The sequence below is a fragment of the Nansenia antarctica genome (assembly GCF_963989245.1).
Source record: "Nansenia antarctica genome assembly, chromosome: 2".
NCBI lineage: Eukaryota > Metazoa > Chordata > Actinopteri > Argentiniformes > Microstomatidae > Nansenia > Nansenia antarctica.
Genome location: NC_137675.1, coordinates 52,894,743 through 52,962,350, shown reverse-complemented (window position 1 = coordinate 52,962,350; position 67,608 = coordinate 52,894,743). Strand labels below are relative to the sequence as shown.

The following is a 67,608-nucleotide window of genomic DNA, read 5'->3' as shown; positions in this document are numbered from 1 at the left end:
GGGTAGGACTGGTGGTATTTCAAGGCCTGGTACTTTTCTGGAGCTCCAGGCGAGGGGTGGCTGGTAGGTAGAGAAGCCAGGTTAGAGGCACTGCTACTGGGCATAGTGATGAGGAGATGAGGGGTAGGACTGGTGGTATTTAGGGGTGGCTGGTAGGTAGAGAAGCCAGGTTAGAGGCACTGCTACTGGGCATAGTGATGAGGAGATGAGGGGTAGGACTGGTGGTATTTAGGGGTGGCTGGTAGGTAGAGAAGCCAGGTTAGAGGCACTGCTACTGGGCATAGTGATGAGGAGATGAGGGGTAGGACTGGTGGTATTTCAAGGCCTGGTACTTTTTTGGACTTAGGCTGTGGAGATTAGGCTCTGAGCTCCAGGCTAGGGGTGGCTGGTAGGTAGTGAGGCCGAGTTAGAGGCACTGCTACTGGGCCTAGTGATGAGGAGATGAGGGGTAGGACTGGTAGTATTATAAGGCCTGGTACTTTTCTGGAGCTCCAGGCTAGGGGTGGCTGGTAGGTAGTGAGGCCGAGTTAGAGGCACTGCTACTGGGCCTAGTGATGAGGAGATGAGGGGTAGGACTGGTAGTATTATAAGGCCTGGTACTTTTCTGGAGCTCCAGGCTAGGGGTGGCTGGTAGGTAGTGAGGCCGAGTTAGAGGCACTGCTACTGGGCCTAGTGATGAGGAGATGAGGGGTAGGACTGGTAGTATTATAAGGCCTGGTACTTTTCTGGAGCTCCAGGCTAGGGGTGGCTGGTAGGTAGTGAGGCCGAGTTAGAGGCACTGCTACTGGGCCTAGTGATGAGGAGATGAGGGGTAGGACTGGTAGTATTATAAGGCCTGGTACTTTTCTGGAGCTCCAGGCTAGGGGTGGCTGGTAGGTAGTGAGGCCGAGTTAGAGGCACTGCTACTGGGCCTAGTGATGAGGAGATGAGGGGTAGGACTGGTAGTATTATAAGGCCTGGTACTTTTCTGGAGCTCCAGGCGAGGGGTGGCTGGTAGGTAGAGAAGCCAGGTTAGAGGCACTGCTACTGGGCATAGTGATGAGGAGATGAGGGGCAGGACTGGTGGTATTTCAAGGCCTGGTACTTTTTTGGACTTAGGCTGTGGAGATTAGGCTCTGAGCTCCAGGCTAGGGGTGGCTGGTAGGTAGAGTGGCTGAGTAAGAGGCACTGAGACTGGGCCTAGTGTTGGCCCAGTCTCCAGTGACTAAAAGTGATTTTGATACCAAGGATATATTTTTCTGGAAGTCGCGGATATTGGTCTTATCAGTGGGGGGTGCTTAAGTGTGGGGGCCCGGGACCGTCTGGTGCACGGGGTTAAGCCCTGGAGGTCAGACCTCCATAAGAGGGGTGAATGTTAGACAGCAATGCCCAGTGGGGGCTCTCCTAATCGACTGGTAGTGCAGGACATAAGCCCTGGAGGTCAGGGGTGCATGTTAGACAGCTCTGCCCAGTGGGGGCTCTCCTAATCGGACTGGTAGTGCAGGACATAGTGCCTGGAGGTCAGACCTCCAGAAGAGGGGTGCATGGTAGGTAGAGTGGCCCAGTGGGGGCTCTCCTAATGGGACTGGTAGTGCAGGACATAGTGCCTCCTAATGGGACTGGCAGTGCAGGACATAGTGCCTGGAGGTCAGACCTCCAGAAGGGGGGTGCATGGTAGGTAGAGTGGCCCAGTGGGGACTCTCCTAATCGGACTGGTAGTGCAGGACATAGTGCCTGGAGGTCAGACCTCCAGAAGGGGGGTGCATGGTAGGTAGAGTGGCCCAGTGGGGGCTCTCCTAATCGGACTGGTAGTGCAGGACATAGTGCCTCCTAATCGGACATGTAGTGCAGGACATAGTGCCTGGAGGTCAGACCTCCAGAAGAGGGGTGCATGGTAGGTAGAGTGGCCCAGTGGGGGCTCTCCTAATCGGACTGGTAGTGCAGGACATAGTGCCTGGAGGTCAGACCTCCAGAAGAGGGGTGCATGGTAGGTAGAGTGGCCCAGTGGGGGCTCTCCTAATCGGACTGGTAGTGCAGGACATAGTGCCTGGAGGTCAGACCTCCAGAAGAGGGGTGCATGGTAGGTAGAGTGGCTGAGTAAGAGACACTGAGACTGGGCCTAGTGATGAGGACATGAGGGGCAGGACTGGTAGTATTATAATACCTGGTAATTATTTGGACTTAGGCTGTGGAGATTAGGCTCTGAGCTCCAGGCTAGGGGTGGCTGGTAGGTAGAGTGGCCCGGTTAGAGGCACTGAAACTGGGCCTTTTTTAGTGACTAAAAGTGATTTTGATACCAGGGATATATTTTTCTGGAAGTCGCGGATATTGGCTTTATCAGTGGGGGTGCTTAAGTGTGGGGGCCCGGGGCCTCCTGGTGCGCGAGGTTCAATCCCTGGAGGTCAGAGGGGTGAATGGTAGTCAGCCATGCCCAGTGAGAGCACTCCTAAGCGGTGTGACATAGTGGTATGTAGACCCTGGAGGTCAGAGGGGTGAATGGTAGTTAGGTCTGCCCAGTGAGAGCACTCCTAAGTGGGGTGACAGAGTAGCACATAGACCCTGGAGGTCAGAGGGGTGAATGGTAGTTAGGTCTGCCCAGTGAGAGCACTCCTAAGTGGGGTGAATGGTATACATCTATGCCCCAGTGAGAGCACTCCTAAGTGGGGTGACATAGTAGCACATAGACCCTGGAGGTCAGAGGGGTCAATGTTAGACAGCTATGCCCAGTGAGAGCACTCCTAAGAGGGGTGAATGGTATACATCTATGCCCCAGTGAGAGCACTCCTAAGCGGGGTGACATAGTAGCACATAGACCCTGGAGGTCAGAGGGGTCAATGTTACACAGCTCTGCCCAGTGAGAGTGTCTCTCTGCTGGGGTAAGTGAGTAGGTCAAGCAGCCTGGTTCTATTCTTCCAGGCCTAGAGAGGCCTAATTACCAAGTGTCCATGCCCAGTAGAGTGTCTCTCTGCTGGGGTAAGTGAGTAGGTCAAGCAGCCTGGTTCTATTCTTCCAGGCCTAGTGAGGCCTAATTACCAAGTGTCCATGCCCAGTAGAGTGTCTCTCTGCTGGGGTAAGTGAGTAGGTCAAGCAGCCTGGTTCTATTCTTCCAGGCCTAGTGAGGCCTAATTACCAAGTGTCCATGCCCAGTAGAGTGTCTCTCTGCTGGGGTAAGTGAGTAGGTCAAGCAGCCTGGTTCTATTCTTCCAGGCCTAGTGAGGCCTAATTACCAAGTGTCCATGCCCAGTAGAGTGTCTCTCTGCTGGGGTAAGTGAGTAGGTCAAGCAGCCTGGTTCTATTCTTCCAGGCCTAGTGAGGCCTAGTTACCAAGTGTCCATGCCCAGTAGAGTGTCTCTCTGCTGGGGTAAGTGAGTAGGTCAAGCAGCCTGGTTCTATTCTTCCAGGCCTAGTGAGGCCTAATTACCAAGTGTCCATGCCCAGTAGAGTGTCTCTCTGCTGGGGTAAGTGAGTAGGTCAAGCAGCCTGGTTCTATTCTTCCAGGCCTAGTGAGGCCTAATTACTAAGTGTCAATGCCCATCATAGTGTCTCTCTGCTGGGCTAAGTGTGCAGCTAAAGCAGCCTGGTTCTATTCTTCCAGGCCTAGTGAGGCCTAATTACCAAGTGTCCATGCCCAGTAGAGTGTCTCTCTGCTGGGGTAAGTGAGTAGATAAAGCAGCCTGGTTCTATTCTTCCAGGCCTAGTGAGGCCTAATTACCAAGTGTCCATGCCCAGTAGAGCAGGGGTCCCCAAACTACGGCCCGCGGGCCGAACACGGCCCACCCCCACACTTGGACCGGCCCTTTGAACAACAACATTTCTAACTGCAATTGCGGCATTGCGCCGACGTGGTGGCGGGGGCGCTGTTTCGCAAATAAGTTAGCGTTCGTGTTTGCTAGCGAAATAGCTGATAGTTGATGTTGACTGCTCAAGGAGAATACATATTTGAAAGTACAGAATGCCTGAGAGCATTATATTGCATTATATTACATTACATTTTGAATGGTCATCTGGTGCCTGAATATTGTGTTTTCCTTTACATAAATAATGACATTTCCACCATAAATTGATGCAGAAAGGGCACAAATTGCATCTAAATTCACCAGAATGCAAGAAATTAAGTGTTTGATGCTCGTTTAAGGACCCCCAGACAGCCCTGCTTCATGGGTCCCCCCGTGTATGATGAGGGTCCTCCCTCAAGTATCAGACTGTAAAACTGATTATATTTCATTGACGTATCACTATAGGTATAAATTCCATCCAAATTCAACTGTTTAGACTTTGTTTGCATCCACCAGTGCTCTCCTGCGCGCAATTGCTTTGCGCAACCGCCTCCATTCCACTCCGTTCCATATTATTTTATGTTAGAGACCGACCCAGGCCCCCCATCACAGAAAGGAAAAATAATGTGGCCCTCACAGAAAAAAGTTTGGGGACCTCTGCAGTAGAGTGTCTCTCTGCTGGGGTAAGTGGGAAGCTCAAGCAGCCTGGTTGTATTTATGGAGGCCTCCATGCAGTTCCAATACACTTTTTACCCCCATATAGAGTGTCATATTCCCCCAATAAAGTTAGAATTCATTGAAACACACTTCTCCCTTCATCCAGGACACCTTGTGCATATTCTACCCACAAATAGAGTGCTTTATCCCGCATATTTAATAAAGTTACATCACTAACAATGTTCCAGGCTGGGTCTTTATGGATGCTTTGGGTCATGGTACTGTTGCTCACGGCCATACCACCCTGAATACGACCTGTCGCAAAAAGTTTGGTAAGCAGCGTGAGCTCTTGATTTTTGTTTGTGTGCATGAGAGTTTAAGTGTTTGAAGATTTGCGTGGATTGAGTGAGTGAAAGGAGAGTTAGTGTGTGAGAGTTTATTCCCCCAGCAGCTTGCTGTTAGGGGGGATATTTTAGTTTTTTCGTTTTTTGTTTTGCACTCGGACGGCTCAAAATGGTGAAGACACGCGGAACGACAGACGACACGGAGAATAACACGGACACAGGCAAGACGAAAGAAGGAGAGAAAGAAAGAGAGAGAGAAAGAGAGGAGATGGAGAGACAGAAAGTGAGAGAGGAAATTGAAGGGTATATAAGAAAGGAGAAAGAGAGAATCGCGAGGGAGAAACAGGAGGCGGAAGCGAGGGCACAAGCGGAGAAGGAGGAACGAGAGAAAGAGAGGAGAGAGGAGCGAGAGGTACCGGCATATAGCAAAGAACTGACGGTGGCGGTGAAGCTGGTCGGCGAGGAGAGGATTACAATGATGGCGCTGCTACGGGCGACGAAGGAGGTGTGCGGGCTCGTCGTGGGATGTCGATATATTGGATTGAACAGGTACGAGATCACGATGAGCCATCCGAAGGGGAAGGAGAGGCTGCTCGACGGTTTTAAGATTAACGAGACGAGGGTCATGGCGAGGGAACTATGCGGGGATGAAATGGTGGTGTCATTCATTGGACTGCCAGTATACACGAAGGACGGAGACATTTTAAGGAAACTAACAGACTGGGGGGTACACGCGGTCTCCCCGATAAAGAGGAGGATGTGGCCGGGGACCAGCATATGTGAAGGTACACGTTTTGTGAAAGTAAAATTTAATGATGTTGTGAAATCGCTGCCGTACTCGACCAAGTTCGAGACGGACAATGGGTCTGACTTTTTTCGGGTGATTCATGACAGACAGGTGAAGGTGTGTAGGATGTGTCTGCAGCCAGGGCACATCCTACGAGAATGTCCCGAGTTCAAGTGCAGAAGGTGTGGGCGCAGCGGGCATTATGCGAGGGAATGCGCGACGTTTGAAAACAAGTGCAGGGGGTGTGGGGACCTGGAATCCCAATGCAAGTGTAGGGAGAGGGAGGAAGAAAGGAAAAGGGGAAAGGGGGGAGAGGAAGAGAAGGGAGAGGAAGAGAAGGGAGAGGAAGAGAAGGGAGAGGGAGAGGGAGAAGAGGGAGAGAAGAGCGAGGGAGAGGAGGAAGAGAAGAGCGAGGGAGAAGAGGAAGAGAAGAGCGAGGGAGAGGAGGAAGAGGGGATGGAGGAGGGAGTATCGTTGACAGCTCAGACTGTGTCAGAGACTCAGAGCACGGAGTGGTCGGGACTGACAGGAGAGAGCGGGAAGGGGGGGGGCATGGGGTCGAGCCTCGACAGTTTTATGGGGGTAACCCAGGCATCGGAGTTGCAAGGGAGCGCACAGACGACCGGGGGGAGAGGTTCCCAACAAGAGCCTTTGCCCCCGAGAGTCGTGCGCCCGAAAGAAGCAAAAGAGGCAGGCAACAAATCAAAGGAGGGAACCCCCATGAACAACGTGTCGGAATGGTGAGGGGCCGTATCCGTAAGCCCCCCCCCCCCGAAAGCATCTGAAAAGATGTTAACAAACAGTGACGATGGGTGCGGGGAGCAAGACGAGTCTGAGCTGTTGACGATAGTGGGAGGGAGGAAGAGGGCGCTTTTAGCGGGGAAACTAAAGCGCAAATCAAAGCTGCAGTACATGGAGGGAAAGAATAAATGAAATAAAAAATGGCAGTAAACATATTAAAACCCCCTATAGAGCGGAGTAAGTGACATGGACAGCAAGTATACCAATGCAAGTGTGAACCAGTGTACTCACTCACTGTTGACGTACTCCACGGTGATGAGACATGGCTGCTGTGCTGAGCAAACAATACCCATACTCAATACTGTTAAGTAGTTGTATAACAAAAAGCTCGGCAGTCATAGGAATAATTACAATTATTTATTAACATTTTAATACTGTCAAGTAGTTGTATGACAAAAAGCTCTGCAGTCATAGGAATAATTACAATTATTTATTAACATTTTAAATACAAACAATATCAAATATCACTCAATATAACACCACTGTAAAAAATTTGCAGACAATGCAATAGGGAAGAGAGAGAAAGACACACACACACACACACACACACACACACACAAGAGAAATGTGAGACATGGTACAGCAACACATGTAAAAGATGGCTATAGCTGAAAAGATTGGATACTCACCCAGTTCCGAAAGGCTCAGCCCTTTCAATCTCCACCTGGACAATTAATGGCCATATCCGAAAGATAGTGAGAGGAACAGAGTAGAGGGAGGGGCAGAGATAAAGAGACAAGGAGTGAGAAGACATGATAAGTGATTACTGATTCAGATCAGAATCTTCTGGGAATCAAAAAACAGATTTGCAGCATGTCTATATAGTGTATACTCACCAAGTCAAAACGCTGCCTGTGAACTCCAGATCAACCAACACAAACGGAAAGGCTGCAGTCTTTAAAACATGACAAGGGAAGGCATCCTATGAGACATAGAGACAAAGAGAGAGAGAGAGAGAGAGAGAGAGAGAGAGAGAGAGAGAGAGAGAGAGAGAGAGAGAGAGAGAGAGAGAGCAAGAGAGAGAGAAGGAGAGAGGAATGATTACATGACAGATTCAGATCAGAATCTTCTGGGAATCAAAAAACAGATTTGCAGCATGTCTATATAGTGTATACTCACCAAGTCAAAACGCTGCCTTTGAACTCCAGATCAATCAACACAAACGGAAAGGCTGCAGTCTTTAAAACATGACAAGGGAAGGCATCCTATGAGACATAGAGAGAAAGAGAGAGAGAAAAGGAGAGAGATTAGCATTTGTTTGGCATGTCTGTGGCACACTCCCGCACAGTAGGTGGCGGTGTGTGGCACACACATCCCTGAGACTGGACTAGCCTAGTGATGAGAATTTAGATATTTTTAAATATATGTCTCACCTTTTTAAGCTAGAGGAGCATCTTTCTCATGAGGTCACTCTTCTCAGCTACCCTGTCAATGATGGTGTCAGAGTCCAACCCCATGAGGACATCTTTTTCGGTCGCCATCAACAAGAACGTCTCCAGCTTGTCTGCAGACAGGGTGCTCCTCAGTCTGTTCTTGATGAACTTGAGTGTTGAAAATGTTCTCTCGCAGGCCACCTGGGTTACGGAGAGCGTCAGTAGGTACTTGTAGGCAAGCCCAAGGACATGGTAGGCATCTGAGAGCATGTTGAACTGTCGAAGTACCTGAAAGCAGCAGAGTGGGCAGTTTCTGCAGGAGGCGCAGCTTTTGCTGACAATATCTGGCTCCTTATCCTCTCCTGCAGACCCATCTTCTTCCACTGTTCTGGCAGTGTATTCCTCCATGTGGGATGCCTTAAGCCTGTCCCACTGCAGAGCGAAGTTCTTCATTTCCATCTGAAGGTTTTCCACTGTAGCCCTGCTGTCAAATCTGATTAGACATTTGCTGAGGTCCTGGAAAGCATTGTGAGGAAGGTCTGTCGTCTTGAAATTGTTGAAGTTCCTGGGGTCCAGGCATGCCAAATCATTAATGAGAGTGCCGTTTGTTAAAAACCTTCTCTGGATTACCTCGCTGGCTGTGTCCAGAATTAGGTTGTGGACATTCACCTCGTATGCTCTGAGAGCATTGTCAGGTACCTCATCTAGAGCCTTCTCTCCCGGCATGTTCTTCCTCTTCCTTATTCTTTTCTTGGGGAGTGAAGTCTCCACTTCGATGTCTGCTCCTCCCTCTCTCTCTTCCAAGTTCTCGTTGGCCCACTTTACAAAGGTGTCTGCAGCCGCCTTCACAGTAGTGAAATCCCGTGTGATGTTTTTGAGGCTGTCTTGTGTGGCTATCACCATCCGATGGGCGGAGAGGATTTCCATCCCACTGGTCTGGAGGTACTTGGAGAGTGGCGTGGTCAGCTCAAATATTCTGAGGAAGATCTGTGCTGTTAAGACGGTTTCGTATTTGAGGAGGCCCTCTTTGAATCCTCTTGCTTTGGCACGGATGGTTGGCTTCTCCTTTGCCTGCTGTTCTATGGCTGTCAGTGTGAGCACTGTTTCGAGGTAGAGGCTGCTTGTCGGTTTATTAAAGTGTCCAAACACTTTTCCAACTGCTTCATGCTTGGACAACCACCGTGTTTCTCCTATTGGAGATAGTCGTCTGTGCCTTTTGTCTTGGGTTTCGTTGTCCCACAGTATGACCCTCTGATATGAGTCCTTGATGAAGACTGCCACGTCGTTTAGTAGACTGAACAGAGATCCACTTTCCAAAACACTTCCAGTCGTGTCTGCCAGGACAATATTCAGTACATGGGCATAGCACCATACATGGACATGAGTAGGAGACTGGGATGCCATAAGTGCTGAAAAGCCTCTGTACTGACCCTGCATATTTGAAGCTCCATCTGTTGAGTTGCCGATGCACATGGCCTTGTCCAGTTTCAGACCATCCAGGACCCCAGAGAGCAATTCCACAAAGTATTGCCCTGTGGATGCATGGCACTTCACCACAGCAACCAGCCTCTCATGGACTTCCTCTGTCACATACCGAATAACGACGGCACACTGATCCTGGCTGGTTATGTCCTGTGTGGTGTCGAGCTGAACAGTGAACATTCCAGCTTTTTGTATGTCACTTGCGATGGTCTCCTTTTGTTCCACTGGATGCATGCAATTCTTTGCTCTTTTTAATGCACTCCTCAAGATGCTCTTTGAGGCTAACATTGCACTTTCCTATTATAAGGATGAGCTCCAAAAAGTTGCCATGATCCAGGGTACTGTCGTCCCACTTGTATGCTGCCTCGTTCTCCACATGCCTGTAGCTCAAGCCCCTCTTGCCTATCACCTTCACCACATCCACAACACACTCCAAAACCTGGCGTTTCTTTCTTACTTGCTGCCTATGAGCAGACATCTGACTGCCAGCAAACTTGCTCTGGATATCTCCTTTTCTACTTCTTAGAAAATAGGCTTCAGCACACTTTCGGTGTGTAGCACTCTTTTCATGCTCCTCCACATTCTGTTGCGCACGTCTCCATCCTGTCATTCCAGTAATAAATGTTCTGGGGTCAGTGCTATTGCCAAATGCCATACAGACAAAACAAAACAATGTATGCTGTTCTTCGCAATATGTGAGCCACTTCCTACTGGTGCCATCTGCACATGTGAAATACTTTTGTGCCGCTGTATTTTTGGTTCTCTGCTGAGGGTGGTAATCTAAAAAGTGATCTAGCATGGAAGGCTCAAGACAGGCAAAGTAATTGAAGTCCTGAACGTGGCACTCTGTTTCCTCTGTTTCATCTTTTTCTCTCTCCTTTTCCTCTCTTTCCCTGACACTCTGCTTTTCTGGGGAGGGCAGCAGCAGCTCAACCTGGTTCAACAAGACATGGACAGAGAAGTAAACTAACTGGTTGTCAAAATCAGCAAAGTTCTCATTTACATGTACACACAGGCTGCATGATTGCATTATGTTACACCAGAAACCCAGTCATTTCAAATGGAAGGTTGCAAGACAACATTATAGGGTTGCAGACTGCATGAGTTTTATTTCTCCATGCAATAAAAAGCATTCATTAGTTCTGAACTAGGCTAGTGTAGATTTTTTTTAAATATTTATACTTTCAAATAAAAAGTATTATTAACACCCATTGTTGGTATTGCATTTATGTCAGTGACAGTGATACCTCAACTTGCTAGCTAGCAACAAAATAGAAAGTCACAAAATGCAGAACACCCCCATCTAACGTTAGCTATAGAGTCCACAGCCAAGCAGCACTAACGTTACACCACGAGAGAGATCACTGTGTGTGCATGAATTCCAGCCAAGTCCTGGTGAAGCGCAATGCAATCATGCTGCCTGTACGGGTTAGCATAAGTCATAAGACATTCTCTGCTGCTGCTCCCTTAATCTGGCCAATGCAAGCGACTAACATAACTTTGCTTTTGTAAAACCAAGTAACAACATTGCTTACCTCTCTAGCTGTGTCCTCTGTCTCCTCCTCAATTGCTAACGGCACATCAGTGCTAATGTTAGTTAGCGGTAAAGATTTTGCTGTGGCAGCCGCAGCTGTAGTAGGCCTAGCCCCCACAGTCGATGCAGAGAACATATCTGTCAGTTTCTGACATTTTGAGGCATCCTCTGCTAGCTTCTTACTTTTTTTCTCCCTAATTTTCTGGGCACCCCCTTTCACTATCTTATCTACGGACATGACACTGTACTTGGGTTGTCGGCCGAGGGATCAGAGTGGGGGAGGGGGCCGATGGACAGCAGGTGTGTGATTGGGCCAGCCCATGTGTTAGTATAAACGGGGGCCGCCGCTTGATTCAGCGCTATTTTGGGCCGCGCTAGTTTGGGCCACGCTAGTTTTTTTTTTTTTTTTTTTTTTTTGGGGGGGGGGGGGGGGTCAGGTGGCCCGACCGGCCCAAAACTAGCGCGGCCCATCTGCCAGCGGGCAGAAAGATTGTATGGCCAGTCCAGCGGTGGTCACTGGGCTCTTTAAAGCAGATGAATAAACATGTTTTATGCCACTTTTAACTAAATAATAAAGTGAACCCTTATTTTGAACATGGTATGAAAAAAATGCCTACATTATCAGAAGTTGTCGAGCTACCTTTTTCGTGCCTCCCGTCATAGTTGACAGAGAAGCCAAAGTGCTCCCATACATGGGATTTAAATGACGAGGGAGGCATTTCGAGTTCTTCTCCGCCGAACAACGTAACTAGCACTCGCCATGATACACTTGGGCCGCGTTCGTAAATTCGCTTTGAGAGCGCCGGAGCGCACACTGGGTCCGACGTCATAAAGGGACCAAGTAATTTGATTGGACAAGAGGCGTTCCTTGAACGCTGATCAGATTCCAGAGCGGATTTACGAACGCAGCCTTGTTGTTGTGGATTCCCAGCTTCACGTGTAGTGAGCAAACAACGGATTCTTTTTCTTTCGCATTATCAACCTATCATTGCGCTTTAGAGTAAAACTCTACATTGTGATTTACAAGAGATATTAACTAATATTAAGTAATATTATTACTTGTTAACCAAGTATGTTTTGCAATTTTGCAATTGATCCGTGGTACACATGTGTGCCGAACCGTGGAGGGCGATCCGTACGGATCACGGATTATCCCGTTACAGCCCTACTACTGATTGTAGTATTGTTAGTGGTTGTGTATGTTACCTGTCACAAGCCTTTGTCACTCACTTGTCTTCACACCATTTCATAGGATTGCATCAAGCAGTGCAGCGTTAAGCGCAGGTGCGATCTGTAAGATGGAGATGTTGATGTGGCTGAAGGCTGTGTGTGAGGTAAACCTTCTGGTGTGGTGATAAGAGCCAGCCTGGCAAGCTTAGCTGTCTGTTACAGGGTGTTCTTGGAAGTATTTCAGCCACCACTGCGTATGTTCCTCTCCAATATCCGTTTTATCATCTTGTTTGCGATTCTTTTGAATTGCTTCGGAGAGCAATTTTCAGAAGGCGAGTGTTGAAAGTGACTGTGGTTTACGACTTCATTATGTATTTAATGGCATCCTGTAGTACAGCAACACCCAGGACAGCACTCCCCCTAAACCAGACACCCCAAACCCCACAGAGGGGGCCTGGCCCACCCCGCTTGAGAGCTGTGGGGGGGGGGGGGGGGCCTACGGAGCCTGAGCAGGAGCGGACAGGTACATGGGGAAGAGTCACGCAACCACCAGCATGTCCTCCCAGCCTTTCAACCCCGCCCCCCCCCTCTTCCCTAGTCATACCCTGCTGCACGTTTGCATGTCATCTGTCTCGTGCTCTGGCTGACTGCCCCCAAAGCATCCATCCACAGCAGTGTTTCCTCCAGGATTTTTCACTAGTGGCGGAGCGCTTATCTTGCGCGCAATTTTTTTTCCCGCGTGCACGCGCATAAAGCGGGCACTGGCGCTCAAAACAAAGACGTGGTTTCACCAAAAACTAGTATAGAGGGTGGCAACAATTATAATTTCTTAAATAGCGGTTAAGTCATTAAAGCCGAGCAGGTGATTTTATATAGAAGCTGATCAAATACCAACATATCCTACAGCTGCAGCGGAACATGCGGAACGCGCATTACACACACACACACACACACACACACACAGAAAGATCAATACGAAGTAGGCCTACGTGAGAGTACACGCACAGAACCGGCTAACGTTACTCATTAACTGTTTACACAAGTAAAATCACAGTGTGACAGTCAGATGGAGCATTCGGTAAACAACAACAGCAAGGTAATGCTATCAGCTGAGTTAAAGAAAACCAACTCTTACCTCTGAGGACACCAACATGAGCCCTGCTTACCCGTACCTCCGCCGTTCTGTTCGTGGTGATTTTAGAAGCAATAGATTATTTTTGCCCCGCGCATATGGCTATGAATAGTTCGATCTCCACACATGAGTCGGCGATGTTGTCATTTAGCCAGCTCTCAGAGAAGCACATCAGGCTGCACTCCCGATACACTGAATGATGCATCACGAGTGCCTCCAACTCGTCACATTTGTTGGGTAAGGAGTTAACATTTCCCATTACGATTGATGGTAGAAACGGCTTGTATCTCCACCGCCTCCTCGATTTAGCTTTTAGCTTCGCTCCAGCTTTGCACCCCCGGTATTTCTTCCGTAGTTCCTTCGGTAATGAGTGTTTGAAACCCTCATGTTTTGCAGTCTCTCTTAGTGCAAAGAGGGCACTTCTGGTATAAACAACTCTGGCTGAGATTGTAACATTAGACATTATACAACAAAAAAACGACAAACATTAAAAACACAGCAGCGAGACCTAATGCCGCTCAGAACGGCGCAACGTCCCGACGTCAGCTACCACCGCATTTAGTTGACCATGAACATCAGAGACATACATTACGAATGTTAATTTAAAATACTCTATAGTGAGCACTGGTATAAGAACATGAACCAGAGAACAGCAGTAAATGCAATAACCCACAGTCGTCGCTGATGATGTTCCGTTTTCGATTAGGATACGGGATTAAAGGCACCGGCGATGGGCTAAGAGAGAGAGAGGAGAGGGATTTCCTGAAATCCAAATGTCCCGCTAAATTCGGACCAATCACAAAGCTGTTTTGAAAGCGCGTCGCCTCGCGCCGCGCGCCTGTTGAGAGTCTCGATTGCAGTGCGAACACAAACGACGAGGTTAATTGCAACATTGTAACATATTGTAAATAACTACCGCTAAATCGTAACGAAATGTTGGTCTGGAAGCGGCCTAAATCTAGCTTCAATCTGCTTTTTTTCTGTTCTCCGGTCATAATAACTCGCTGCCTTTCTGCGCAGCCTGAATCAAAGTGGACTGTCTGAATCATTTGGTGGCGGAGGAAATTCTTTGGTGGCGGCCCGCCACGAATAAATGCATATAGAGGAAACACTGCACAGAGATCATAATCCAGTCTGGTAGTTCTCCGTCATTCCCACCCTGTGGCCCGGGCTTAGGATGTGATGGCGCAGAGTGCATTGCTGTGGAGGCACGGCTCTATATGCTTTCGGCTGCTACCATCGTGCCAGTTGACAGAACATGAGCAAGCTTATTCTCTAAATTGGCTGGTTACTCTGCAGTTAGGCAGATTATCCTCTTGTTTTGGTCTGTGTCTGCTGCCTCGGACGCCCCCGCAGGCCCCGTGGAGCCCGACCTCCTCGACAAGTCCTCTCAGTCCTCCTTCACCAGCCAGGACGACAGAGGTAGGCTACCGCCATCCTGTCACACCCACGTTGACCTTCTCGCTAATGCGTTTTTCAATTCAAAAAAGGGCCTTGAAAGCCAAGAGACGTTGGAGATGCTGCTCGATTCGGTACATCTTCGCCTCCACTGTACTGTGTCTTCGTCGGTGTTTGCGTTTGTCGTCATTGACTCCCTATCTTTCTGTTTCTCTGTCTCTTATCAACCGATGATCCCTGATACTTATCTGTTTCATGACCTGCAGATGAAGGCAAGGAGAGGGTGAACGGCGAAGGGGCGGGGTCTGGACAGGGTCCCAACCGCGTAGTGACCCACCCGCCTAACCCGGATAGCAGGCCGAGCCCGCTGAAGGAGGGCAGCTCCCGGGACGGCAGCCCTACGCCCAGGGACGGCAAGGAGGTGAGACCCCAACCAGGTGTCCCTCACTCAGCCTGCTGCCCTGAGGGTTCATTCAGAGGCTAGTCTCTCACCTGGGGCCTCCTCTGCATTATTAGCATTGAATGGATACCAGTAGTCTAGTGTATGACTCACTGTGGTCTGTCCAGAGGTTGATGTTTAATCAGCAAATGTACCAGGACCTCTCAAATCGATTGACGCAGCCAGTCATCAAATTGAAGAATCCCATTGAAGTTGGTCATCTCCTCTTATCTCTGTGTCTGTTATCCCCTCTCTCTCTCTCTCTCTCTCTCTCTCTCTCTCTCTCTCTCTCTCTCTCTCTCTCTCTCTCTCTCTCTCTCTCTCTCTCTCTCTCTCTCTCTCTCTCTCAGACGTCTCCCTCTTGTACCGAGGGTGAAGCCTCCCGCCCGGTCGCCGCCGCCAAGAAAGATTTGGCCGTGAAGAGTAACCTGAACAACTTCTTCAAACTGGGCCAGGAGGGGAAGTACCGGGTCTACCACAACCAGTACAGCACCAACACGCTGGCCCTCAACAAGCACCAGCACCGCGAGGACCACGACAAGCGGCGCCACCTCTCCCACAACTTCAGCCTGACCCCCGCCGGGGACTTCAAGTGGAACGGCTCCATCCACGGCTCCAAGGTGCTGACCGTCTCCACGCTGAGGCTCACCATCGTCCAGCTGGAGAACAACGTGCCCGCCCCCTTCATGCACCCCAACTGGGCCTCTCACAGGTAGGCTACTGTCTAACAGCCCCCTTACTCTGTGGAGCAAATGTAGTGATGATCCCTGATGCGTTGGGAATTGGCAATGCAAGGAGGCCATGTCATTCCATCACACAATGACTTATTTCTCTCCCTGTGTATTTCCAGGACCAATTGGATCAAAGCTTTCCAGATGTGCAGTAAGCCCCGGGAGTTTGCCTTGGCTCTGGCCAATCTGGAGTGTGCCATCAAACCTGTAGTCATGTTGCCAGTCTGGAAAGATGCCCTTGGACACACCATGTAAGGACACCACCATGATGGGGGGGGGGGGGTGACTGTCAGAAATCCGTCATTCTTTAACACATGGACCTTGCACATAACACCTAACACATGTTGCTTTTAATAGGATAAGAGGTCGTTTTTGGAGGAAAAGCAAAAGCAGACTAATTATGATTTGCATCACCACTCTACTGCATTGAAGCCTTTTGTTCCTCTTTTAAATGCAGAGTGGTGTGAGCAATGTATGCTGAGTAGCACACGCTTTTCCACGGTGTGAAAAAAAGCTCATTGTACAACATAATGGATCGCTGCTGACTAAACAAGCTAGAGTCACCTTGCTGTTTTTATCTAACAGTTTTTTGTTTTATCCTCTCTGTTTTTGCTCTCTCTCTCTCTCTCTCTCTCTCTCTCTCTCTCTCTCTCTCTCTCTCTCTCGCCTCAGGCTGCATCGCATGACTTCCATGGAGCGGGAGGAGAAAGAGAAGGTGAAAAAGAGAGAGAAAAAGTTGAAGGATGAGGAGACTCTGCTGCAGGCCACCAGGGTGAAGTACACCATCCCCATCAAACACCAGGTACATCTGAGATGTGTTTTATATGATTCATATAATTAATTAAATTAAAATTAATATAATTAGCCAAAAATATTGTGTTCCTCAATACATGTTGTGTTATTGTTTGTGACAAGCTGTAGATTTGTCCTACTTCTAGTTGTTGTCCTCTGTGCTTGTCTCTGTGTGTAGGATTGGAAGCAGAAGGGGGAGGAGTACAGAGTGACGGGGTACGGGGGCTGGAGCTGGGTCAGTAGGACCCATGTCCATCGCTTTGTTACCAGGCTACCAGGGAACACCAACGCCAACTACCGCAAAGCACTGGAGGGTAAAGGGCTATTTTAAGTTTTTAGCTTGTCTGTTTGTTTATTCCCCATTGTCTCATGTTGCTGTTAATGATCTGTGGTTTTGAGGCAGAAACTATGCCTCCAGCATGGCTCAGTGGATGTATATTGCTTCATGTTATGTAAATGCCATCTTTTTACAGCAGCTAAGACGGGCAAAGAAAATGCAGCATCTGGCCCAAACAAGCGGACATATTTTTATTTTTTATTTTTATTTTTCTTGAGATTAGGACAATACAACATCCAACAAGAAAGACAGACACACATTAATACCCACATCGCAATCTGGGAAAAACAAAACAAAACAGACAAAAGAACACAGAAAAAACTAATAAAACAAAAACAGCAACAAAACAAAACAGCAACAAACAAAAAAAAAACAGAACAAAAAACTATAACAAACAAACAAATAATCAAACAAACAAGCAAAAAACACACACAGGTGCTACCAGAGGGCAAGACAAACAAAATACATGTTTACAATATTTTGATCAAGTAAAGATAGGGCATAGGTTGGTTGTGATATATTACAAGTAGAGCGCCTTGTCAGAAGTGTAAATGTCCATAGAGCTCTCTGTATCACCCAGAATTCCCCTAGTTAGCTAATAAGTTCCCCACATCATTTTGCTGGACATATTCCAAAAATGGTCCCCATATCTTTTTAAAGGAGTCTTGTTTACCTTTAATCATGTATGTCATCCTTTCCATTGTTAAAGAGGATGACATTTCCCTAAGCCATCGGGCAATACTGGGCCTGTTCACATTTTTCCAAGCCAAAGCTATTAACCGTTTTGCTTGCAACAGGCTCATATTTATGAGTGTTTGTTGATATTGCTGTAGACGAAGATGAGTTGGGTACAACCCCAGGATAAACACTTTAGGAGTGAGAGGTAAGGAGACCGATGTTATCTGGAATATCATTTGAGATACCTCCTTCCAAAAATCTTTGATCTTTTCGCAGTCCCAGAGACAGTGAGATAAAGTACCTTTACATGTATTACACTTAAAACATACATCTGGATTTTTGTTATTAAACTTATTTACTTAAATTTATTTAGGGGTCACATAAGTTTGCATCAGCCAGTTGTATTGTAATAGCTTTAGTCGTGTTTTCACAGTCTGTGTCTGAGCCTTTGTGCATATACTACTCCATTCGTCCAAAGTGATATCCTCCTGAAATTCTTCCCTCCAAGCATTTAGTTTGTCTATGGACGAGTCTGATGAGCCAGTCTCTAACATGATATATATAGCGGATATTCTTCCCCTACCGTTACAATTGGACAATATGGTTCTTTCTAAAGTGGACAATGGGGGTTCTTTTAAATAATCATTCTGGGCAGTTGAGAGGAAGCTCCTTAGCTGCAAATATTTAAAAAAGTGTTTTCTAGGAATATCAAATTTAGCAATAAGTTGTTCAAATGACATGAAAGTACTTTCTTTGTATAAATCTTGTACTTTCCTTAAGCCCTTACTGGCCCATATTTGGAAACCCGAATCTTCTCTCCCTGGAATGAAACTTTGATTTCCCCAAATAGGAGTGAAACCTGACGGAGATTGTGTTTCACCAAGAAATTTCCGCACATCATACCAGACTTTAATTGTGTTAAGAACAAAGGGATTGTTTGTTTGTTTTCTCAGTTTCTTGATATCCGCTGAGTAGATAAATAGATCAAGGGGTAGTTTCGGAGTAACAAAGGACATCTCAATATCTAGCCACGAAGGGATGTAGTCAGAACTAAAGTAATACATACTAGAGCGAAGCTGAGCAGCCCAGTAGTACCACTGGATATTAGGCAGGTGGAGACCTCCTCTGTCATATGGAAGGTACAGTAAGGATAAGCGAACTCTGGGGCGTCTATCAGTCCATATGAAGGAAGTGAACATTATTTTAAGCTTTGTAAAGAGCGATGTTGGAGGGGGCAAAGGAATATTCTGAAATAGATACAACAGCTTTGGCAGAACATTCATTTTTAGAATATTGATCCGACCAATCAGGGATATAGGTAAGGATGACCACCTATCTATCGATTTTATTATGGAGTCCACGATAGGGTCATAATTAATTGAGACTATGTGGTCAATCTCTGGTGTAATGTGAATACCAAGGTAGGTAAAACCTTCTGTTGTATTAAGAAAAGGAGTGACATGTATAGGACAGAGTCTTTCCTCCTCCTTCAGCATCATGATTGAGGATTTTGTGTTGTTTATTTTATATCCCGAAAAGACCCCAAAGTCTTTAATCAGGTCTAATCAAGTACATAGTTCTATTCTCACTTTAATGACAGCCCAAGCATAGTGAGCAAATGAAACAAAACAAGCATATATCATACAATTCATCGTCTATGCATTAAACGGAAACGTAGCATATCATTTTAAACAAGGACCAATTTCATACAAATAATTCAAGCCAAGATCTTACATTGTTCGCCGTGTTCATATAGTCCCGTACAGCTAAGAGTTAAACGTTGTGGAAAAAAGGACAGGTGTCTAGAACACACACACACACAAATAAGAAATAAAAATAAGTTTAAAAAAAAAAGGGGATGGAGATAGTGTTCTAGACGTCGCTTTCCTCTTCAAACAAAGCCAGCATAGATCGTTATTATTCGCCGTGTTGAAGTAGGCTAAGAGTTAGGCATTTGAAAAAAGTCAAATGTTTACAACAAAAAAGAATGGAAATATACTTCCAGCCATAACTTTCCTCTTCAAACAAAGTCAAAGGAGATCAGTCTTGATCAGGCATACACACACAGGAAAAGAAAAAAAGAGTCTTACTGTGCGTTGTTCATCGTTGTTCTGCTACTCCATCATTGCTTAGTGTCTCCAAAAAATGCTCTACCTCTGTTTCAAAAACATATGAACGGTCGTTGTGGGTTATCCTCAGGCGCGCCGGGAAGATTATTCCATATCGGATGGCCTTGGCTTGTAGCCGCTGTTTAACGCCGTCAAATCGCTTCTGCTGTTTATGAACTTCCATGGGTAGATCTGGGAAAAACATAACGTGCTGATTCTTGTAGAGAACTCTCCCTTTCGCCCTGGCTGCATTCGCGACGCGCACCTTATCCTTGTAGTTTAGGAATTTAATTATCAGAGCCCTCGGTGGTGCGTCGGGATTGGACCTTGGGCCAGAGATTCGGTGAGCTCCCTCGATGATCAAAGGAAAGCGTAGTGTCCCCATATCCAGGGCGTCGGGAATCCACTGCTCCAAAAATGAGCAAGCATCTTTTCCCTCCGCACCCTCCGGGAGGTGGACCAGCCTCAGGTTCGATCTCCGACTGCGGCCTTCTAGATCAACTAGTTTGGAGGTGAGCCTTGTAACTTTTTCTTCCAGAGCGCTGGTGGTTGCGTTCAGGGTTCCGATGCTGTCCTCGGCCTCCGAAATGCGTAGCTCCGCCTGTGAGACTCGGCCAGCACACTCTTTGACTTCTCTGCTGATATTGTCCATTACAGACAAAACTTTTTCGAGTTTACCAGAGAATTCTGTTTTCATGTCGAGGATGGCCTTGAGAATATCCTCCGAGCCCACGGCACTGTTCGTACTGCTTTCCTCAGTGTTCTCTGGAGCTCGCGCGGCGCTTTCATCCTCAGAACCAGTCATTAGGCCTATACTATAGTAATGTCTTTGGTGGCCTTTTTCTTAGGTGGCATAGTATATTTCTTGCGGCTAACCTTTTAATACTAAATTATTAATGTAAGATCTTTGAATGTGAGCTTTCTTTTAAGAATTTATTTCAAACTTGTAGCGGAGCAAACAAATGTGTCTGATCAGCTCCGCGTCATTACCGGAAGAATAGCGGAAAGCGGAAAGATTTGCTAAAAACAGAGACAGGCTCAGAAACCCAGGAAAAAGAAGAGCCCGTCCCAGCCGCTTCAGAAAAAGTCGGTCGTAGAGTCGGTCGTAGAGTCATCTCAGAGCACCTCACCAGGAGAGGGGCAGGTGCTGAAAGAGAAGCAAGAGGAGAACGTCACAGAGAAGATGGAGGATAATAAAGATCAGGTGGAGGAGAAGACTGAAGACAAGATGGATGTTGTCTCAAGTCCACCCGCCACCTGTCTAGATAAAGAAAAAGGTGCTTTATTCAGTAATATCCATCTGTTTCTCGACAATCCAGATGTCTCAAGGTGAATCATTTGAATAACAAAGGCTTAACATTTCCTGATGCTTGCTATAAGATTTAGACTGTTAGGAGACATGCTAATCAGGCCAACCATTTGGAACTTGTTTTCACAAAATCTTTGATGGTTAGTGATCAAGTTAAGTGAGACTACTAATATATAGTAGTGTATGAATGTATGACATGTATCACATAGTGTGTAAGAAATGTAAATCTTTACCTTTTATTTTGACTGTTTTCCCCTGCTTTTATATTCATTCTATGCTTGTATATGTTTTTATATTCACTTTATGTTCTTATTCCTGTTGTAAAGCACTTTGAGCTGCATTTCTTGTATGAAAGGTGCTATATAAATAAAGCTTTACTTACTTACTTACTTACTTACAAGAACTATCAAACCAAATAAAATGCAGATGCATATTATACATGAAGATGTTAAGGCTTTGTATACCGCTTCAGACTGGGTGATAGATCGAAGGGTAAAAAGAGCTGATGTAAAGCTCAGTTCTTGGTTCAGACCACACAGCTGGACCCAGAGTATGGACCTGCTCTGCTGCCTAATATACAAGTAAAAGATTCCTTAAACACAGAAGTCGTAACTGTCCTTTTATTCTCTTTCATTGCCAAACATTAACTTTGTCATGTCATGTCGGCTGATCGTTAACGGAGTTCTCTCCATCTCTCAGGTGAAGTGAACAGCAGAGGCCCCTCATCGCCGACGAAACCTGCTGTGAAGGAGAAGCCTATGGAAGAAGACGAGCCCAAAAAGGAGGAGGAGTCTGAAACCAAGCCCCCTGTCCGACCCTTCAACTACGACGTGGTGAACGTCAGCGAGGGCTTCCAGCTGCGCACGGCCTACAAGAAGAAAGTCAAGGCCTCCAAGCTGGACGGGCTGCTGGAGAGACGGGTGAAGCAGTTCACCATGGAGGAGAAGCAGAGGCTGGAGAAGCTCAAGCAGGCAGCTCTGCAGCCCAAGCCTGCCGCTTCCAAGCCCCAGGAGAAGCTCAACAACACAGGGACCTCTGTCAAAACGGAGCAGGCGGTGAAGTCAGCGGTGACACCGTTAACGAGTCTGAAGGCGCAGGACGGGCAGGTAGACTCAGCAGCGAAAGACCAGGTTGTCAAAAGGCTTGACTCTGACCAGCAGCAGTCAGTAAGGTCTGAGACCTCAGGAAAGACGGATAACCTGGACGTCAGATTAGGTTCGGCGGTAACAACGCAGGCGGCTGTTACAGGACCAGGGAGAAGAGAGCAGAAGGATGCTGCTCACCCCGTCGGCAGAGCAGCCGTCTCCCAGGAGACCAAGACCGTTGTCACGGCGACGGTGACGGACACCAAGTCGGGCCCCTCCGGGTCTACGGTGACCTCCATGACGGTCAGCAAAGGGTACTCCACCAGAGACAGGGTCACACTGCTCAAGTACGTCTGCTCCAAGAAGACCCGCTCGGGCACGGCCCTCCCCTCGTACCGCAAGTTTGTCACCAAGAGCAGCAAGAAGAGCATCTTCGTCCTGCCCAACGACGACCTGAAGAAACTGGCGAGGAGAGGGGGCATCAGAGAGGTGCCCTTCTTCAAATACAACGCCAAGCCTGCCCTGGACATCTGGCCCTATCCCTCCCCCAGACCCACCTATGGAATCACATGGAGGTGGGTGAAATTGCCACGACACTAAGAACTGAAACCATTTAGGAGAACCATGTCTCTCCGTGTCTCTGTCTGGTGATGGGTGATTTTGGTCGAGTCACACCTAATGGGTCAATGAGTCACACCGTGTCCCCCCCTGCAGGTACCGTCTCCAGACTGTCAAGTCTCTGGCAGGGGTGAGCCTGATGCTGCGGCTGCTGTGGGCCTGCCTGAGGTGGGATGACATGGCAGTCAAGCCCTCCGCTGCTGTGGGGACCACCCGCACAGGTGAGTGCACAGCTATTTCATCTTCCTCTCACTCCCTCTCTCTTTCTGTCCTCCCCCTCCTGTTTCTGCCTCTGTACCTCTCCTCCCCCCCCCGCACTCTCCTTGTGCAAGGACACTGAATCACTGTCATATCCTTTTAATCATAAGCTTAGCTTACCAACCACAATGCAGACAGTGGCAGTAATATATATACGTAATGAGGTGATGATTACTAGAAACACTAGAGCGTCAGTAACTGATCAGATACGCTTGTGCGGTTGTCCTGTGGTTTAGTAGCCCATGCATGCCTATGAAGCAGTGTCCATTTTGAAGATGAGAGTCATTGGTATGTGCAGATGCTCAGATCTATCTGATTCTCTCCCTAGAAACCTCAGACACTGAGATCACAACCACTGAGATCATCAAACGGCGAGACGTGGGAGCGTACGGCATCCGGTCGGAATACTGCATCAGGAAAATCATCTGTCCCCTCGGCGTTCCCGACACTCCCAAAGGTAAAAAAGAGAAAACACACGGCATCTTCAAATTCGCCCAGGATCCCGCTGTTCCAGTCCCTACAGTGGCCTCATGAATCTTGGAAGCTTTGCCTTGCCTCGGTCAGCTTGTTCCTTATTCCCATCTTGTGTCCTCTCTCAAGTTAGATAAAGCACCTGTCCAGGCTAATGCCTACCCAAGCAACGTGAGACACAGTACCAATGGAGTTACTGTTGTTCTCTATCTACTCATTAAAGTGAAGGCATATGGCATCAAAGTCTTCTATCTTTTTGTGGGGTTGTATATCTCTTTCCCAATTCCCTATTCTCTTTTTTGTCTTGAGCAGAGGCTCACACTCCCCAGAGGAAAGGCCTGAGGTCCAGCGCTCTGAGGCCCAAGAAGCCTGAGCCAGCCAAGCAGACTGGGCCTATCGTCATGGAGACGTGGCTCTCTGAGGAGGAACTGGACCTTTGGGAGATCAGAGCCTTTTCAGAAAGGTGAGGAGATGTTGGTTCAGCCTTGGGCTGGAGCTAGAGTTAATGTGAAACACCGGTTGTGTGGTCTTTTAACTGTAACCCACTGAATGTCAGTTGCCTTCTAACCTTTTCCTCTTTCCTGATGCAGGGTTGAGAGGGAGAAGGCCCAGGCGGCAGACCAGGTTAAGGTTAGTAGTGCTCTGAAGACAGCAGAGGAGGTCAAGGCCCAATTGGAGATTCAGCTAAAGCAACAGAGATTGGCTTCTCAGCAGGTGGGAAGATCAGACAATTGTCCACCATGCACTACGGTGTGACACCTAGACTCCCAACATAGCACCCCCCCCTCAGTGTAAACCTAGGGGGCCACAAACACAAAACACAGGGAGCTGGGAAAGAGTAGTTCTAAAGGGCTAACTTTGGCAGTTGTGTGTCAATGATTCTTTAGTAGAACCATTCTTAATGTACACTGTCCAATAGAAATTCATAGTGTCATTGCAAATTTGTGTTGAAGGATGCAAAATCATCTTACTTTGAGTCAGTATTTGTATTCTGTGTGCAGTCCTTCACCTGCTCGTTCGTTAAATCACTGTTTATGTTTTAGAAACGGTTGGAGCAGCAGAAGGCTGGTGCCATCAACCCCTCCACCGGCACTCCCACCATCCCGGCCTCCGCCACCCAGAAGGTCATGGTGGGCTCTCTGAGCAGCCAGGTGACCCAAGGCACCAAGGTGGTCCTGGCCACCAAGCTGGGGACGCCGGTGACATTCCAGCAGAACAAGAACTTCCAGCAGTTGTTTGCTTCCTGGGTCAAACAGGGTCAGAGCACCCCAGGTGAGTGTAGCTGGATTAGGGAGGCTGTTTGTCTAAAATCACATGACGTGACTGTGGTGTGTGTGTGTGTCTGATGACGTTTCCCCGTCGTTGATGTGATGTGAAAGCGCTGTGGGAAAAGGATCATGAGTGGAGTTGATGGCTCTTTCAATCCCCATTTTTTGTTCTTTTGAATGGTTAATTGGATCTTCACTCCTAGTGAATGTAACCATCTATGTCAACCATCAGCATGGCTTTCGTTTTTTCATTTTTGTCGCTATACCATATTACAATAGATATATTTAAGTTTTGTCAGAGTGCCTTTTTGGCCGGTGGTGTCCACTCTTATCTCCCAGAGTAATTCTGATAATCAGGGAAAGGTGAATTCCCTATACACCTTAACAATAACAAGACTCCCAAACTGTCAATGTGGAGTGTCAACCTTTAGGTCAATAAATGCCCCAAAATTCAAGCAAATGGCCTTGATTATACTGTATATCAACGCTGCTAAAACCAACCCAGTGGACACCACTGCTATAGACGGTAGCTGTTGTGGTTGCCCGCTGGTCTGGGTGTGACTGCAGGTCACGTGTGTGTGTTGCAGCCTCCACCGGCGTGGTGGCCACCATGGCCAGCAGCGTCACCACCTCTGGGCAAACGTTCCAGATCGCTGCCGGCCAGGTGACCATGGCGACCAAGGTCATCACCGCCAAGCTACCGCTGCCGCCTAACAGCAAGATTGTCACGGTCAACATGCCGACCACGCAAGGAGGTATGGATGGAGGGTCTCGCCGTGCGTTCGTTAAGGTCTACCCCCCCACGTAACGGTTCATGGATGAGCTATGTCACCACCGTGGAAATGGAACCCCCATGAGACACAGGCCCAATCCCGATTCTCTTTTTTACCACTTCGGCTCGTTTTGGAGTCACTCGTTTTGGAGTCACTCGTTTTGGAGTCACTCGTTTTGGAGCCATAGCCGTAGTGGTTCCCCGGGGGAAATGGGACAACCCTTCACGACGTCATCCGTAGTGTAATGAATGGGTTAATTCATAGTCAGGACAGCGCATGCGCCTTAGAGAGAGTTCGTGATATACCAGAAGGTGACTGACAGGTGGCGAGAGAACCGAAGTAAACTGGTTATACCTTTGTTGAACCCAGACTCAAGTGTCTTATTATTCTATGTCCAAGTGACATTACACGTAGTATCGTAGAAAAGCATTGACGCTCGCGATTCATTCACAACTTGAATGAACTTGAACGCTATCAATCGATCAAACAAGTCATCAAATAAAAAAGAACAATGCTTCATTATCAGACCATGACAGAATAAGCTCTAACCTGTATGAAACCTGTGCTCCAGTGGTGTAGTATACCCACTAGGAAAGGGCAAGGACTTCCGTATACCCACTTAAAAACGTGTGAGGATACGTAACGGCGTTTTGTGACAGAACTTTCACTTTCATTCATAAAATTCACCCCGTCTGTGTTACGAAGCGCTTGACTTTCGGATTAGATTGCGAGTTGTTTTGGTATAATAAGTGCCGCAATACAGATAGCGTCATATACCACCGGGGGGGGGGGGGGAATTTGCGCCTATCATGCACATATCAGCCTGTGGATAGATAACTTTAGATAGATAACTTTACATTAAATATGTCTACCATCATCCGCTGTCAAACACCACAATTTATTTTTAAATAAACATGATTGTACATCTCTGTAATCGCGCACCGATGTATTTATATGGGGAAGGCTGTGCTTGACGATTCCATTGGACTGACGCCGGGCAGAGGAACAGGGACTGTCGCCGTTTGACAAACGCGCAGATATGAGTGCTCCGGACCGGTGTCCTGCTTTGATAGTCTAATGCAGCGGTTCCCAACCTTTTTGGACTCACGGCCCACTTTACAAATCTCTACAGTATTCACGGCCCACCTAGTGCGCGAAGCGTGTAAAGAAAAGGTCTATAATGCATTGAAATGACATTAGTACATCAGACATTAGACATCAGACATGGAAATATGTCAATGCGCGGCTGTCATGCACAAATCAGCTTGTAACGTTAGACATGTCAGAACCCCCCTGGTGGTACAACAAGGTATTCTCCCAGCCAGTAGGTCTCCCTCTCTTCTCTGCGGTCTGTCCCTCCCTCGTCCCAACCCCCCGTGGCTGCATGACTCTCCCACTCAGCATGGGCGTCGGTGGACCGCTGCTATGAAAACGCAAACTTTATTAAACTATATTAAATTATACGTAGAGCAAATATCGATTCGGCCTAATAAATGCTGATTTTGTTTTCTACCCTCATTTCACGTGGCTTGCTTGTTGGTGTCAAATTTGAACTAGAAACATGTTGATTATACCTACATTTATACCTACATTACGCCGTCTAATGATCGCAAGGTTGGCAGAACGGCGGTTTGAGCCCCGGCTGGCCACATGTCGAAGTGTCCTTGTGCAAGACACTGAACCCCAAATTGCTCCCAGTGAGCGGGCCGGCGCCTTGCATGGTAGCTTGCCTCCATTGCTGTGTGAATGTATGTGTGAATGGGTGAATGAGAGGCCGTCGTAAAGCGCTTTGGATAAAGGCGCTAATATAAGTGCAGTCCATTTATCATTTTACAATTTCTTGTTGATCCTGTCTCTCCTCTCCAGGCCAGTCCCAGCAGGTGGTGACTCAGATCATCCGGGGCCAGCCTGTGTCCACGGCCGTCTCTAGTGCCAGTCCCATGCAGACCACTGCAGGACAGAGGCTGGTGGGGGCCATGCCTCCCCCCGCGCTGCCCCCCCAGCCCCAGGGCAGTCCCCGGCCCCGCCCACCCCCCAGGGTCCACGACCACAGCAAGGCCAGCTAACGCAGGGAGCACAGGTGAGGGTGCTCTCTCTCTCTCTCACTCTCTCACTCTCTCTCTCTCTCTCTCTCTCTCTCTCTCTCTCTCTCTCTCTCTCTCTCTCTCTCACACACACACACAGAGCTCCTCTTGATTCGGTAGAGGTTGCTTCTCTGTCAGATTATTCAATCAGTGTTTTCAATTGACTGACTCACCCAAACGTCTCTTTGATGACGGTGCTGGTAGTTATGGTGATGGTGTTAGCATCCATATTCCTAAATTTCGTTGTTTGGTACCTGTACTGTAGCAATGACAAATAAAGTCCATTCCATTCCATATGCTACTATGCCATGCCGTTCTTTATTGTATGTCTGCCTCATAACAGCCCATACATTTATCGTTTTCTCTTAAAACTTCACTCAGCAGCCAGGAAACTCTATGGACAGACAAAAGGTTAGCAAGTTCATCATCACCTGGGTAGATCTGGGGCTGGTGTTTCTACAATCTCTCCCTTTTCCCGTGGATTGTGTGATTTGTCTTAGTTTTGTGTTCTGCCCCCCCTCTCACTGTAGCTGTGTTCTATCTATGTCTGTAACCTCTTTCTCACCATCGGGCCGACGTGGACCCAAACGGTACTGTGCTGGCTTGGATGTTTTCTTTTCCCATCGTCCTCTCTGGCACAGTTCTGGCAACTGTGGTGGACGTCTAAAGGCCAAGCTCCACCTGCTGCGTTGCGTCAACTCGCCATCGGCGTTGCGTCAACTTCCCGTTGTCCAAGCTCCACCTACTGCGTTGCGTCAACGTCAACGTTCTACTCTAGCTCCACTGTCATTGGTCAATTGTCAATTGGTCTCATTGTGACGTCTGCGTCCACCGTCAAAAATCAAACTTTTTTGAATGTCTACTTTTGACGCAGCCATCGGACGCAACGCAACGCTGACGCAACGCAGCAAGTGGAGCACATTTCATTGATTACAATGCATTTGATCCCAATTTCGGACGCAACGCACATTTGACGCAACGCTCGATGGCCATGGTGGAGCTTGGCCGTAACACAGCACAGCAGCACAGCATAGTTCAGTACAGTATATCCTGGTTCAGTATAGCCTGGTTCAGTATAGCCTGGTTCAGTATAGCCTGGTTCAGTATAGCCTGGTTCAGTACAGCTTGGTTCAGTATAGCTTGGTTCAGTATAGCCTGGTTCAGTATAGCCTGGTTCAGTACAGCTTGGTTCAGTACAGCTTGGTTCAGTACAGCTCGGTTCAGTACAGCTTGGTTCAGTACAGCCTGGTTCAGTACAGCTTGGTTCAGCACAGTTTGTTCAGTATAGCCTGGTCCAGTATAGCTTGGATCAGTACAGCCTGGTTCAGTACAGCCTGGTCAAGTACAGTTTGGTTCAGCACAGTTTGGTTCAGTATAGCCTGGTTCAGTACAGCTTGGTTCAGTATAGCTTGGTTCAGTACAGCTTGGTCCAGTATAGCTTGGTTCAGCACAGCTTGGTTCAGTACAGCTTGGTTCAGTATAGCTTGGTTCAGTATAGCCTGGTTCAGTACAGCTTGGTACAGCTTGGGAAGATCAGACAATTTTCCACCATGCACTACGGTGTGACACCTAGACTCCCAACATAGCACCCCCCCCTCAGTGTAAACCTAGGGGGCCACAAACACAAAACACAGGGAGCTGGGAAAGAGTAGTTCTAAAGGGCTAACTTTGGCAGTTGTGTGTCAATGATTCTTTAGTAGAACCATTCTTAATGTACACTGTCCAATAGAAATTCATAGTGTCATTGCAAATGTGTGTTGAAGGATGCAAAATCATCTTACTTTGAGTCAGTATTTGTATTCACCGTGGTCAAACGGGTCCGGGTCCGGGTCTACCCCAACACGAAGCCATGGATGACTGGGAAGGTCCAAAAACGGTTAAATGAGAGGGACAACGCCTTCATCGCAGGGAAGCGCACACCGCTGTACAGCTCCACCAGGGCCAACCTAAAGCGCGGCATCAAAGCGGCCAAGGCAGAGCACAGAGAGAAGATTGAGGAATGCCTCCTGAGCAACGACTCCAGGCGGATGTGGCAGGGGGTTCAGCAGATGACAAACTTCAGAGCCAACAGGCTCACAGCCGCAGAGGACGACCCCCTGCTGGCGGGAAAGCTGAACACCTTCTACGCCCGGTTCGACGAGGGGCGAACGGAGTTAACCACAACACAGACACCACTCTCTCCAGCTCTCAGCAGCCTCACCCTCACAGAGCACGAGGTGAGACGCGTACTAAAGGCGGTGGACCCCAGGAAAGCCTCGGGGCCGGATGGCGTCCTGGGACGGGTGCTGAGAGACTGCGCCGACCAGCTGGCCGGGGTTTTCACCAACATCTTTAACCAGTCCCTGTCCCAGGCCACCGTCCCACCCTGCCTGAAAACCTCAACTATCATTCCAGTCCCGAAGAAAAGCACGGTGAGCTGCCTAAACGACTACCGCCCGGTGGCACTCACACCAATCATCATGAAGTGCTTCGAGAAACTAGTCCGGGCCCACATACTCACACGCCTCCCGCCCAACCTGGATCCATACCAGTTCGCCTACAGAGCCCACAGGTCCACAGAGGACGCCATAGCGATGACTCTCCACGCCACTCTATCCCACCTGGAGAGGGGAAACAGCTACGCGAGACTGCTCTTCGTGGACTTCAGCTCCGCCTTTAACACCATCCTTCCAGACAGGCTAGTGACCAAACTACTAGACCTGGGTCTATCACACTCTATATGTGCGTGGATCAAGGACTTCCTGACCGACCGCCCCCAGAGGGTGCGGGTGGGCCCCCACACCTCCACAGCCCTCAGCCTCAGCACTGGGTCACCCCAGGGCTGCGTGCTAAGCCCCATCCTCTACAACCTCCACACCCACGACTTCACCCCCATCCACCCCAGCAACTACATCGTAAAGTTTGCAGACGACACCACCGTGGTGGGATGTATCTCGGGGGGGGACGAGGCGGCGTACAGGGATGAGGTAGAGCAATTGAGCAAGCTGTGCAAGGTTAACAACCTGCTGCTAAACAAGTCAAAGACCCAGGAATTCATCGTAGACTTCAGGAGGAAAAAGTCCGAGATCCTGCCCCTGCTCATCGACGGAGAGAGCGTGGAGATAGTCTCAAACCTCCGATTCCTGGGACACAACATGCGTGATGACCTGGCCTGGAAGGACAACACTAAAGGCACCATCAAGAGGGCACAACAGCGGCTATACACCCTGAGATGCCTCAAGAAACAACACAGCAAGCAGGAGATGCTGGTGGCCTTCTACCACGGCGCAGTGGAGAGTATCCTCACCTTCGGCATCTCCAACTGGTACCACAGCTGCACGGCAGTGGAGAGAAGCGATCTACAGAGAGTCGTGAGAACAGCACAGAGGATCACCGGCGCCCCCCTCCCCTCTCTGGAGGAGCTGTACAAAACACGCTGTCTCAGGAGGGCCTCCAAGATCTCCAAGGACCCGACCCACCCTGGGCACGAACACTTTGTCAAGCTGCCCTCGAACAGGAGGTACAGGACCCCGGCCGCTAAGACAAACAGACTGAAGGACAGCTTCTACCACAGGGCCGTCAAGGCCCTGAACACAGAAAAGGCCTAAGTTCTGGGCCCAGGACAGTCCGGACGGATTGTATGGCAGCTAGTGCTGAGGCACAAACATGTACATTTTCAAGCCTGCAAACTGTGACACTTTAAAATAATGTGAAAAAATACTTTCTTGTGAAATATGACAACCCTAGTTGACTATCTGTGCAGTATAGTACAGTGGATTGTGTACATAGCCTCTATTGATGTAAACCAGCTCCTTACCTTCTTGTGATTTTATGCATGTATGCTTTTTCTAAAATGTGTTTCTCTTTCCTTTCCTAAACACCAGGGGAGCCTCCCCTCCTAAATTTCGTTGTTTGGTACCTGTACTGTAGCAATGACAAATAAAGTCTATCTATATCTATCTTCGTATTATATTATAGCTGATGATCTTTGTGTGTGTGTATGTGACTGTCAGTCACAAGTTTATATTCTGTAAAAAAAAAAAAAAAAATTGCCCATCCTCTAGTTTTGGCTGAAATGAGGTCGTTGTTTAAAAAAAAAAAAAGAAAAAAAAAAGGGGAAAAAAAGCGTGCGCGCGCGTTTCATGCGCGTGCACGCGAAAAAAATATCGCGTAATGCAATGTAAAAATTCCTGGAGGAAACACTGTCATAGTATCTTTGTTTTGTAAATAATAGGTTTTTTTGTATGTCCTGGTTGCCTATTTCATTTATCTCGTTCCTTATGTCTTTCATTTCTTGTTTCACCCTGTTATCCAAATTGTTACTGTGTTGTCTTTGTAGATGTTTTAATTTAATTTCCAGGTCATGCAGTCTTTGTCCTCTAAGTTTTTTTTATAAGTGAAGTAGTGGCGATGATGTTACCCCTCATTACTGCTTTAAGTGCATCCCAGAGCATATTCGGAGCCACTTCCCCGTTATCGTTTAATTCAAGATATGTTCTAATTTCAGTCTTCATGGCCTCCCTTGTCTCTGGGTTATTCAGGATACTTGAATTCAGCCTCCATATTGTAGACCTTGGCTTTCTATTGAGACACACAGACATGTAAATAGGGCTATGATCAGAGAGGGCAATCGGTCCTATGTCACATTGACTTATTCTATGTAGGTCTCTATTGTAAATAAAAAAATAATCTATCCTTGAGTATACGGCATGGGGGGAGGAGTAGTGGGTGTAGTCAGGAATGGATACAATTCTCTCCAAACATCTATGATTCCCATTTCCTTCATTAATGCTTTTATCTTCCTACTTATAGGTTTTGACTCTGGATTACCGCTAGATGCATCCAATCTTGGGTTTAAACGAACATTAAAGTCCCCCCCACAGATTAAGATTCCCTGAGATTTTGTGGCCATTAAATCAAATATCTGTCTATAAAACGTCCAGTCACTACCAGGAGGAGCATATACATTCAGTAAACTCACTAGGGTTCCCTCTATTTTCCCTATTATCATTATAAACCTACCATCTTTATCTTTAAACTCTGATATGTGTTCATAGGTCACTGTATTTGATAACAGTATGGCCACACCCCTCCTATGACCTGGTTCGTATGAGGATGAATATACATATTTAAAACCCAATTTATTCAATTTGGCATGCTCTGTATTGGTAAGGTGGGATTCCTGTAGGTATGCTATTTGTATTCTATCTTTCTTTAATTTTGTTAGGATCTTCCTTCTTTTTATCGGGTTAAGTAAACCATTAACGTTAAAAGAAACTATTCTTATATCTTGCATTTAGGTTATAACATGTGATATTTCCATCATGTACATGAAAAGCTTCCCAGTCGCTACAGTAAACAGTTGTAAACAAACATTAATAATAACATTAAAAAAACAAGTAAAAGAAAAAAGTACTTGAGTTACTTCCAAGGTAGGGGTCACTACTACAACCCTCCACGAGCCTAAAACAATAGGCTCCAAGGGAAAACCCCTCTCCCGTAGACAGAGAGGCCCCTTGGAGATAACAGTATGAGAAGGTTCCATCGTTCGTTCCTTTCCCAATTCTTATTTGTATTTTAATTATTCAACTAGGTAACTCACGTTTTTTTTAATACTAAACAGCAAACAGTTTCAATAGTATGAGCTGAACTCACCCACCCAAAGTGTCCGTTTAATTCTGAGTAGATTAGTAGGGCAGTCGTTGCTTATAACTAATCATTTCACTCAGCTTTTACCGGACTACCCGTCTGTGGGTGGGGGGTCTCTTCTGTAGCGTTGCAATTTCTCCTTGTAGCCTGCGTCTCCTCTGCCACGTCTCCCGGTCCGCCTGCCGCCTGTCTGCCATGTCAGCTGCCTCAATTGCTCCATCAGCGTCTCCGGGGCTCCGATGGGCTTGATGGGGAGACCTCTGTTAGCCATGTCCTGCGTCGCCTCTTCCACGGTCTCGTAGATCTTGATCCCCTCGTCATATTTCACCTTTAACCGGGCTGGGAACATCGTTTGGAAGTGGATGTCTTTATCCTTCTGGATCCTCCGGGCCTCTGCATATTCTTTTCGCTTTTGGAGAATGCGTGGAGCATAGTCGTTGTCCAGATTGACTCGCGTCCCCTGCCAGGTGAATCCCTTCTTTTGCCATGCCGCGCGGAGCGTCGTTTCTTTGGTTCTGAAGCTGAGGAACTTTACCAAGATGGATCTTGGCTTTGCCTCTGCTGGTGGCTGTGGACCGAGGGCACGGTGGGCTCTCTCAATTTGTAGACTTGTTGTGTTGGGTATGGCGAGGTTTTCTAGGAGTAGTTTTTCCACGAATGTGATCATCGACGAGGAGTCCTTTTCTGCCCCCTCCGGAATACCGTAGATTCGGATATTATCTCGTCTGGAGCGGCCCTCTAGGTCGGTTAGCTTCTCTTCTGTCCTGGCCTGTAGCTTTAGCATTTCTGTCAGGATATCTTCCGTGTTCTGAATTCTCTCCTCGGTATTCACAATTCGCCCTTCTGCCTCCTCCAGTCTAACGTTTGCACTCCTTATTTCTTCTTTTATATCCTCGAGTTGGGTCTTATTGTCCCGTCGGAAATCTCTCAGTTCTCTCAGAATCAGACCCAAGTCTACTGTGTTTTCCGGGAGCATTGAATCGCCCTCGTGGTCATCATTGCTAGCATTGGGAGAGTTGCTACGACTTTTTTCGATTGGAAACTGTTGCTGCAGTTGCTTCTTATCCATTTTCCTAGTGTTCATCTCTGCCCTCTTTCACTATTTATTTGGTATGAAATTCTAAGTTTGAGGGACTTTAAGAACGTAATTGAACGGGAGAGCCTTCTTTATGCTGCCATCTTGTCCGTGTCTCAACCGGAACTACCATCACTTCTTAATCCACTTTTTTGAGATCTCCAAATGGTCCTAAATTGGTGAATAAATGTTGATTTCTATCACAATCTGCAGGTGGCGATCGACTCTGTAGTTTGCCAGTGGGGGATCAAGGTGGAGAGAGCAGAAATGTAAGTGTATGGTTATTAACAGATTATAGATTGTAGGGGCATTGTAAGTTTCAAATCAACATTTCCACCAAAGTGTTGTGCACAGTAAAGGTGACATTAGTGCTACAAAGCAGTCGAGAAGGAAACTAAAAAGCTGAAAAGCTAAAAAGCTGAACGACTGACTCATGGTGCCTTACAATCTTATGGTACATGTGAGAAAACTAGGGTTAGGGTTAGGGTTAGACATGCCAGCATGTACCAAGTCACCCTAGCACCTAACCCTAACCCTAGTTTTCCCACATATTCCCACATGTACCATAACATATACATTGCAAATAGTACAATTTGAGGTTACTGCTGATCTAGTCTTGCATTCAGTCTATCCCTCCTTCCAGAGAGGACCTTAGTTTACCCACGGAGCTGCAACACCGTCTGGCTGCAGAGGCCGAGGCCAAGAGACACGCCCAGATAAAGGTAAGAAAAGTCTCATTGTGACACATGAAGAGTTTCATTGAGACATACATGAAGAGTTTCATTGAGACACACATGAAGAGTTTCATTGAGACACATGAAGAGTTTCATTGAGACACACATGAAGGGTTTCATTGAGACACACATGAAGAGTTTCATTGAGACACATGAAGAGTTTCATTGAGACACACATGAAGAGTTTCATTGAGACACATGAAGAGTTTCATTGAGACATACATGAAGAGTCTCATTGAGACACACATGAAGGGTTTCATTGAGACACACATGAAGAGTTTCATTGAGACACACATGAAGAGTTTCATTGAGACACACATGAAGAGTTTCATTGAGACATACATGAAGAGTTCCATTGAGACATACATGAAGAGTTTCATTGAGACAAACATGAAGAGTTTCATTGAGACAAACATGAAGAGTTTCATTGAGACACACATGAAGAGTTTGATTCCAAAGCGCTTTGGTCATGTGATATTTATCATTACAAGATTATAATTAAGGATTATGGATTACATCTTCAAGAATGTAAGCACATAACATAGCTAATGTCTTTTCAAATGTATGTTATTTTAAAAAAAAAATTCATAACAGCAATCATAGGGAGGTACAGGATAAGTATACACTGTAGGAAAGTAGATTTATCAATCAAATCTAAATGGAAGGATGGCTGGCTGACAGTAGGGGTATACAGTAGTATTGGCACCTGTTATGTTTACAGTGGTACTAATACAATAACAACAAAGACCAAGCCAAAGCACAATGAGTCATGGAGAACAATGTCATGTTTTAATCTTTATAAGTCCAAGCGTTTTATCAGTCCAAGCGTTTTGTGAATATGGCCCTTAGTGTGTGGTTATGTGTCTCTGCTTTGTGTGTGTGTTATGGTACATGTGGGAAAAATAGGGTTAGGGTTAGACATGCCAGCATGTACCAAGTCGACGTAGCACCTAACCCTAACCCTAGTTTTCCCACATGTACCGTAACATATATATGTAAGTAAGTAAAGTAAAACCACCTCCTTCTCAGGTGATCGCAGCTGAGGGAGAACGGGCCGCCTGCGTGGCTCTCCAGGCCTCTCTCTCTGGGTCTCCTGCTGCCGTCCAGCTCCGTCTCCTCCAGCTCCTCCACACCCTCCGCACCGAGCGCCCAGCGGTGGTCCTCACCCTCCCCTCAGCCTGCCCCCCGACCTCTCACCTCTGACCCCCCCAGCCAATACAACCTCTACGACAGCAGGAGAGACCAGAAGAGAGGAAGATAAAGATTCTCCTATGATGTAAAGAGAGACTATGGGGTGTCCCTTCGTGTTAACGGGATGTAGGGTGTAAAAGCTTAGCGGTTACAATGGCATGGTTTAGCAATGTGGCTGTATGTTGTTTATAGCAAAGCATAACTTGATATCTGACTCCAAGTAATTTAATTGAGGCAAATGAGGCTTTAATAATACGGTGAACTTTTATTAGAACTTTTATTAGTAACAATTAACACATAATTGTTACTTTACAATTAACACATTAAAAAAAAAAAGATTCTGAGTGGGAGTCAGGTTGAACCTGAACCTGAACCTGAACACCAGGCAGTCCCACTCATAGTTTTCATTTTATTAGACAGATACTGTGAAGACAGACAGGAAAGTAAGGAGAAGAATGGAGAGAGGGCATGTCAACAGGGCATGGGCCGGATTAGAACCCATGCCGACATGCCTGTGACCAGAACACCAGGTGTCACCACATTCTTGAGACCTTGTCAAAGACCACTGCATTTCGTGATGTTAGAATTATAAGGTTCTATCTCCATTTTTGTCAATTTAGTTTTTTACATAATCTGATCCATTAGGTGTTTATTAATGCCTGTGTGGTGTTGTTTTTAAAATGTTTACATTTTTGAGTTAGTAATTAATCAAATACAAAGGTTCCATCTCACAAAACATAATAATAATAATAATAATAATAATAATAATTCATTAAATTGATAGCACTTTTCCGAGGCTCAAAGACGGTGACAATTGAATGTAATAATGGAATGTAAAAACTTTGACGCTCAATATCTCTGAACTACCCTAAACGGAGATAGAACCGTATCATTCTAAACGGAGATAGAACCTTATAATTCTAAACGGAGATAGAACCTTATAATTCTAAACGGAGATAGAACCTTATAATTCTAAACAGAGATAGAACATTAGAACATACATTTTTAATACACAATACAATACTTTCAAATATTGTAGTTTCTTGGGCTTGGAGGGTTTGGGACTCGACTCAGGCTTCTGACTCACTACTTTGGGCTCAGGTGTGGCTACCTTCTTTGGGCCTGCCACGACAGATTTCTTGCTCACTGTAATACAAATATACGCGTATGAGTGTACCAAATTCAAACAGTCACTGATTGCATTATAGGGTTCGACAGTAACGCTTTTTTACTTGTAAAACATTCGCCGGGTTTGTTTGCGCGAGCCCAGACGACGCTGCTAGATCCTGGATATTTTCAGACCAGACTAGATGATCCTGAGTGAAGATATTATCAAAGCGTACGGGTGATCGACAGGCGCGTACACTTTGATAATATCTTCACTCCACGATCATCTAGTCTAGTCTCGCACCTGCGCCGTCTGTTGTTCTTCCTGCACACAGGTAAACATATCCGGGATCTAGCAGCTTCGTCGGGCTCACGCAAACAAACCCGGCGAATTTGTTACTTGCTCCGGGCAAGTAAAAAAGCGTTACTGTCGAACCCTGTATTATAAGAGGTGAAGGAGAGTGGAGTAAAACCACAGAGTAGAGTACTCTAGATGTCTTCTTTCCTAGGCCATGTTACTGTGAGTTACAGTAGATCAGTCATAGGCTTCAAGGCCATTAAGTTGAGATGTTTATGCCAATGGGAGGTTTTGCACAAAGAGTTGAATTAAGCGTATATTTGAAATTAGGATTCAGGCCTATACAAAACAGCCTGCTCTGGTGGGGGGAAATTATCTTCACAGAAAGATGTATTATGTTTTTTACCTGCAATATCACTGATATGTGTGTAGTATTGACATAATAATTGAGGTGTGTTATTGATTTGTCTATGACAGTGGTGTTATGGTGTTGGTCTGTGGTTGAGGTGCGTTATGGTGTTGGTCTATGACAGTAGTGTGTTAAGGTGTTGGTCTGTGACAGTAGTGTGTTAAGGCGTTGGTCTGTGACAGTAGTGTGTTAAGGTGTTGGTCTGTGACAGTAGTGTGTTAAGGTGTTGGTCTGTGACAGTAGTGTGTTAAGGTGTTGGTCTATGACAGTAGTGTGTTAAGGTGTTGGTCTATGACAGTAGTGTGTTAAGGTCTTGGTCTATGACAGTAGTGTGTTAAGGTGTTGGTCTATGACAGTAGTGTGTTAAGGTGTTGGTCTGTGACAGTAGTGTGTTATGGTGTTGGTCTGTGGTTGAGGTAGCCGACCTCTGGGCTCCTCTGGGTCTCAGCTAGCTGTCTCTCCAGGTTCTGGATCTTCTCCAGCGCTGCCTGGAGGGCCTCCTCCGCCTTCAGGGCCCTGACCTCTGAACTCTGGGCACCGACCTCTGAACTCTGGGCATGGACCTCAACCCCACTGACACACACACAGAAATACACGCTCACACACACAGTCTTGAAACCATACATGTCAACAAATGTGGAAGTACCATAATAATAATAATCTTTACATCATCATAAACAAACAGACATACTGCATAAAAGTAATAAAAGTAATAACTCACAGATCCATCACGGTGGCCAAGGCATCAAAGGCTGTCTGAGTGCTGTCAGTGTGTGGACAGACAACCATCTCCTCAGCCTGACACAACAAACACACAATTAAAATATATATATATATATGTTTTTAGGGCATTTCTGCTTTATTAGGATAGAGACAGTAGAGATTGACAGGAAGTATGGATGAGAGAGAGAGGGGGGATGACTTGCAGCTGTCGATGGCCGGAATTGGACCAAGGACATGGCGATGATATGGCATGGATGGTTGACTTACTTATAATAGACATGCTTTATCTATTGTACACAATCTAACTCTTGTTCAATCCGAGGGCGTGATACAGGGTCAGAGGTCATACCTGGGCCTTGAAGTTGGCCTGTGTCACCCCGATGAACTCCAGCTTTGGGAGGTCAGGCAGCTGCTTCACTTCTTTTTCATTGCTCCCAACAGCAGGGTCTGCAGCCTAAAACACATCAGGGTTCGACAGTAACGCTTTTTTACTTGTCCGGAGCAAGTAAAACATTCGCCGGGTTTGTTTGCGCGAGCCCGACGACGCTGCTGGATCCTGGATATTTTTACCTGTGTGCAGGAAGAACAACAGACGGCGCAGGCGCCAGACAAGACTAGATGATCGTGAGTGAAGATATTATCAAAGCGGATGGGTGATCGACAGGCGCGTACGCTTTGATAATATCTTCACTCCACGATCATTAGTCTGCTACAATGAGAGTGTGATGTGTGTGTGTGTGTGTGTGTACTGTTAGAATTGGGAAAGGGGAGCTCCTCACCTGGGGTGTGGCAGGGGTTTGGGTGCAGGGCTCTGGGGTTTGGTCCACCACGTCCATGTCTACTTCCATCCCCTCATCAAACACACCCTCGCCCAGATACAGGGTCACAGGGTTGAACTGCTCACACAGCTGAAAGAAGAAATACGTTTGACACAACAAATGGATGGATGCAATGGATCATTGTTGTTGAATGGGATATATACAGTACATGTATAAGCAAGTGTATGTGTGTGTGTGTGTGTGTGTAAATGGTAAATGGACTGCACTTATATAGCGCCTTTTTTGCTGCTCCAAAGCACTTTACAACGGCCTCTCATTCACACACACATTCACACACCAATGGCGGCAAGCTGCCATGCAAGGCACTGGCCCGCTCACTGGGAGCAATTTTGTGTGTGTGTGTGTGTGTGTGTACATTACTGACCTCTGAGTTGACTGCAGAGGGACAGGAGAGCCCGTGGCCCTGGCTCTGCAGGACAGTGTGAATGTACACGTCCTCCTCCGTGTCCGTCTCACACAGGAAGACCTGCAGGAAGTCTGCCTGATAGCTGTGCAGGGCTCCCACCAGGGGGCGCTCACAGCACAGCTTCCGGAAGGAGCTGGTAGCGTTCAAACTCCAACTGCCCTGGAACACCAAAACACAGGCTTTTAATATGGAATGGGAGATAAGAGTGCTATCTGGAAGTCAATGGGACTCTATGGGAGCAATACAATGTTAAAAGCTTGGGGAGATTGGTGGTCAATAACAGTGATATGAGATGTGTGTGGAGCCTTACACCCATAGGCTTGATTCCACTGAGTGATGAGGGGACCGCTTGGGCCGGGAGCTCAGAGTAACAAGACCTTGGGGTGAGAAAGCAGAGAGATGTAGGGGGACAACAGCAAAACAGACAAGGAGGCCTAACACTTGTCGTTAAAATGACTGTCACATTTACAGGACATTGATTTTACACTACAATATGTGGCAAGAAGCGGTCTCCCACAAAACCCCCAAAACATTTTAGTCTAGCCGTAGTCAGCGACGAAAAGACTGAGACATGTTTTCAGTTTTCATCAATTGGAACTGGACTGGAACTAAGAAAAATGGAGGTGACTTCATCTAAACACCAATGACTAAAAGTGACTAAAAAGCCTGCCAATATTAACACTGGTCTAGTGAAACCTGCCCATTGACTTTCATTGCTCTCTGTCTGAACTGGACCAGAAGAAGCCTACTTGAGGAACTTGAGGCTGGTCCTGTCCACAGTGGTGAGGTCCCCGAAGTCCACGTAGTACACCTCCACCTGGGTCTGGCTGAGGACGCGGTGGATGACGACCCGGTAGAACCACTCGTCTCTGGGAGCCACGCAGCACACCTGGCCCTGACGCACGAAACGTGAGGGAAGGGAGTACCGCTCCGACACCTCGGGATAGGTGTAGCAACTCCTAGGAGGAAGAGGTGTTTCCCACAAACTCTGACATCATCTTGCAACTCGTTACATTACATTTTGGCCATTTAGCAGCAGACGTCTTTAACCAAAGCGAACTGACAACAAATAGATTTGTCTAAGTAAGTGAATCATATATCCATCAGTCATTGTAAGAAAACATAATCTATGCTAGGACCAGGAGCCATTGGCAGTCGCAATGCTAGAAGAATTTTTTCTTTCTTTTTTATTCTATTCATGGTTCTATGTTACCACTCCAGATACAGGAATCTGACCTGATCATATGTGTGGTGGCCTGGGAAAACCCGTCGGATGTCGCTGGCGTTCGTTTGTGGCAAAGAGCAAAAATAGATGGAAATGTCCTATTTCGGCGATTTTGATATTATGTGGTATTCTAGTACTTTGAACTCCATACTACATTATGGTGAATAAACATTTTAAGAAAACAAAAGAGAAAGTACTTATTTTTATGTTTTTGTGGTGGGTAGTTTGCTAGCGAAACAACGTCACGTTGAACGTGTCTCATTCTCAGTTAAGCAACGCACGCACACATGAGCGAAAGGAGAGACGATACTTCCACCTGTGTTATTGCCAGTTTACTGATGCTCACAATAAGCATAAAGTAATAAAATCTTAACTAGAAGACACACAAATGGATCTGTCCCTCGGATACCGACGAGGCGAGCAGACTAACACCGCATCACAAGCAGACAAACGAGACCGGACGATCTGCATAGGCTCCTCCCCCGACCCGGAGGAGAAAGGGGTTGGGGGCAGCATTTCTCACCTTTCACTTTTTTTGACATAATACATTAAAATGCTCATAACTTTTTAAAATAAAAAGGGCTATCTCAGTCATTCAACCAGTTATGAATAGCTGAGAACTTCTAATTTATGGAAATATAAAAAAAATGAAAATGTCAAAATGCCACCATGTGAAGGGTTTTCCCAGGCCACCACACATATGGTTACGTTCCAGGTCACCTAGGGGCTGCACAGATCAGCATTGTGCTTGCTGCTACTGTACATGTGGTTGCCTGAGATGTTAGACTCAAGGTATTGTGAGATCTGATAATCTGCAGCATGACTACAATGAAGGCAACCATTGACTCTATATTCATTTCCCATTCCCAATGGGAAATGAAAGTAGAGTCAAAAAGTAGGGCTTTGGGGAGGGCCAGGGAGATCATGGCTGACCCCGCACACCCAGGCCACAGCCTCTTCGCCCCGCTCCCCTCAGGCAGGAGGTCACTAAAGACTGTGAAGGCCCGACACGCACACAGCTTTTTCCCCACGGCCATCCGGCTCCTAAATGCTGCTGCTGGTGGCCCCCCCCCCTTGCACTATGATCAGGGGTGCAAACTGGTGATGGCCCAAAAAGGTGAAACGTTTTTTTTGTGGCTAACCTTTGAATAGCGCTAGCACTAATGGTGTTAAATAGATACCGCTAGCACTAACGGTGGTCTAACCATGATGCATGTGTACGTAGCGGCAGCCCTGACCTCAGCACCTGCAGAATTACTTCTAAAACAGTTTACTGTGACTGTGTTCTCTATGCTGTCTGGAACTGCACCTAGTTCCCTGAAGCTAAAAGTTATTTCAACAGCAGCGTTGTTGAAAGTTTAGCAGACAGGAAGATTAGTTAGCTCGCGCATCATGAAAAAAGCTAGAGCTAAAAAAACAAGACAACAACTAGTATGTTGCATATTAGAGACCTGTCATAGATGAATGGAAATAAAATGTATTTAAAAAAATCTATAAATATAATATAGTTAAAGACAAAATTGTTAAAAACCAATTCCAATTGAATAAGAAAAATAAAGTAATATTAGTCCCCTGAAGAAGGGGGCGGGGCAGAGTTTCAGTGCAGACACAAACACCTGTGTACTTCCTCATCATCGTTGTACACTTCCTTTTCTACTGAGGGCAGCAACAACAGTCTCACATTCAGCTGTCAGTCAGGCACACATGCTAACGCAGCTACACAGACAAAGAGACTATACAGTAGAGTTGAGGTAAAGTTAGAATAAAAAGTATTGGAAAGATGTCTGAGGTTATCCATGCCAACCCTGACAAGGATGAAAACGTCAGGTTCCACAGAGGGGAGGTGGAGGAGAGGATTGTGGTCAGAGAGTCTCATCACTCAGGTCAGTAACTAATAACTGTCCTCACTCAGGGCAGTAACTAATAACTGTCCTCACTCAGGTCAGTAACTAATAACTGTCCTCACTCAGGTCAGTAACTAATAACTGTCCTCACTCAGGTCAGTAACTAATAACTGTCATCATGAATCATGCTTGTGATTTCTGAATCTCCCTTTTCTGATGACACACACACACACACAGCTGAAACAGAGTAAGACTTATGGATTTAAAATGCACATACTGTAGAGACTCATTTTTAAATGGTTGGTATATTTGGAAAAATGTTTGGAAGGCCTAAATATTCACCTTTCAAGTTCAGTGTCAATGTCGTTGATAGAGTTACTTCCTCTCTACCAAACTGTATATATGGTCTCTTACTGCATCTAGCTGTATCAGCATGTAGCATGTCGCTAACTGAATGTGACCCTGTGGTGGTTTTTGCCCTCAAAAGAAAGGAATGAGTAAAAAGAGGAAGAATATTAAAAACAGTATAAAAGGTAATTGTAGTGAGAACTTGTCTAGGTGTGAACACACACACACACACGCACACACCCATACACACACCCGCACGCACACACACACACACACACGCACACACACACCCCCACAGCATGCTGTCCACACACACATCCATACACACACACACACACACACAGCATGCTGTCCGCGCACACGCATAAACGTACACACATGCACGCACGCACACACACACACACACACACACACACACACACACACACACACACACACACACACACACACACACACACACACACACACACACTCACACACACACATCAACGCTTCAGACACTTTTGTGCAAATGTCTGCTGCCATCTTGTGGACTTTCTTATACTTTCTTATTTTATCTAATTATTTACACATTAAAATCTCACGACTCTAAAGACATAGAATCAGCACAGATTCAAAGAGATATGAGTGACTAACAATCATCATTTTATGTTTGTTCATTGATATGAGATTCAGTGATGTAGAATGGTGTGTGTGTGTCTCTTGCAGGTAGGAGAATCCACATGCTGGTTGCTGGGCTGATGTGTGTTCTACAAGTCACACTGAACGTCTCCCTGCGTCTCGTCCACTGTGAGTCTCCTGACTTGTGATTATGATATTATCCTTGAATACACACATAGGGCGTTCACACCGGCAAAGAACCGTGCCGGTTCGCATTCGCGAACCAAGTCTGGAACCGGCCGGCGCATGCAGACCCAAACTCAATTGGTTAGGAGCCTGAAAAGTTGGTTCGCAGCGGGTACCAGAAAATAGTGGTTCTCAAGCGCGAACCAAAACGTAGAACAGTCATGTCGTCAGTGGGTGTGTCATATTCTAGGCTGTAAAGACCAGCAAGAAGGAAGTAGACAAAATGTAATCTAATCTAAATCTAATCATTAGTGATCAAAAACAATATCAAAAGTTTCATTATTCTCTCTATCTTCCTCACATGCTCAGCAAACACACACACACGCACACGCTCGCGGACATGCGCGAACGCGAATTTCGTAAGCCATTTCTATTCCAGTAATGGAGCAGCTGGTTAGTAAGAGAAGGCGTGTAGAAAGTGTCTTTTGTTTTGTTTCATATAAAATTGTGTTTATTTCAGATACTGTAGTGGAAGATATTATCCTCATGTCCAGTGAAGTAGCTGCCATCTAGTTGTGACATTTTTGTTTATCCCGCCCCTTCATCACCCAGCGTTGATGACGCGGATGGTTCTGGTTACACTGGTATGAACCCTGATGGTTCTGGTTACACTGGTATGACCCCTGATGGTTCTGGTTACACTGGTATGAACCCTGATGGTTCTGGTTACACTGGTATGACCCCTGATGGTTGTGGTTACACTGGTATGAATGCGGGCTCGTTCGCCAGACAGCACCAATGTTCGGAGGTTCCCGAACGCGAACCGGCACGGTTCTTTGCCAGTGTGAAAGCCCTAACAGAGAGCTCTATGAAGAGAAACCACCAAACTGAATGTCACATGGTCGTAATTCTTATGAACTGAATCAGTTCAGTAGAACCTGATGGTGAGAACAAGTTATAAACCGCCAGGCTGTCAACCTAACCACAGCTTCTCCTGTCTCTCAGACAAATATGAGAATGATCACACAGACTGGTTACAGACCAGTTACAACAACCTGACTAAAGAGAGAGACGACCTTCAGAGGAAACTGAAAACCGGTTGTGCAGAAGGATGGATGAAGTTTGGCTGCAATTGCTACTTCCTCTCCACTGAGACTAGAACCTGGGATGAGAGCAGACAGGACTGCAGAGACAGAGGAGCAGACCTGGTGGTCATCAACAGCATAGAGGAACAGGACTTTATCATTGATTTGAATAAGAAATTCGTCTGGATTGGTCTGACTGAGAGAGACACAGAGGGGACCTGGAAATGGGTGGATGGCACACCTCTCAACACAGCGTACTGGGGTCACAATCAGCCAAATAGTTATAGGGATGATGACTGTGTTTGCATATTTAATTATGGAAGTAAACTTAATCAATGGTATGACTACCCATGTAGAGTGACACTGAACTGGATCTGTGAGAAAGTGGTTTATACATAATACAGGGGTGCAAACAGGTGATGGCCCAAAAAGGTGACACATTTTTTTTGTGGCTAACCTTAGGGGGGGGGGGATAGCGCTAGCACTAATGGTGTTAAATAGATATCGCTAGCACTAACGGTGGTCTAACAATGATGCGTGTGTAAGTAGCGGCAGCCCTGACCTCAACACCTGCAGAATTACTTCTAAAACAGTTTACTGTGACTGTGTTCTCTATGCTGTCTGGAACTGTACCTAGCTCCCTGAAGCTAAACGTTATTTCAACTGCAGCAGAGTTTAGCAGACAGGGAGATTAGCTAGCTTGTGCATCATGTGACATGGATGAGACTTAGACCGACCCCCCCCCCCCCCCCCACACCCATATTTTTTTTTTGCAGATCTACACAATTCACATGGATGACCTATTTTGAGATAAAAATGGCTAATTTAGCAGAAAGGTGACAAGTTTGCACCCCTGAATGATGTTGGTTTTGCACTGTCTTGTCCTGTCTTGCACCTGTCCTGTTGTAAACTGCGCTCCACTGTCCCAAACCAAATTCCTAACATGTTTACATGTCATGGCAATAAAGTCTTCTAATTCTGATTCAGTCATGTTTCCTCCCCGGTCTAAGCGGCACAGTCTCCTCACCTCATCTCCACCATAATGCTCTCCAGGGCGCGAGCCTCCCGGGTCTCGTGGAAGCGGATGTAGAAGTTGCTGGGTGACTCCACGTGCTCCACCAACACCTCTATCACCTCCCTAGGGTCCCTGGGCGTGGGCGCCCTCAGGCGCTGGCCCCGCAGGGCGTCCAGAGGAACCATACCTGCCATACACCGTACCTGCACGGCAGGGAACTTGGCCACCATCTAGAGGGGGGAGAAACACACAGCCATGAGTGTCCACAAACACACACACACACATGAATGTGCGTGTACACACACACACACACACACACACACACACACACATTTTTATTGTCACCACAAAGACACTTTGTGGATTGAATGGGTTGTCCTTGAACATTTACAATCACCAAAGAAGATGTACAGGAGGTGATCAAAGATGTACAGAAATCAAACAACATCTATTCTTGTGAAATGCGTTTCGGTTTCAGCCTCAATTGTCTATGATGATGTATTTGGTCCAGCTGCCCTCAGGGGAAACAGAAGCTATAGACTGACCTTGAACAAAAGGGCAAGTAGGACCAGTTACTCTTCTTAGACCAGAGTCAGATCGTGAGTTTAGAATGATAAGGTTCTATCTCCGTTTAGAATGATACGGTTCTATCTCCGTTTAGGGTGGTTCAGAGATATTGAGCGTCAAAGTTTTTACATTCCATTATGTTTTGTGAGATGGAACCTTTGTATTTTATTAATTACTAGGGGTGTAACGGATCGCCCCCCACGGTTCGGCACGCATGTGTACCGCGGATCAATTGCAAAATGTAACCAAGTAATAATATTACTTAATATTAGTTAATATCCCTTGTAAATCACAATGTAGAGTTGCCATGAAAAGATAGATGCGACAGTTGCGTGCTTTGTTTTACTCTAAAGCGCAATGATAGGTTGATAATGCAAAAAAAAATCTAGAACAACAACGGCTGCGTTCGTAAATTCGCTCTGGAATCTGATCAGCATTCATGGAACGCCTCTTGTCCAATCAAATTACTTGGTCCCTTTATGACGTCGGACCCAGTGTGCTCTCCGGCGCTATCAGAGCAAATTTACGAACACAGCCCAAGTGTTCATGGCGAGTCCTGCTAATGTTGGCGACAGAGAAGAACTCGAAATGCCTCCCTCGTCATTTAAATCCCATGTATGGGAGCACTTTGGCTTTGCTATCAATTATAACAATGACGGACAGTGTCATTGGAAGTGTGGTCGATAAAAAAGTTACGGTGTTTAAGCGTTGTGCAATGAGAAAGTCGTACGAGCATGGCCACACATTTGCCGCGACCCTGGTGTGTTGATGGGAGGCACGAAAAAGGCAGCTTGACAACTTCTGATAATGTAGCCAATTTTTTCATACCATGTTTAAAGTAAGGTTTCACTTTATTATTTAGTTAAAAGTGGCATAAAACATGTTTATTTGTCTGCTTTAAAGAGCCCAGTGATTCACTGCTGCAACCAGGTGCCTCCTCCCTCTCTCCTACTGCATCATTTAAGTTGAATGTGTGTTTCTGTTTAATATGTAGCCTAGGGCTGCACGATTTGGGGAAAAAAATCGAATTGCGATTATTTGGACAGATATTGCGATTGCGATTTAATTTGCGATTATTATTTTTTTAAATAGCAAAAAAAAAAAGTTTTGGTAAAGTGTGGCCATATCTCCGGCTAGGAAGGTCGTATCAACGTGCAGTTTGTTTGTACGTCTTCAGGGGACTTAGAGGCTCCCTCCTCTAGCACCCCCACAGCCCGAGCTACGAGTGAAAGAACTAAACTTACATTGGGTTGCTTTAAAGTTGTGTTGCTTTAAAATCAAGCTTCAGATTAAAACATGTGATGGAGCATTACTAACCTGACTCAGGTGGTTTGTTTCACACAACCATCTAGGAAAGCTTAATTGGAAGCTGTTTGGAAAAGGGCAGGTACTTTCAAAAAATACTTGGCAGGTGATTGGATGAATCTGTCTATCATGGGCTAATTTCAGAGAGCATTACCACATGATACCATCAAACTGTTAACTGCTCTTATGCCATCAAACTGTTCTAATGCAAGGATGAGAACTTAAAAGATATGAATTGGAACAACATATTTATGTATGTTTTTTTTAAACAGCTGCCATTTTGTTTCTCTCAAGTGTATTATTTTTTTGAACAATTCCAATATGAAAATAAAATAGGACCTTTCTACAAACAAGGTTATTTAATTATGGCTCAGGAGCAGCATCAAAATATTGCACATACTGCAATCAAGTTAAATAAAGTGATAATAAAAATGTCCAGTAAAAAAGAATAGGTCCTTTCTGTAAACATTGAAATAGATAAAGCTCTTCAACTCGTCGTAATGTAGGCCTATGTAAGTGCACGGCTCGACCGCAGATCGGTTGTTGTTGCATAGTACTCCACATGTTTCAGCTCCGTACGTGCGGGATGGAATCACATTATCTTTTATCCAGCGTTTGGATTAGTTTTTTAAACTCTTTGTTGCTCACAGTGTTAATAGACACCATGTCTTTAGCGAGGTAATGCGTGATGGAATTGGTTATTTCACGGTGCCTTCGTGAGCCCTTTTCATACGGGGTAACAGCCGCAAACGACTCTAAAACTCTAGTTTGCTTAACGTTAGACTGGGCTACGGGACTTTCACTTAACTCTCCGTCATAGAGCTGCCCGTGGTACTTTTTCAAGTGCTGATACAGGTTTGTGGCGTTGCGGCTGGATGTAGCGACTGTTCCACGACAGGTCGTGCCCAACACCTGCTTTTGTTGCACATCTGTCGTCCTAAACCCGAAATACTTACAACAGAAGTGCTGTTTTTCTTCGGGACTAAATCGTTACTTCTGGCTCTGCTGAAGTCATTTATCCACCATGAATGTTGCTAGCTACCGAAACGTGGGCGTTTCACGTGCGATGTTGTTGTTGTGCGTGTGCGTTCATTGACATTGACGTTCATTGACATTGACGTTCATTGACGTTGACGTTCATTGACGTTGAATCCGACGCGCTGTATGACGTATCCCATACGGGTAGTGGTGGTCTAGTGGATAGTGAGTTGGACTTGTGATCGGAAGGTTGTGAGTTCAAATCCCGCCTGAAACCACACCACTACTAGTGTGCCCTTGAGTAAGGCACTTAGCCCTCAGTTACTCCAGGGGGAATGTCCCTGTAATTCGTAATTGTAAATCGCTTTGGATTAAAAGCGTCTGCTAAATGGCAAAAAAATAAATAAATAAAACGCAGGCAAATCGCAGGCTTTGCGATTAGCTAATCGCATCATTTCAAATCGCGATTTCGATTTAAAATCGATTAATCGTGCAGCCCTAATGTAGCCTAATGTTTGAGTGTAGAATATGTTATGTATATATATGTATATGTATATACACACACACACATATATATATATATATATATATATACCAGTTTTGACATCTTGAATGTTGTTGGGTTTTACACAGTAAAAGTGGTGTTTTTACAGAATTCGAGGAAAAAGCTTTTTATTTTTATTTTTATGTTTTGTATTGATCCGAAAAATGATCCGATCCGTGACTAAAAAACCGTGACACGATCCGATCCGTGAGTTAGGTGATCCGTTACACCCCTATTAATTACTAACTAAAAAATGTCAACATTTTAAAAATAACACCACACAGGCATTAATAAACACCTAATGGATCAGATTATGTAAAAAACTCAATTTTGATAAAAATGGAGATAGAACCTTATAATTCTAACGTCACGACCTGTCTTCTCAGACCCGAGTCAGACGGGTCTCTTCTCTCACCTGTTGGAAGGTGGTGGTGGTGATGCGGAGGTCTGTCTCTGACATCAAGTCGTTGTCGGCGGCGGCCTCTCCGTCCTCCCCGTCCTCCTCCTCTCTGCGCCCCTCCCAGGGCGACTCCCCAGAGCTGAAGTAATAGCCCTGGCTGGAGGGGTTCAGCCGGTCACCCTGCTCAGCATCGCCGGGGGTGTCGGGCTCTACAGCCCCTGGCCAAAAACATCACATCAACAAACCTACGGACCTTTGGGGACAGAGCCTTCAGCGTGGCTGCACCTACCCTCTGGAACTCCCTCCCCATAGTGATCCGCAATGCCCCCACCCTGGACTCTCTGTTCTCCAAGGCCTTTGGCCCCTAGTCACTGTTTCAGTTTTGTTTTGTCCTGTTTTTGTCTGTCTGATCATTCCCTTGAATTGTAAAGTGTCCTTGGGGTTTCTGAAAGGCGCTATATAAATTAAAGTTATTATTATTATTATTATCAGGGTGCTGCGTTTATAGAATGCCATGAGCTATAAGATACAGTACTCAGTTCTGCCCCTCCTCTTCAAATGACCCTTCCCCCAATGGGACAAATGGCTGTGATCTCTCAATAATGTGGGAACGCAATGGTATTAGCTGAATAGAATAGATAGGATGCATTTTTTACATTTTAACCATTTAGCAGACGCTTTTATCCAAAGAAACAATACAAATGTGACTGCTCCTGGTGTTTCTGGACACCTCTCGGAAATGAGAAAGACATCAAATTCGTCTTTAAAGTTTTTTTTTTTTTCTTTCAGATTTTCGTTGTTTTAGCTAACATTCAACTCGAAGATGTGAAGTACCCACTCGTTATTTTTCCGAACAGTTTTACGTTCATTAAATAAGTGTAATCTATAACACAATGACTTCGTTTCTTGTTGTTTGATGGGGATTCATTATCTTTGATGGGGATTTTCTGTGCTTAGTGATTTCCGGTGTAGCAACTTTCAAATACTCATGTCGTCTTCAATTTGTTTCCGATTTCAATGTATGATGCATCATTTGAAAGCTTACAATCTGTAGTTTAAGCACATGTAAAAAACTGAAAAATGATTTCGCCTACAGGTAGCCCTTTTCATTGGGCTGTGTCACAAATTGAAACCATCGAGCTGACCTGGTTGCGTGTGGCCGGTGTGTTTGGTGTCGGTGATCATCCAGTGGGGGCCCTCTTCCCCGGCCACAGGCCGCAGATACAGCGTGTCGCTCAGCGCCCCCACCATCTCCGTCACGCTCAGGAAGCCACTCTGGGCCACCGGGAGCTCCTCCCCAAACATCCTCTGTTGACCAGGGGGAAATGGTAAATGGTAAATGGACTGCACTTATATAGCACCTTTTTTGCTGCTCCAAAGCGCTTTACAACGGCCTCTCATTCACCCATTCACACACCAATAGCGGCAAGCTACCATGCAAGGCGCCGGCCCGCTCACTGGGAGACATGTGGCCAGCCGGGGATCGAACCGCCGATCTGCCAACTTTGTGATCATTAGGCGGCGACTCTACCTCCTGTGCCACAGCCGCCCCGTAAAGTAGAGTGGAATATGTGTAACAAAGGAAACTAGTATAATTACCTTGTATTCGGCATGAAGATCATGTATTGATATCCCTTCACTGTTCTGAGCAACAACCTAGAAAGAAGGAATCTTCACTGTCACCATCATGTGTGACTAGAACATTAGGAGTTTTCAATGATTTCGGTATCCACCCATAAAGGAGCAACTCAATAGTCTGGCTCCTGACTCATTTACTTAAACAAATGTATTGATTGTAAGTCGCTTTGGGAAGATGTAAACTGACCTGGCGAAGGTTGGCCTTCAGCTCCTCACTGACGGTGCCCGCATGGCCGTTCTCCAGGATACGCTGCCTGAGCTTCTCCTCCAGCTGCATCGTGGCCAATCAAACACAACACATTCACTAGTGGTGATTGGGTGAGTTCCCATTCATATAAATGTGAAGTGCAACGAGACCAATAATCATATCTCATTAAATGTTCTTCACAAAAAAACATGACTTCTAGTAGGAGTGAACTCTACAAGCATTTAAAGTAATGTTCAGGGGTGCAAACTGGTGATGGCCTAAAAAGGTGACAACATTTATTTTTTTGCCTGAAAATGAAGAAAATTATCAACATGGTCGATTCACATGGATTTACTATTTTGTGGTAAAAACCGCTAATTTAGCAGAAAGGTGACAAGTTTGCACCCCTGAATGTTACAGTTTCACATACAGAACATTTACTATGAGGTAAAAAGAGAAACAGACTCACTTTTATGACACATTTTTCAAATAGCTGCCCCTGTTGGATGAGCTGTGGCTCAGGTTGTGTCAATTCCATGTCCTGGTGAATTCCATGTCCCCCATGGTCCTGGTGTCCCCCTGAGCTGTTAGGGACAGTGTCCTCAGGACCAGAGGCCATGTGATTCTGTACTGGAGTACCAGAGGGGTTTTCCACAGGAGCTGAAGACAGACAAAATGTTGCATTAGTCACAACCAATACCAGATCACTACTGTTTACATTTTACAGTTACACCCATTTACATTTTAACCATGTAGCAGTTAAATTGTATAATAATGAAAATACCACCGCTCATCCGTGATCAGACTTAGCTGAGGTGCTGGAATTGAAGAGTATCAATAAAGTGCAAAAAAACAGCATCCGTCCGCACACTCAAATCTGTGCAAATAAACCGTAGTTTATTGCACGAACTTTCAGTCATAAACCTTCTTCAGGCATAAAGCAGACAATTTCCCAAATTTCGGCATAAAGCATAAAGCAGACAATTTCCCAAATTTCGTTGTTTGGTACCTGTACTATATCAATGAAAATAAAGACCATTCATTCATTCATTCATTCATTCAATTGAATGCAGTGGTATAAAGGCTTCAAACAACATCACTTAATTAGCCAATGCACAACATCTGTGTCAAATATTTCACCTAGTGGCTAGGCATCAAGGGAATTGTAGTCCTAGATTTAGTGGACTACAAAAAACATGTGTTCATGAGACAGGAAACACCTAAAAGTACATGAAATATTTACAATATATACTTAACAGAACAAAAAACAATAGAGAAATGCTACAAACATGCAGACATCAGGCAAGTGTCTAAAGTAATTTATTCATAGCACAACACATGTCGAAATCCTCATTCAAGCCTAGGCGTTGTAAACGTTCTAGGGTGTGGATCCAAAAAAGCTCTCTGGCATAACCTCCTGTCCGAGGGGTAATTTGCTCTATGCCGCCTGAACCATTTAGCAGTTACCATTTACCACTTAATTAGAGTTTACAGGGACAGTCTCCCTGGAGAAAGTTAGGGCTAAGTAACGTACTGAAGGGCACACTAGTGGTGGTGTTCCCAGGCGAGTCCAACTTATAGCCATGTATAGTTAAAGGTATAAAACAGGGATACTGAATGATAGCATGCCCATGGACACAAGTGCTAAATGTAGTCCTGCTCAGAAAAAAGCCTTCACATCAGGTGCCTCAAATGCATACATGTAAAGAAAAAGTAAATGTTAAAAAGAAAACGTGAGTTTAGAATTATACAGTTCTATCTCCGTTTAGGGTAGTTCAGAGATAATAATGAGCGTCAAAGTTTTTACATTCCATTATGTTTTGTGAGATGGAACTTTTGTATTTTATGAATTACTAACTCAAAAATGTCAACATTTTAAAAATAACACCACACAGGCATTAATAAACACCTAATGGATCAGATTATGTAAAAAACTCAATTTTGACCAAAAATGGAGATAGAACCTTATAATTCTAACGTCACGATCTGTCTACACTGTAGTACCAACCCACCTGTGTCTACCGCTGGCCTCGCACATGTGTCCGTCGAGGGGGTCAGCTGTGGTCGAGGTGGCTTTATCTGCCCCGTCCTCACCGCCGTCCCCCCACGCGATGCCATCAGCGCCCCACCCTGCGACGCCGTCAGCCCCATCGCAGGTGGCGCCACCTTCAGGGTCAGCAGGGAGCCCGTCCGGCTCTGCTTGACCACCACCAGGTCCGCCGCGGCCGCCAGCATCTCCGCGACGGAGTAGAAGCCGAGGTTGCCGACGCGCAGCGGGTGGCCGAAGCGGCGGGCGAAGCCGTCCTGCAGCTCCGACAGGCCCATGGGCCCCGGGGCGAGCAGCTGCCGCAGCTGTGAGCGCAGCTGAGCGGGCAGGGCCGGGGGGGCGTGGCCCCGCCGGGGGAGGGGGCCGGCGGGGAACTGTTGTTTCCTGTAGTGCGGGGAGAAGAAGCCCATACCGCCCCTGTGTGGTTTGGTCTTAGGGACACGCTGCCGGGCCACCATCTCCCCTATGCGTCGGGTGCTTTCGTCCATAACCGCTGCAGAGGGACCAAGGGATGGGAGGGAGGGAGGGAGGGGAAGAAAAAGCGAGGCAAAGAGTTGGGTTGGAATAAAGTAGTATTTTCGTGCATACGTGTGTAATTTTACTCTGTGCAGGTCATAGTACTAAAATGGTAATGGTAAATGGACTGCACTTATAGCAACTTTTTTGCTGCTCCAAAGCGCTTTACAACAGCCTCTCATTCACACATTCACACACACATTCACACACCAATGGCGGCAAGCTGCCATGCAAGGCGCCGGCCCGCTCACTGGGAGCAATTTTGGGGTTCAGTGTCTTGCCCAAGGACACTTCGACATGTGGCCAGCCGGGGCTCGAACCGCCGATCTGCCAACCTTGTGATCATTAGACGGCGACTCTACCTCCTGCGCCACAGCCGCACCACTACTAGACTGGGCTTACCTTTCAACACCAAGCTGCCGTCTTCCAAAAAGCCCATCTTCACCACGTCAGGCATCTCCTTGATCATGTCCATCACGCTGTGGAAGCCGAGGGACCTCAGAGGCAGCGGATGGCCCACGATGCAGAGGTAGTCCCGACTCAGGTCGTCCGGGGACAGGCCTAACTTGGAGTTGAGCACGGAGCGAACATCCTTCTTCAGGCCCCACAGTAGCTGGTCTTGGGTCATCATTATTAATGCCTGTGTGGTGTTATTTTTATAATGTTGACATTTTTGAGTTAGTAATTAATAAAATACAAAGGTTCCATCTCACAAAACATAATGGAATGTCAAAACTTTGACGCTCAATATCTCTGAACTGCCCTAAACGGAGATAGAACCTTATAATACTAAGCTCACGACGTGCCACGCAGCAGACTGGCGTCATTATCACGTTGATTTCAGTCATGCGCAAGATAAACTCCTCAAAAAAAGTTTGGAAACGTTATTTCAGTCGATTCTTCCTCCCCTTTAATAAGACCAATTGGTATTGTTGGTACTGTATTTTATATCGTTGGAAAGCCTGATTACTCACCTTTACAACGAGGTACAACTTGTCTTGTAAGGATCATGCATTCGTGGAATGAGCAACACAGATAAACGTGTGGGTAGCGGCCAAAGAAATGTGCCCAAATCCCCTGCAATATGTGGCATAGTTGTGGCATGCAAATTCATAGCGTTTTTGGTCAGGGACTTTTTGAGCTATTTGACCAAAGCCAGGAAAAGAATAACAGGAACTATCCGCTCACAGACAACAATTAAAAAGAGAGGCTTGAATGTTTTAACACTAGATGGTCTCTTGACTTCTCTACCACAGCACAGCAAAACAATATATTGTGAAATATGTGTAAAGTTAAGCAATACAGAGACTTATTTACTAGTTGACGAGCTAAGTAAAACACTTTTGAATATATATAATTATTTTTTAGAGAGAGAGAGAGAGAGAGAGAGAGAGAGAGAGAGAGAGAGAGAGAGAGAGAGAGAGAGAGAGAGAGAGACAGAGGGGAATTCAAGCACTTTCAATGACCCATGTCTATTTTCAAAAACGTTTAAGGATTTCAAGGACCCGTGGGAACCCTTTACTTAAGTACAAACCTAGTAACAACATTTCGAAAATGTTATAGTGACAAAATGAAACCCACGTTTCTTAGGCTGCTAGCTAGTAGCTACTCACGCAGTTTAACAAAGGAGCAAGTTCAAGTTGGAAAAGAAAGTTATCTATTAATGTTGCTGGCCAAAAGTGTCTTATATGGATGCAATGCAGTTAGCGACGTCGATTATTATTCACGAGAGAGAAGTAAATAACATCAACTAAAGTATAAAGATGGATGTTGGTTTTTAAGTCGCTGTTCTCACACTTGAGCTAGTAGCCTAGCCTAGCATTTCAATTGACTTCAGCTAGCGAGCTAATTAGCTACTATGACGCATCTGTTTTATCAACGTTGTACGACAGTTACAGCTTGTAGAATACTTACTAAGCTGTCTATTAATACACAGGTTGTTCATTTAGATTTGTCTACGTTCAGACAAATTAGATCATCGTTATTAATATTATTATTTACCTTAGAAAGAGAGGTTAGATAAAGAAGAATGAAGTCTGGAAATGGAGTCTTCAATCAGCAACGCGCGTGCAGGTGTCAATCAGGCATCACGTGCAGGCAGGGGCGCCGCTAGGGGGGGTGGGTAAATTAGGACGATTCTAAAGGCCCATCACTGACAGGGGCCCAAGAGAATCATATTTTTAAATATATTATATTTATAATAATATTATTATTATTATCATAAGGAAGTTAACGTAGCCGACTTCAAATTATAATTCTATGTATTAAAAAAAGTCACAAAAGAAACAAACTGGAGTTTTGTTTCTCTATGTTTGACAAAATTAAGCCTTATTATTTACCCCTCTATTTATTCATTGCATGGTTCAGTCCACCGTTAATCAGCAGCGCACGTGCAGGTGTCAATCAGACATCACGTGCAGGTGTCAATCAGACAGCACGTGGTGCCACGCAGCAGACTGACGTCATTATCACATTGATTTCAGTCATGACTGAACATAAACTCCTCAAAAAAAGTTTGGAAACGTTATTTCAGTCGATTCTTCCTCCCCTTTAATAATACCAACTGGTATTGTATTTTATATCGTTGGAAAGCCTGATTAGTCACCTTTACAACGAGGTACAACTTGTCTTGTAAGGATCATGCATTCGTGGAATGAGCAACACAGATAAACGTGTGGGTAGCGGACCATAAAGAATGTGTCCAAATCCCCTGCAATATGTGGCATAGTTGTGGTATGCAAATTCATAGCGTTTTTGGTCAGGGACTTTTTGAGCTTTTTGACCAAAGCCAGGAAAAGAATAATAAGAAGTAAACCACCAATAACAATACTACTACGTAGTAGGAATAATAATAATAATAATAATAATAATAATAATAATAATAATAATAATAATAATAATATAATTTGTATAATGATACTAACTGGATTTGATTCCCCAATCAATTGTAATGTAAAAATAAATTACTTGAGATTTTGTTTCAGAAGCTGAGTTTGGGGCCATAATGATAATCAATTACTTTCTTTAGAGGGACATGGAGGTCAATAACTAGTAATTAAAGTGTGTGTGGGAAGATGTGTGTCTTTCCTGGTCTGAAAACAGAGAAGAACTTACATCAGCAACAAACGTCTGAGTCTGCACATTCCCATGAGGGGCACTGTGACTCCCAAGACATTTACAATACAGTTTTTTACGGTCGCTAAGTCGCAGTGTTCAATACTGAAGTCACAGAGTCACAACTCTTCATACAGGCAGCCAAGCAGAAGTCCATGTGGACCAAACTGCGACTCTTTCTCTGTGATTTGTGCATTGCTTTCATACAAAATGCATTCAATGACCACGGTCTCCAAAATCCATAACACTTCTTTCATTCAAACTCCCCCACCTGCAAAACACTATGTATTTGCAACACATTTTTCCAATGTTAACATACTGTGTTCAAAACTCTGAAGAACACATTAAAAACAGAATGATATGGTGCATATATGACCGAAAGCTCGCAATTAACTTTTTTTTTTTTTTTGCAGTGTTTGAGTGTGCAGATGCTGCTATTTTGCACTCTATTGATACTCTTCAGTTCCAGCACCTCAGCAAAGTCTGATAACAGATGAGCGGTACAGGATAAGTATATACTGTAGGAAAGTACATTGCATTTTGCAACAAAACATCATATTTTGATTGATTTGTCAATCAAATCTAAATGGAAGGAAGATGACTGGCTGACAGTAGGGGTATACAGTAGTATCTGCAGCGGTTATGTTTACAGTGGTACTAATACAATAACAAAGATCAAGCAAATGATTACAATACAATATTGTATTGTGGTACTATTAGTGGTACTAATACAATAACAAAGCACAATGAGTAATGGAGAACAATGTCATGTTTTAGTCTTTATAAGTCCAAGCGTTTTGTGAATATGACCATTATTGTGTGATTATGTGTCTCTGCTTTTGTGTGTGTGTGTGTGTGTGTGTGTGTGTGTATGTATGTATGTAAGTAAGTAAGTAAAGTAAAACCACCTCCTTCTCAGGTGATCGCAGCTGAGGGAGAACGGGCCGCCTGCGAGGCTCTCCGGGCCTCTCTCTCTGGGTCTCCTGCTGCCGTCCAGCTCCGTCTCCTCCAGCTCCTCCACACCGAGCGCCCAGCGGTGGTCCTCACCCTCCCCTCAGACCTCCTCAGCCTGCCCCCCGACCTCTCACCTCTGACCCCTCCAGCCAATACAACCTCTACGACAGCAGGAGAGACCAAGAGAGAGGAAGAGAAAGATTCTCCTATGATGTAAAGAGAGACTATGGGGTGTCCTTTCGTGTTAACGGGATGTAGGGCGTAATAGCTTGGCAGTTACAATCAGTGGTGTAGTCTAGGTGATACGCAGGACTACGCCGTATACCCACTAGGTAAGGCCAAGGATTTCCATATACCCACTTAAAAATGTGTGAGGATACGTAACAGCATTTTGTGACAGAACTTTCACTTTCATTCATAAAATTCACCCCGTCTGTGTTACGAAGCACTTGACTTTTGGACCATTGGGACTGACTATAGCGTCATAGGCTACCCCATCAAAGGGGGGAGATGCGACATGAAATATGGAAGAAAGAAAAAATCACAGTATACCCACTAGAAAAAACTAGACTACACCACTGGTTACAATGGAACGGTTTAGCAATGTGGCTGTATGTTGTTTATGGCAAAGCATAACTTGATATCAATAATCTGACTCCAAGTAGTTTAATTAACATTGTGCAAAGAATTGCTGAATTAGTGCAAGAATGGTCAAATAGAATCAATCAAATTAGGCTTTAATAATACTGTGAACTTTTATTAGTTAGAACAATTAACACATAAAAAAAAAAAATCTGAGTGGGGCAGTCCCACTCATATTTTTCATTTTATTAGACAGATATAGTGAAGACAGACAGGAAAGTAAGGAGAAGAAGGGAGAGAGGGCATGTCAGCAGGGCATGGGCCGGATAAGAACCCATGCCGACATGGGAATATGTGTGCACTGTAGACCGCGGTGCTAGACCACTGGAACACCCCAGGCCACTTACTATTACAATTTAATAGAAATATTACAAATACTTAATAGAAAAAAAAGCTACATTGTACTCTCAATGGTAAATGATAGGTAGGGAGGGGGGGAGAGAGAGAGAGAGAAAGAGGGAAAGGACAAACCACATGATCTGAACTCATGATCAGAAGGTCATGAGTTCAAATCCAACCTGGGAACACTACCACTAGTGGTGTGCTGGAGGAAGGCACTTACAGCCCTAAATGACTCCATTACAGTTCCTGTAATCTCTAAGTCGCTTTGGATAAAAGCGTCTGCTAAATAGTTGTAATGTAATATCTACTAATAGCTGCAACATTTGCAGGAAAAGTGCTATACAAATAAAAGTTGAGTTTTTTACATAATCTGATCCATTAGGTGTTTATTAATGCCTGTGTTATTTTTAAAATGTTGACATTTTTGAGTTAGTAATTAATCAAATACAAAGGTTCCATCTCACAAAACATAATGGAATGTAAAAACTTTGACGCTCAATATCTCTGAACTGCCCTAAACGGATATAACCTTATAATTCTAAACGGAGATAGAACCTTATCATTCTAAACGGAGATAGAACCTTATAATTCTAAGCTCACGATTTGTCCCACCAGGAAGAAGGGTCATTGAAGATGAGGTGTAATGACCAATGTGAAATGAAAGCAAGTCCCCTTCTATATACTGTTGTATGTATAATAATAATAATTCATTACATTTATATAGCGCTTTTCCGAGGCTCAAAGACGCTGACAATATATACAGTATGTCATTTAGCGAACGATTTTATCCAAAGCGACATTGCAGTGAGTCCATACATTTTTAAATACACAATACAATACTTTTCAAATACTTCACTCTGTTTTCTTTCATTGTCAAATATTGTAGTTTCTTGGGCTTGGAGGGTTTGGGACTGGGCTCAGGCTTCTGACTCACTACTTTGGGCTCAGGTGTGGCTACCTTCTTTGGGCCTGCCACGACAGATTTCTTGCTCACTGTAATGCAAATATATGCGTATGAGTGTCCAAATTCAAACAGTCACTGATTGCATTACAGGGTTCGACAGTAACGCTTTTCTACTTGCCCGGAGCAAGTAAAAGATTTGCCGGGTTTGTTTGCGCGAGCCCGACAATAATATCTTCAATCCACGATCATCTAGTCTAGTCTCGCGCCTGTGCCGTCTGTTGTTCTTCCTGCACACAGGTAAACATATCCAGGATCTAGCAGCTTCGTCGGGCTCGCCTAAACAAACCCGGCGAATGTTTTACTTGCTCCGGGCAAGTAAAAAAGCGTTACTGTCCAACCCTGCATTGTAAGAGGAGAAGGAGAGTAGAGTAAAATCACAGAGTACAGTACTCATGCCTTCTCTTCTAGGCCTACTGTGGGTTACAGTATATCAGTCGCAGGCTCCAAGGCCATTAAGTTGCCAATGCCAATGGGAGGTTTGCACAAAGAGTTGAATTAAGTGTATATTTGAAATTAGGATTCAGGCCTATACAAAACAGCCTGCTCTGGTGGGGGGAAACTATCTTCACAGAAAGATGTATTATGTTTTTCTACCTGCAATTTCACTGTTATGTGTTATGAAGGTGATCTATGCGTGTTAGTATGTACATAATAATTGATGTGTTATTGATTTGTCTGTGGTTGAGGTGTGTCATGGTGTTGGTCTGTGGTTGAGGTAGCCAACCTCTGGGCTCCAGACTGGGCCGTCTCAGCTAGCTGTCTCTCCAGGTTCTGGATCTTCTCCAGCGCTGCCTGGAGTAGCTGTCTCTCCAGGTTCTGGATCTTCTCCAGCGCTGCCTGGAGGGCCTCCTCTGCCTTCAGGGCCCTGACCTCTGAACTCTGGGCCTGGACCTCCACCCCCCTGACACACACACAGAAACACACGCACAGTCTTGAAACGATACATGTCAACAAATGTGAAGTACCATAATAATAATCATCTTTACGTCAACATAAACAAACAGATATACTGCATAAAAAGTATAAAAGTAATAACTCACAGAAGCCTCACTGTGGCCAAGGCATCAAAGGCTGTCTGAGTGCTGTCAGGGTGTGGACAGGCAGCCATCTCCTCAGTGTGTGGACAGACAGCCATCTCCTCAGCCTGAGACACAAAACACAAAAGTAAAAAAAAAAAAAAAGGGCATTTTTGCTTTATTAGGATAGTAAGTAAGTAAAGCTTTATTTATATAGCGCCTTTCGTACATGAAATGCAACTCAAAGCACTTTACAATAGAACATATACAACCAAAGATGGCGCCGACCATGGCTGCTATGTTGCTACAGCTTGTTGTGTTCTGTCTGTTCTGTGTCTCTGTGTCCTGCCTAACGTCGTACACAAGCGACGTTCTACAGCACATGAGGGGTTTAACCCCACCGGACATCTTCCCCAAACTACTCACCCGTTCCACGGACATTCTGGATATGCTTGTGAGGGGGACCGCGTTTTTCGCGAGAGCTGTGAGGTGGATCAGAAGGCAGCGAGGTCGGAGAGCTGGCTGTTTGGTTCGCCTTCGGCAGAGAGGAACGCGACCACCACTCCCGGGCATATTCCTGAGCAACGTGAACTCCCTCTACAATAAAATGGATGAACTCCGGTGTCTCGTTGCAAGGAACAGCGACTTCCACTCCTCGGCTGTCTTCGCGTTCACGGAGACGCACCTATCTCCATCTGTCCCCGACGAGGCGGTGGAGCTAGAGGGATTCTCCGCGTTCCGGGCTGACAGAGACTTCGAGGCGGTGAGCAAGTCTAGGGGTGGGGGGTTAATGTTCTTTGTTAACGTGCGCTGGAGTTCCGAGGTGACAGTGCTCCACAAACACTGTTCCACGGCTATAGAATCCCTATTCATCCTCTGCCGTCCTTTTTATTCCCCCCGTGAGTTCAGCTCATTCATTCTCGCGTGTGTCTACATTCCACCTGATGCGGACGTCACCGCAGCAGTAGACACACTGGCAGAGCAATTGATGAGTGTGGAACGTAATTACCCGGACAGTTTTGTTGTTGTTTTGGGGGATTTTAACCAGGCTAATCTTAGCCGGGCGCTCCCCAAATACAGGCAGCAAGTCACGTGTCCCACCAGGGGGGTGAACACTCTGGACCATTGCTACTGTACAGCTCGTCAAGCCTACCATTCTGTCCCCCGTGCTGCACTGGGCTACAGTGACCACATCCTCATACACCTGATCCCTCGCTACAGGCAGAGGTTAAAACTCTCTAAACCTGTTGTACGGCGATTCAGGGTGTGGTCCAGTGAGGCATGTGAGCGACTCTGCGCCTGGTTGGAGAGTGCAGGCTGTGACCAGGACTTGGTGGAGTGGGCGGGGCCAGAGGCTGGTAACAATCTGGATGTATACACAGACACTGTTACATCATTTATCAGCCTTGGCGAGGAGGTGTGTGTCCCCCTCCGCTCCAGGAAGTCCTTCAACAACGACAAGCCCTGGTTTTCATCCCAACTCAGGCGTCTGAGGTCAGAGAAGGAGGTGGCTAGGCGCAGTGGGGACATGGAACGGGTCAAGCAGGCCAAGTACAGGTTCGCCAAAGCGGTGAAGGAGGCGAAGCATCGCTTTTCGGAGAAGCTGCAGAAACAGCTCTCTGAGGGGGATTCCGCCTCCGTCTGGAAAGGCCTAAAGACCATCACCAACTACAAACCCAGGTCCCCGCTGATGTCCGACAACCTCCCCCTCGCTAACGAGCTGAACGAGTTCTATTGTAGGTTTGAGAAAGAGAGGTTCCCGCCCACCCCCGCCCTCTCCCTCCACACCCCCCGGCTACAACCACCACCCCCGTCCCCCAGGGGGGCCAATGTCCCTCCTGCTACCCCCACCCTCCCCCCTCCCCCCCCCCCTCCCTCCCCCCCCCCTCCCTCCCCCCTCCTCACCCGCCCCGCCCACCCCCACCCCCCTTTCCCCACCCCCTCTCTCTGTCACAGTGCGAGAGGTATACAGACTGTTTAAGAGGCAGAATCCCCGGAAGGCAGCTGGTCCGGATTCCGTCTCTCCCTCTGTCTTGAAGCACTGCGCCGACCAGCTGGCCCCGGTGTTCACCAACATCTTCAACGCCTCGCTGGAGCTGTGTCACGTCCCAGCGTGCTTCAAGGCATCAACCATCATCCCCGTCCCCAAGAAGGCCAAGGTCACAGGCCTCAACGACTACAGACCCGTCGCTCTGACCTCCGTCGTCATGAAGGTCCTGGAGCGCCTTGTCCTGGCCTACCTGAAGCTCATCACGGATCCTGTGCTGGACCCCCTGCAGTTCGCGTACAGAGCCAATAGATCCACGGAGGACGCCGTGAACATGGCTCTGCACTACGTACTAGAACACCTAGACACTGCAGGCAACTACGCCAGGATCCTGTTCGTGGACTTCAGCTCGGCCTTCAACACGATCCTCCCACACATCCTGGAGCACCAGCTATCCCTGCTGCAGGTGCCGGTCTCCACCTGCAGGTGGATCACGGACTTCCTGACTGACAGGTCTCAGCGGGTGAAGCTGGGGAAGAGCATTTCCAGCTCCAGGACCACCAGCACGGGCTCCCCGCAGGGCTGCGTCCTGTCTCCAGCACTATTCTCCCTCTACACCAACAGCTGTGTCTCCCGTCACCCCTCGGTCAAGCTCCTGAAGTTTGCAGACGACACCACCCTGGTGGGCCTCATCTCCGGGGGGGACGAATCTGCCTACAGGGGTGAGATCGAGGGGCTGCAGAGATGGTGCAGTTTAAACAATCTGGAGCTAAATGCTCTAAAAACAGTGGAGATGGTGGTGGACTTCCGAAGGAAAGCAGCCCTGCCCCCTCCCATCACGCTGGGAGGTACCCCGGTGGCCTCCGTGGAGTCATGCCGCTTTCTAGGCATGACCATCTCCCGGGACCTAAAGTGGGAGCAGAACACCGAGGTCCTCACAAAGAAGGCCCAGAAGAGGATGTTCTTCCTCCGGCAGCTGTGGAAACTCAGGCTGCCGAGGTCCATGATGGTCCAGTTCTACACGGCCATCATAGAATCCATCCTCACCCACTCCATCATCACCTGGTTCCCTGCTGCAACGACCAAGGACAAGGCCAAGTTGCAGCGGGTGCGACGTTCAGCAGAGAGGGTGATCGGCTGTCCCTTGCCCTCCCTCAACTCCCTGCATGACACCAGGGCTCTGAGGAGGGCAAGGAAGATCATGGCTGACCCCTTCCACCCCGGCCACGGCCTCCTCACCCTGCTTCCCTCTGGAAGAAGGTTGCGGCTGCCTAAGGCACTTAAGGCCCGCCACAGGCTCAGCTTCTACCCCTCAGCCGCCAGGCTGTTAAATGACTCTGGCTTCCCCCCCCCCCCGCCCCCAAGTCTGCCCAGGACTGAACTGGACTCACTGTAAAAAACTCCGCACTGCACTTTACTTTATACCGCACTATTCAATGCACTGTTGTCTGTCCTGTGTTGTTGTTGTGTTGTCCTGTTTTTTTGATATGTGAAAAAAGTATAAACGCACTTGCTGTGGTGACGAAGCAAATTCCTATATGTGTAATGCATAATGGCAATAAACGTTATCTCAATCTCTCAATCTCTCAATCTCAACCAAAGACTACAAGGAAAGGAAAAAGCAGACAAGACAACGGTGGTGGGAGGGTAGAGGGAGCAAAATGCGACCGCCTACGTCGGGAGAGAGAGAGAGAGAGAGAGAGAAAGTAGAGACAGATAGAGACAGTAGAGATTGACAGGAAGTATGGGTGAGAGAGAGGGAGGGGATGACTTGCAGCATATGTTCGATGGACGGAATTGAACCAAGGACATGATAGAGGCGATGATATGGCATGGATGGTTGACTTACTTATAATAGACATGCTTTATCTATTGCACACAATCTCACTCTTGTTCAATCCGAGGGCGTGATACAGGGTCAGAGGTCATACCTGGGCCTTGAAGCTGGCCTGTGTCACCCGGATGAACTCCAGCTCTGGGAGGTCAGGCAGCTTCTTCACAACAGCAGGGTCTGCAGCCTAAAACACATGTACTGCTGATCACATGCACACTTACAAACATAGCAGATCTAACAATGGATGTCAACGGTTTCATTGTGTCGCTTGTACCCATCCTGCCGGATCAGTGACGATAGGAGGGATGACAATCATGTACTATGTGTACTCCACTGCTTAAACAGTCATAAAACCTCTCTCCCTATATGTTTAATACAAACACAACACAAACCTACACCAAAAAAATTGTTGAAGAACAAGATTTATGAAAGTCTAATGAGCTTAGTACAAGCAGGGGTGCAAACTGGTGATGGCCCAAAAAGGTGACACATTTTTTTTGGGGCTGAAAACGAAGAAAATTAAGGAGTCAGGAAATCCTGATGCCTCTGCATTTCAGCCAGAGCATATTGCTTTGCATATAGGAGATATTTAATACATAACCCTGATTATATATCTACCAGAGAGAACAGGTGATTATTAGATACACAATGTCCTGTAAATTTGATCAGAGAACCATATCTCACTGCAGTACCCAGAACCAAGGAGTCTTCATTAGCAAGGGCACCAACTTTTTAAATAACAATGTACAGGAGTTCTATAAAATCAACAAATCCTTGTACTACACACTCCTTGAGTTCAATTGATTATGAATATACTGATCAGAGATTACGGTACAATAAACGTTTTCCTATGCATTTTAATCACTTCAAACCACAAATTTAACTATTACGATAAAAATAATAATATTAATCATACATTTAATAGAACATACATTTAAGAATAGAAACTGTATTCAAACAACCACCTACCATGTGTGAAGGATCAGGGCGCCTAAAGAGGCTTTGGTTGTGATTACAGTAAATGAATATTGTTGCAGTTAACCAGTGTTGTATTTATGGGTTTATGTACTTCCTCATTTTTCTTAGTTTCACTTTCTTATTTAGTCAAAAAAGATACACAACACATAGTAGCAGGGTGAGTAGGGGGGGGGCAACACATAGTAGCAGGGTGAGTAGGGGGGGGGCAACACATAGTAGCAGGGTGAGTAGGGGGGGGGCAACACATAGTAGCAGGGTGAGTAGGGGGGGGCAACACATAGTAGCAGGGTGAGTAGGGGGGGGCAACACATAGTAGCAGGGTGAGTAGGGGGGGGCAACACATAGTAGCAGGGTGAGTAGGGGGGGGGCAACACATAGTAGCAGGGTGAGTAGGGGGGGGCAACACATAGTAGCAGGGTGAGTAGGGGGGGGGCAACACATAGTAGCAGGGTGAGTAGGGGGGGGGGGCAACACATAGTAGCAGGGTGAGTAGGGGGGGGGCAACACATAGTAGCAGGGTGAGTAGGGGGGGGGGGCAACACATAGTAGCAGGGTGAGTAGGGGGGGGCAACACATAGTAGCAGGGTGAGTAGGGGGGGGGGCAACACATAGTAGCAGGGTGAGTAGGGGGGGGGGCAACACAAAGTAGCAGGGTGAGTAGGGGGGGCAACACATAGTAGCAGGGTGAGTAGGGGGGGGCAACACATAGTAGCAGGGTGAGTAGGGGGGGGCAACACATAGTAGCAGGGTGAGTAGGGGGGGGGCAACACATAGTAACAGGGTGAGTAGGGGGGGGGCAACACATAGTAGCAGGGTGAGTAGGGGGGGGGGCAACACATAGTAGCAGGGTGAGTAGGGGGGGGCAACACATAGTAGCAGGGTGAGTAGGGGGGGGGGCAACACATAGTAGCAGGGTGAGTAGGGGGGGGCAACACATAGTAGCAGGGTGAGTAGGGGGGGGCAACACATAGTAGCAGGGTGAGTAGGGGGGGTGGCAACACATAGTAGCAGGGTGAGTAGGGGGGGGCAACACATAGTAGCAGGGTGAGTAGGGGGGGGGCAACACATAGTAGCAGGGTGAGTAGGGGGGGGGCAACACATAGTAGCAGGGTGAGTAGGGGGGGGGGCAACACATAGTAGCAGGGTGAGTAGGGGGGGGGGCAACACATAGTAGCAGGGTGAGTAGGGGGGGGCAACACATAGTAGCAGGGTGAGTAGGGGGGGCAACACATAGTAGCAGGGTGAGTAGGGGGGGAGCAACACATAGTAGCAGGGTGAGTAGAGGGGGGCAACACATAGAAGCAGGGTGAGTAGGGGGGGGGGGCAACACATAGTAGCAGGGTGAGTAGGGGGGGGGCAACACATAGTAGCAGGGTGAGTAGGGGGGGGGGCAACACATAGTAGCAGGGTGAGTAGGGGGGGGGCAACACATAGTAGCAGGGTGAGTAGGGGGGGGCAACACATAGTAGCAGGGTGAGTAGGGGGGGGGCAACACATA

The 67,608-nt window shown here is 46.4% G+C and overlaps 2 protein-coding genes across 2 annotated transcripts; one reads left to right on the top strand and one right to left on the bottom strand.

The window, feature by feature from the left end:
* Positions 1-9,527: 9,527 nt before the first annotated feature.
* Positions 9,528-27,366, top strand: LOC308150266 (nucleosome-remodeling factor subunit BPTF-like; the record flags this gene model as incomplete). Its single annotated transcript, XM_080523116.1, has 15 exons — positions 9,528-9,537; positions 14,335-14,457; positions 14,700-14,854; positions 15,244-15,584; positions 15,723-15,854; positions 16,276-16,405; positions 16,574-16,709; positions 21,527-22,487; positions 22,627-22,751; positions 23,117-23,245; positions 23,572-23,722; positions 23,850-23,973; positions 24,303-24,531; positions 25,115-25,282; positions 27,167-27,366. 15 exons carry the CDS (start codon positions 9,528-9,530, stop codon positions 27,364-27,366), a joined length of 3,114 nt encoding a protein of 1,037 aa, XP_080379242.1.
* Positions 27,367-38,218: 10,852 nt separating this feature from the next.
* LOC308150265 (tudor domain-containing protein 5-like) lies at positions 38,219-54,907 on the bottom strand (the record flags this gene model as incomplete). The annotated part of the gene is made up of 15 exons (XM_080523115.1): positions 38,219-38,399; positions 38,548-38,624; positions 38,899-39,003; positions 39,329-39,457; positions 39,753-39,953; positions 40,105-40,171; positions 40,544-40,753; positions 46,110-46,327; positions 49,907-50,100; positions 51,037-51,199; positions 51,491-51,547; positions 51,717-51,800; positions 52,186-52,346; positions 53,729-54,256; positions 54,682-54,907. The coding sequence occupies 15 exons, from the start codon at positions 54,905-54,907 to the stop codon at positions 38,219-38,221; spliced, it is 2,601 nt and encodes an 866-aa protein (XP_080379241.1).
* Positions 54,908-67,608: the final 12,701 nt, after the last annotated feature.